The sequence below is a fragment of the Bubalus kerabau genome, chromosome 2 (genome assembly GCF_029407905.1).
Source record: "Bubalus kerabau isolate K-KA32 ecotype Philippines breed swamp buffalo chromosome 2, PCC_UOA_SB_1v2, whole genome shotgun sequence".
Classification (NCBI taxonomy): Eukaryota; Metazoa; Chordata; class Mammalia; order Artiodactyla; family Bovidae; genus Bubalus; species Bubalus kerabau.
The window spans coordinates 202,110,181-202,182,269 of NC_073625.1; positions in this window are offsets into that span (position 1 = coordinate 202,110,181).

Sequence of the window (72,089 nt, forward strand, 5' to 3'; positions counted from 1 at the left end):
AAAACAAGAGAGTTACAGAAAAACATCTACTTCTGTTTTACTGACTATGCCAGAGCCTCTGATTGTGTGAATTGCAACAAACTGTGGAAAATTCTGAAAGAGATGGGAATACCAGACCACCTGACCTGCCTCTTGAGAAATCTGTATGCAGGTCAGGAAGCAACAGTTAGAACTGGACATGGAGCAGAGTGGTTCTAAATCGGGAAAGGAGTATGTCAAGGCTGTATATTGTCACCTTGCTTATTTAACTTATATGAAGAGTATGTCATGAGAAAAGCTGGGCTGGATGAAGCACAGGCTGGAATCAAGGATGCCAGGAGAAATATCAACAACCTCAGATATACAGATGACACTACCCTTATGGCAGAAAGCGAAGAAGAACTAAAGAGCCTCTTGACGAAAGTGAAAGTGGAGAGTGAAAATGTTGGCTTAAAGCTCAACATTGTGAAAACTAAGATCATAGAATCTGGTCCCATCACTTCATGGCTAGTAGATGCGTAACAATGGAAACAGTGACAGACTTTATTTTCTTGGGCTCCAAAATCACTGTAGATGGTGACTGCAGCCATGAAATTAAAAGATGCTTTCTCCATGGAAGAAAAGTTATAACCAATCTAGACAGCATATTAAAAAGCAGAGACCTTATTTTGCCAACAAAGGTCCGTCTAGTCAAGGCTATGGTTTTTCCAGTAGTCATGTATGGATGTGAGAGTTGGACTGTAAAGAAAGCTGAGCGCCAAAGAATTGATGCTTTTGAACTGTGGTGTTGGAGAAGACTCTTGAGAATTTCTTGGACTGCAGGGATATCCAACCAGTCCATCCTAAAGGAGATCAGTCCTGGGTGTTCTTTGGAAGGACAGATGTTGAAGGTGAAACTCCAATACTCTGGCCACCTGATTCAAAGAACAGACTCATTGGAAAAGACCTTGATGCTAGGAAAGATCAAAGGCAGGAGGAGAAGGGGATGACAGAGGATGAGATGGTTGGATGGCATCACCTACTCAATCGACATGAGTTTGAGTAAACTCTGGGAGTTGGTGATGGACAGGGAAACGTGATGTACTGTAGTCTATGGGGTCGTAAAGAGCCAGACACTACTGAGAGTCTGAACTGAACTGAACTGATGTTTTCCCAGGTGCTTCTAGTGGTAAAAAATCCTCTGGCCAATGCAGGAGACATGGGTTTGATTCCTAGGTTAGGAAGATCCCCTGGAGTAGGAAATGGCAACCCATTACAGTCTTCCTGCCTGGAAAATTCCATGGACAGCAGAGCCTGGTAGGCTACAGTCCATGAGGTCACAGAGTGGAACACAGTTGAGTGACTGGTCATACATTCATTGAACCTATTATATGGTTCCTTAGGTTACTTGGATGCTTATTAACTCAATGATTGTGCACAAATTGTTCAGCCCTCCCGAATCCCAGTTTCCTCATCTGTAAAGTGTGTGTAATGTTACCTACTTTGCAGGGTAAACATTGTGTTCAACTCTTCGTGACCTCTTGGACTGTAGCCCACCAGAGTCTTCTGTCCATGGAACTCTCTAGGCAATTATACTGAAGTGGGTTGCCATTCCCTTCTTCAGGGGATCTCTGCAACCCTGGGATCCAACCTGGATCTCCTGCATTTCAGGCAGTTTCTTTACCATCTGAGACAGCAGTGAAACCCATTCTAAATAGGGTGGTTTATATTAAATACAAAGCATCTTGCATGATGCTGGGCAATGGTAACTGCCTAGTATTCATTGGAAGGACTGATGCTGAAGCTGAAGCTCCAATACTTTGGCCACCTGATGTGAAGAACTGACTCACTGGAAAAACCCTGATGCTGGGAAAGATTGAAGGTGGGAGGAGAAGGGGACGACAGAGTTTGAAATGGTTGGATGGCATCACTGACTCGATGGACATGAGTTTGAGCAAGCTCTGGGATTTGGTGATGGACAGGGATGCCTGGCGTGCTGCAGTCCATGGGGTCGCAAAGAGTCAGACATGACTGAGCGACTGAACTGAAAGTTAGTTAACATTCTTTTTGTGAAATAACAAAACCCATCATCAGATTGCTAAGGAGTTTTTATTTGTTAAAAAATATTGGGTGAGAATGAGGCTTTTCAGAGGATACCATAAATACAAGTATTTTGCTTCTGAAAAAAAATGTTCAGTTGGAAAATTAAACAGAAGAATGGCAAAAACCATATGTATATAACCTAAGTTATGTACATATGTATAGATATAAGTCATATATCTACCAGAGGAACCTGGTGTATAAATCAAGAGGTGTGGCCCCTATAGGTTTGGTCTTCAGTGTGGGGGTATGTCCTTCCCCTCTGCCCACACTTGGCTGACCTGAACAGGGCTGCTGCTGGTCTGTACTGACTAGTGTTATGCAAGTAGCTTTCTAGAAGAGCCTCACTGTGTAAGTGGAGAAGGTCTCTACTTCCCAGCTCTATTAATAACTTCAACCTACCCCAGCCATGCACCTCCTCTGAAGGCTGTTGCAGGTCAAAGCACTGATCTATCAGCCTCATGCTCAACGGCAGCTTTTCTGCTTTGAGAGAATGAAATCAGGAAAGGCTCCATGTAAGCAGTGACCTCACCCATTTATTGAGGCTCAGGAATAAAGACGGGGATGGTATGGATGTTCTAGGTTCTTTTTTGAATACGTTGACATCCATCATGGATATGGTCTCGGCTGCCACAACCCCTTATATGTATGTATGTAACCTTATATGTATATATGTATGAACGTGAGGGGTTATATGTAACTCTTTATATATCTTGCTAGAGGGCAAGGAACGATATCCTTCATAATTTCAATATTGTAACAAACATTTAGGTGAATGGATGGCTTAAATGCTAAGCTTTCTGCAAAGAGATTTATGTCTTAAACTCTTCCATTGTTATTGATGGTGACATGATTTTGTAAGTGTAGAATACCTCTTGACTTGGGTTTTCTGTTTTGTTTTCTGCAAATATAGCTTTCTCCACCTTTTATAATATTTATCTCAACAATAGGAGCACATGGACACAGTTAGAAAATTCAAACAAAACAGTCCCCTCCCCCACCCTCTCACCACTCCTCCGCCCAATCCCTCTAACAAAAACAATCACTGATCATGGTTTCTGATGTTATCTTAAAAACTCATAAAATACCTATAAATCACCAGTGTACAGAGTAAAGACCTTAATGAACAGTGTTCTGACCCTGCTTCTGTTTCTTTTGGCCTTTAATGATATATCTTTGAGGTTTTTCTGTATCAGAACATACAAAACTACCACAGGTTTTATTTTATGGACTGCACAGAATTCCACCATAATGATATTCCATTCCACAGAATATATAATCCTCTATAATTGATAGACATTTAGGTGTTTCCAGGCTTCTTTCTGCTATGACAGGCTACTGTTTATAGTATGCAGGTTTGCTTTGGCAAAATCAAGTTGATTTCTAGCTGTTTAACTGTCAGGTCAAAAGCAGCACATGTTTTCATTTGAATAGCTATTGAATAATGTCCATCGAAAAAGTTTTAACCTGTTAATATGTTTATGGTCAGTGTTAAGAATGACACTGCTTCCCTGTAGGCTAATTAATGTCAGCTATTCTCATGCTTTAACATTTGCTTGTTGCTGGATCAAAAAAAAATTATTTTTGATGAATATTTCTTCCATTATAAGTGAGATAAGCATTTTGGGATTATTTTCCCCTATAAGCTGCCTACACAGCTATCTTTTCTCATTTTGGGGTCATTCTTTCCTCATTGTTTGTTGAAGCACTTTCTAAATTGACCAAATTAGCCCACCGTCTGTGTTTTGCAAGTATATTTTTTGTCCAATTTCTTGTTTGGCTCTGGACTTCAGTTAGGCATCCCCCAATATTGGAGTTTCCGTTTTACGTAGCCAATTTCCAGTTATTTCTTTTACTGCTCCTGGGAAGTTTGAACTTATAATTTTCCTAAAGCAGTAAAGAATTATTTGTAAAATGTGTTGCCCCAGTGCAATTATTAAGAGTGCCTCCTTTCACTCCCAAGAATGTCCCAGGCTGTGTGATAAATTGTATGGTCATTCTCAGCTTGGGTCCTTCCTCGCCTCCACTTTAATCAGACCAGCTCCTTTTTGATTTAGTTAAAATTTGGGGTCCAGCATAATATTTAATTTAAGCAATGCTTTTTGAGGCACAAAGATTGAAACTCACTGATATATATATACAAGTTTTCATTTGTACGTTCATCAGGTTTTATTGAAACAGTCGTCAGGTTTTATTGAAACAGGTCAACTCAAAATCTCGTTCTAGATAATATGAATTTGTAATCTATTGGAAAATGCATGACAACCACTACAACAGAAAGAAAAGGGTGTTTAACAGTTTCTTGATTATTCCTCCATTGTTTCTGGATTCCCTTACTTCTCTAATTAGCGCCTGTTTGAATCTGCTCTTTGGTATCCAGGACGGTCTAGGAAGCTGAAGCCTTTTTCCTGCAAATAAGAAACAGGGCATAAAATGGCTTGTGCCCGGGAAGGCCCCACAAGGACTTGCTGAGTCTAATACCCCTTTCCCTTTGATATTTCTCAATCTTGAGAACAGGTATAGGACAAAAAAGGAATAATGCTTTGGATACAAAGGCCAACCATATACTTGGCAGAGGAACTAAGTTTTAGGGGGTTGTTGTTGTTTTAGTTGCTAAGTCATGTCTGACTCGTGACTTCATGGACTGTAGCCCCCAGGTTCCTCCTGGTAGCTCAGTTGGTAAATAATCTGCCTGCAATGCAGGAGACCCCAGTTTGATTCCTGGGTCAGGAAGATCTGCTGGAGAAGGGATAGGCTACCCGTTCCATTTTTCTTGGACTTCCCTTGTGGCTCAGCTGGTAAAGAATCCACCTGCAATGAGGGAGAGCTGGATTTGATCCCTGGGTTGGGAAGATTCCTCTGGAGAAGGGAAGGACTACCCACTCTAGCATTCTGGCCTAGAGAATTCCATGGACTGTACAGTCAATGGGGTCGCAAAGAGTCGGACACAACTGAGTGACTTGACTTGACTTCACATCAGCCTCCTCTGTCCATGGAATTTCCCAGGGAAGAATACTAGAGTGGGTTGCCATTTCCTCCTCCAGGGGATCTTCCTGACATAGGGATCAAACCCACATCTCCTGCATTGGCAGACAGATTCTTTACTGCTGAGCCACCAGGGAAGCCCCAGTTTTAGAGGGACTTAGTATTAATCCCTCCTTTTCTTTCAGGATTTTCAAACTCTTTCAGGGACTGGGGCAATGGCTACTCTGGCTACTTCCTGCTGAAGCAGGGCATGGTCTTATCTCAGTTTTAAGGAAATACACCAAATTTGAAATATTTCTGAGTTCCAAGTCTTGGATCTGAGTCTTGTAAGTTTAAGATCTCAATCCCTGAGGAATTCAGAATAAGCCTGAAACCCAGTCTGGACCTGGCACTTTGGGGAGAGTCCCAATTTAAAGGCACCTTTGTGAGTTTATAAATATAAATTTTCTTTTTATATGCTGCTGCTGCCAAGTCGCTTCAGTCGTGTCCGACTCTGTGACCCCATAGACGGCAGCCCACCAGGCTCCCCCATCCCTGGAATTCTCCAGGCAAGAACACTGGAGTGGGTTGCCATTTCCTTCTCCAGTGCATGAAGGTGAAAAGAGAAAGTGAAGTCACTCAGTTGTGTCTGACTCTTAACGACCCCATGGACTGCAGCCTTCCAGGCTCCTCCTTCCATGGGATTTTTCAGGCAAGAGTACTGGAGTGGGGTGCTATCGCCTTCTCCTCTTTTTATATGAGCACCAACAAATGAGAGGGCCCCTTCCAGTGCAAAGTCAAAGTAAAGAAGTAAAGGACTTATTTAATAAAATAATTACAGAAGATCTTGTCATGGTCCATGGGAGGGTTGGAAAAGACTTTGCAGACATGATACAGAATGAGAGGGAAATAAAGTTTATTAGAGTGGGAGACGCTGTTAGAACAGTGGGCCAGCTCAAGGGAGAACTGACATTGAACAGGGCCCTTGATCCATTTTTATACCCAGTGTGTATAGGGTTAGGGGTCTTGTGGGTCATTTGCTGATTGGATGAGGCAGGTTTATTGGGTGGGTGGGTGGGTGGGTGGGGGCACAAGTAAGGCAAATACCTTCTCCCTATATGAAGTAGGAAGGGACACAGGTTATACTGCTCAGGAGGATCTGAAATCTGTTAATAGTTACAAAGTTGGGGAGGGAAGGATGGTAAGGGTCTGGTTTATCTGTCCCTGCATTCCAAGACCCTCTCTGGTTTTAGCATCTCTTCTGTCCTTGGGTAAGCACATTCCTCCCTCTCTTTATTTTTAGGGACAATTCTTTGGCCCCTTTTGATACCCTGCTCAGTCTAACGATCTACCTATTTCCCTTCTCAGGCACTTGGGAACCCAGCCTCAGGGGAAATGGGGCGATGACCACTCTGGCTTCTTCAGGCTGTACAGGGGCATCGTGGGGCTCTGGGTTCCCTTGGCCTGCTTTCTGTCAGGATGCATTTACAGAAGGAGATGAGAGTCCACGGCATGATAAGGTGACTTGTTTCAGCATTGTCTGGGTGTTGGCAAGGGAATATTCTTGTTACACTATAACTTGGAGATTTGTTGTATTCTAGATGAAGCAAACTTAACAAGAAAGTTAAAGATACATGGCCCAAAGATTAAGAGAAGTAGCAAAGCTGCTGAGGAGCTAGCCAGGGGAACCAGGACCAGACATGGGTCGTGACGTTAGTGTTTCTCTGGGTACGAGAAGAGGTGAGAAGTTCGGCTCATAAAAACCTTTACCTGAAAACATCTGAGTCTCTGAAGGTCGGTTTTCCAGGTTTTTCCCAGAGCACAGAGGGCCTTATTTTTGATATCCACCCTGAACTCCTTTCAAGGGGTGTTGAAGGTCAGCAGCTTGCAGTGGCCATGACCGTCTTTGTAGAGGCAGCTGGCCAGTGCCAACTTCCAGTCAGCAGGACCCCTTCATGGCCACTTATTTGACCATGCTTTGGGGGCATTTCATGGCCACTGTGTCCTGAAGTGCTGGGAAGGCTCGTTCCCGGGTCTAACAAGATTCCACTGATGGACACTCAGTGTGCTGTTACTAGACCAGGCCTCGTAAGTAGCAAAGCCTCTGGACCATGCCAGTCTTACTAGCCTCTTGGCCCAGGAAAGTATTCCTTCTTGTTTCTTCTTGCCATATCAAGAGCTACATTATTACAATCACTGATCTCCTATGGAAATGCATATCAGCATTTTATCACAGGCTCAGTCACACATTTGCTAATATAAGAAACAATCTTCTGAAACAAGCAACATAAAAAATAAAATAGCTAGCAGTTATTAGTAAGGTCACAAACAAGATTTTTAAGTCAAGTGTGTCCTGACCCAGACTTGTATGTGAGTGCCCAGGAGTCTCCAGGGGAGGTGCGGGTCTGCGGTGGCATGCTGCAGGGCTGGGGGCACTGAGTGCACAGTGTGTGAATGGGACTTTTTTTTTTTAATTTTATTTTATTTTTAAACTTTACATAACTGTATTAGTTTTGCCAAATATCAAAATGAATCTGCCACAGGTATACATGTGTTCCCCATCCTGAACCCTCCTCCCTCCTCCCTCCCCATTCCATCCCTCTGGGTCGTCCCAGTGCACCAGCCCCAAGCATCCAGTATCGGAAGGAGGTTGCCATTATCTTCATCACCTCCACCATAGCTCAGCACCAGGTAATAGTAAAGAGGGAACACAGCCCCACCCATCAACAGAAAACTGGATTAAAGGTTTACTGAGCATGGCCCCGCCCATCAGAACAAGACCCAGTTTCCCCCTCAGTCAGTCTCTCCCATAATGATGCTTCCACAAGCCTCTTATTCTTCTCCATCAGAGGGCAGACAGACTGAAAACCACAATCACAGAAAGCTAACCACTCTAATCACATGGACCACAGCCTTGTCTAACTCAATGAAATTATGAGCCATGCCATGTACGGGCATCCAAGACAGATGGGTCATTGTGGAGAGATCTGACAGAATGTGGTCCACTGGAGAAGGGAATGGCAAACCACTTCAGTACTCTTGCCTTGAAAACCCTATGAACAGTATGAAAAGGCAAAAAGATAGAACACTGAAAGTTGAACTCCCCAGGTTGGTAGGTGCCCAATATGCTACTGGAGATCAGTGGAGAAATAACTCCAGAAAGAATGAAGGGATGGAGCCAAAGCAAAAAGAATACCCAGCTGTGGATGTGACTGGTGATAGAAGCAAGGTCCGATGCTGTAAAGAGCAATATTGCATAGGAACCTGGAAGGTCAGGTCCATGAATCAAGGCAAATTGGAAGTGGTCAAACAGGAGATGGCAAGAGTGAACATGGACACTTTAGGAATCAGCAAACTAAAATGGACTGGAATGGGTGAATTTAACTCAGATGATCATTATATCTACTACCCTGGGCAAGAATCCCTTAGAAGAAATGGAGTAGCCATCATAGTTAACAAAAAAGTTTGAAATGCAGTACTTGGATGCAATCTCAAAAACAACAGAATGATCTCTGTTCGATTCCAAGGCAAACCATTCAGTATCACAGTAATCCAAGTCTATGCCCCAACCAGTAACACTGAAGAAGCTGAAGTTGAATGGTTCTAGGAAGATCTACAAGACCTTCTAGAACTAACACACAAAAAAGATGTCCTTTTCATTATAGGGGACTGGAATGCAAAAGTAAGAAGTCAAGAAACACCTGGAGTAACAGACAAATTTGGCCTTGGGGTACAGAATGAAGCAGGGCAAAGGCTAACAGACTTTTGCCAAGAGAACGCACTGGTCACAGCAAACACCTTCTTCCAACAACACAAAAGACTCTACACATGGACATCACCAGATGGTCAACACCGAAATCAGATTGATTGTACTCTTTGCAGTCAAAGAAGGAGAAGCTCTATACAGTCAGCAAAAACAAGACCAGGAGGAGACTGTGGCTCCAATCATGAACTCCTTATTGCCAAATTCAGACTTAAATTGAAGAAAGTAAGGAAGAGCACTAGACCATTCAGGTATGACCTAAATCAAATCCCTTATGATTATACAGTGGAAATGAGAAATAGATTTAAGGGACTAGATCTGATAGATAGAGTGCCTGATGAACTATGGATGGAGGTTCATAACATTGTACAGGAGACAGGGATCAAGACCATCTCCAAGAAAAAGAAAAGCAAAAAGGCAAACTAGCTGTCTGATGAGGCCTTACAAATAGCTGTGAAAAAGAGGTGAAAAGCAAAGTAGAAAAGGAAAACTATACCTGTTTGAAAGCAGAATTCCAGAGAATAGCAAGGAGAGATAAGAAAGCCTTCCTCAGTGATCAGTGCAAAGAAATAGAGGAAAACAGTAGAATGGGAAAGACTAGAGATCTCTTCAAGAAAATTAGAGACACCAGGGGAATATTTCATGCAAAGATGGGCTCAATAAAGGACAGAAATTGTATGGACCTAAGATAAGGAGCAGTTATTAAGAAGAGGTGGTAAGAATACACAGGAGAACTGTACAAAAAAGATCTTCAATACCCAGATAATCATGATGGTGTGATCACTCACCTAGAGCCAGACACCTGGAATGTGAAGTCAAGTGGGCCTTAGGAAGCATCACTACAAACAAAGCTAATGGAGGTGATGGAATTCCAGTTGAGCTATTTCAAATCCTAAAAGATGATGTGTGAAAGTGCTGCACTCAATATGCCAGCAAATTTGGAAAACTCAGCAGTGGCCATAGGACTGGAAAGGTCAGTGTTCATTCTAATCCCAAAGAAAGGCAATGCCAAAGGATGCTCAAAGTACTGCACAATTGCACTCATCTCACACACTAGTAAAGTAATGCTCAAAATTCTGCAAGCCAGGCTTCATCAATACGTGAACCGTGAACTTCCAGATGTTCAAGCTGGTTTTAGAAAAGGCAGAGGAACCAGAGATCAAATTGCCAACATGCGTTGGATCATTGAAGAAGCAAGAGAGTTCCATAAAAACATCTATTTCTCCTTTATTGACTATTGCAAAGCCTCTGATTCTGTGGATTTCAACAAACTGTGGAAAATTCTGAAAGAGATGGGAGTACCAGACCACCTGACCTGCCTCTTGAGAAACCTGTATGCAGGTCAGGAAGCAACAGTTAGAACTGGAACAACAAACTGGTTCCAAATCAGGAAAGGAGTACATCAAGGCTGTATATTGTCACCCTGCTTATTTAATTTATATGCAGAGGACAACATGAGAAGCACTGGGCTGGATGAAGGACAAGCTGGAATTAAGGTTTCTGGGAGAAATATAAATAACCCCAGATATTCAGATGATACCATCCTTATGGCAGAAAGCAAAGAAGAACTAAAGAGCCTCTTGATGAAAGTGAAAGAGGAGAGTGAAAAAGTTGGCTTAAATCTCAACATTCTGAAAACGAAGATCATGGCATCTGGTCCCATCACTTCATGGCAAATAGATGGGGAAGCAGTGGGAACAGTGTCAGACTTTATTTTTTGGGCTCCAAAATCACTGCACATGGTGACCGCAGTCATGAAATTAAAAGTTGCTTGCTCATTAGAAGAAAAGTTATGACCAACCTAGGAGAAGGAAATGGCAACCACTCCAGTGTTCTTGCCTGGAGAATCCCAGGGACAGGGGAGCCTCGTGGGCTGCCATCTATGGGGTCACATAGAGTCAGACACAACTGAAGTGATTTAGCAGCAGCAGCAGCAGACAGCATATTAAAAAGCAGAGACATTACTTTGCCAACAAAGGTCTGTCTTGTCAAGGCTATGGTTTTTCCAGTAGTCATGTATGGATATGAGAGTTGGAGCATAAAGAAAGCTGAGCACCGAAGGGTAAATGCTTTTGAACTGTGGTGTTGGAGAAGACTCTTGAGAGTCTCTTGGAATGCAAGGATATCCAACTAGTCCATCCTAAAGGAAATCAGTCCAGAATATTCATTGGAAGGACTGATGTTGAAGCTGAAACTCCAATACTTTGGCCACCTGTTGGGAAGAACTGACTCATTGGAAAAGACTCTGGTGCTGGAAAATTTGAAGGCAGGAGGAGAAGGGGACGACAAAGGATGAGATGGTTGGATGGCATCACTGACTCGATGGATATGAGTTTGAGTGAGCTCTGGGAGTTGGTGATGGACAGGGAGGCCTGGCGTGCTGCAGTCCATGGGGTTGCAAAGAGTTGGACACAACTGAGTGACTGAACTAAACGGAACTTTCATTAGATGTAGCCCACTATACCCCTGGAGAAGGCAATGGCATCCCACTCCAGTACTCTTGTCTGGCAAATCCCATGGATGGAGGAGCCTCATGGGTTGCAGTCCATGGGGTCGCTAAGAGTTGAATATGACTGAGCGACTTCACCTTCACTTTTAACTTTCATGCATTGGAGAAGGAAATGGCAACTCACTCCAGTACTTTTGCCTGGAAAATCCTATGGACGGAGGAGCCTGGTGGGTTGCAGTCCATGGGGTTGCTAGGAGTTGGACACGACTGAGCGTCTTCACTTTCACTTTTCACTTTCATGCATTGGAGAAGGAAATAGCAACCCAATGTTCTTGCCTGGAGAATCCCAGGGAAAGTGGAGCCTGGTGGGCTGCCGTCTCTGGGGTCGCACAGAGTTGGACACGACTGAAGTGACTTAGCAGCAGCAGCAGCAGTATACCCCAGGTCATCTGACTTATTTAAATGATTATAGCCAGGCGTTATAGTACAGGTGTTACGAACAATCTCCTGGTTTACATCATGGAGCATCTGACCTTTATCCAAAGATTGGTTACTGAGATAAGCTTTAGAAACAAACTTGGCGTGTTTCTTTAATAGCTCAATTAAATCTTTTAGCAATATGACACAACAAGAAGGAACTATCTCAGAAGTGAGTTGTAGTAAACACAGACCTCAGTTAACAAGGCTAGGACTTAATATTAAGTGCAATGTAAGTTTGTGTCATTGTGAGGGCATTAACTCCGTAACCAGGGAAGGCTTTAACCCAGCAAAGAAAAATGAGGTTTGTCAGGGAGCCAGGAAAAGTCAAGCGGCCATCTTGGATTTCCCATAGCCCTGACTCTTCGATTTACAGCTATTCACCCATTTTTAACACGTTGATTTAGCAAGTAGATTTTTTCCCATGTTTTAAGGACACCAGGATAGCAAAAGCTGACAGTGAGGGGTTAATTTTTGTCTTGAAGTAGTATTCTTGCAAATGCATCAAAGTGAAACCATAGAAGGCGTGTTTAAAATCTGATTAACAATTGACAGAATAGCCTGGTCATTGCTGGGACTTGTAACACCTTAACATGATAACTGGAATTACAAATGACAACATTTTACCAGGACATGTCAGATTTTCATGAATTCCATATAATTTCTAGGATATCTATATTAGTAGCATCAGCTATACAATATAACCTGAAAAGATTCATCACTCTTCCAGCAATACTTCCCATGTAATTTAACATGTCAAATGAACGCGGGTAGTCTAATATCTCTCTTTGGGAGGTCTCAGGGGCCCTTGGAAGCATCGCAAAGTTAGCTAGAAGTCAAGTTATTTAGGAAGTTTTGTTGATAAATATCAAAAGGGTTTATAACCCTCAGTCAGATAGCATTGTATAGATCACTGTGAAGCAATATATTCACTTAGCCAAAGTAACAAAAAAGATTTCAAAGGGAAATACAGAGCATATCATTTCAGAGGTAAAGAAACTTAAAATCCATTATCAAAGACAATTCAGCATCTCAAGAAAACTTGTATTATGAACAAAGCTCTTTTCTTGGGGTCCACTTTCCATGAAACCTCCTTATCACTTTCTGTACCCATTACTTTGTTCTCCCACCCTGAAACAGCCATCTGTAAGTCAGACCCCTTCCTTTCCTTTCATAAAATGTAATTTCATTCCTCATAACTTCTTTACTGAAAACACACATCCTACTTTCCTTGAGCAACCAAGAACTGACCTTTATATTAGCATTCTGTAGATTGGTGAACATAAATACCAGTGATACTTTTTAAAAAGTTGCTTTCTTTATTTGCTTTCTTAAAGGGAACATCTCTGGATGGCACCAAACACTATTCCTCAATAGTCCAAAATCTCTAGTTTCTCTGTAAGAGGAAGTTAGTGGTTAGTGTTCAGAAATGAATGTTTCAGAATCTTATTTTATTTGGAAATGACCTAGCTATTCAGTAAACTTTCATCACTTAGTTTAGCACAACCATAGAAATTCAGGTTACCAAAATCTGGACATTTCTAAAGTATAATTATTCTTAATAGTTTATCTAGAAGCTCATATCTCATTTATATTTTTCAGGTTTTTTTTTTTTTCTTTTTATTCAAGTACTTTCCTTGCTGACAAACTTGTAACAGATATAACAATATTTAACTTACATTAATCCTAGGTAAAATGAAAATATTTTGCTTAACGTTAATGACTATTAGACATGTCTTATTAGGTTAGCCAACAAACATTAATACTAGATATTTAATATTGAATATTTCCCAGTTCATATGAATATGAAATTCATTTAGGTTAATTTCTCTTGTATTTAGAATTGTCTGCTTTGTAAGCGCTTACTTTTCTTTAGGAAAACTAAATTAGAACTCATTTACAACTTCAGCAATATTATTTAAAAAAAAACCCTAAAGACACACACTGAGACATACATAAATCCAGACAGAGATCTCACAGTTTTCTGCTTGAGATTGAAAATGTCTCTTTGACAACTCCTCCCCTCTTTATTTTATTTATTTATTTTTTGCTTGAAGTTCTAATTTTCCCAAGGCTGAGGTCTCAGGCAAAGTGGGCTGTGTATTTTAAGGACATGGAAAGGGTTAACTTCAAGCTTTTCCCTAGGCAGGCCTTTTAAGAAGCTAGTTGTTTTTAATTGCATATGCAAAAAGAACTGGTTTTGTAGTTTCCAAGAAAAAATAATTCATTTTAACCAGTTTTCTGGTTAAATTAGAACTCATTTACAACTTCAGCAATATTATTTTAAAAAAAAAGGATAGAACTGCCTTATGATCCAGCAGTCCCACTGCTGGGCATACACACTGAGGAAACCAGAATTGAAAGAGACACGTGTACCCCAATGTTCATCGCAGCACTGTTTATAATAGCCAGGACATGGAAGCAACCTAGATGTCCATCAGCAGATGAATGGATAAGAAAGCTGTGGTACATATACACAATGGAGTACTACTCAGCCATTAAAAAGAATACATTTGAATCAGTTCTAATGAGGTGGATGAAACTGGAGCCTATTATACAGAGTGAAGTAAGCCAGAAAGAAAAACACCAATACAGTATACTAACGCATATATATGGAATTTAGAAAGATGGTAACAATAACCCTGTATATGAGACAGCAAAAGAGACACTGATGTATAGAACAGTCTTTTGGACTCTGTGGGAGAGGGAGAGGGTGGGATGATTTGGGAGAATGGCATTGAAACATGTATAATATCATATATGAAACGAGTCACCAGTCCAGGTTCGATGCACGATACTGGATGCTTGGGGCTGGTGCACTGGGACGACCCAGAGGGATGGTATGGGGAGGGAGGAGGGAGGAGGGTTCAGGATGGAGAACACATGTATACCTGTGGCAGATTCATTTTGATATATGGCAAAACCAATACAATATTGTAAAGTTAAATAAAATTAAATTAAAAAAAAAAAAAGAAAGAAAAGACACACTGAAACATATGTAAATCCACACAGACAGCCAGACAGAGATCTCATAGTCCCTTGGGTAGGTCGCAGGATGGGGGAGTAAAGCAAGTACCTTCTCCCTATGGGGTAGGAGGGGAGACAGGCTACGCTGCTCAGGAGGACTTGAAATTGGTTAATGGTTACAACACTGGCCAGGGAAGGGCGGTAAGGGTCTGGTTTTCTGTTCCTGCATTCCAAGACCCTCCTTGGTTTTAGCTGCTCTTTCGTCCTTGGTCAGCACAGATCTGTTTTTCCCCAAGAGAATAACACAAACTGATGATCAGCTTTTCCTAACAAAGAACAAGTAAAAGAATGAGAGGTGTTACCATTTGGTAGTTTTTAAATGTAGTTAGATATTTTTAAAAAATGGGCTGAATGATGAAGAATTGGTTGGGGTAAGAAGAAATCCCGAGTCTTCTGTGTAACTGTTTTAAAGAGAGAAGCCTTATCAGTGCTGTCCATTGTGTCATGCATCAAAGCCCTCGCGGTCACCTTTGGATGCTTTTCTGTCTCCTGATAATCGGGGCAAATCATGATCTTTGCGAAAATATTAGAAAGTACAGAAAAGTGGGGATGAGTAAAAACTAACTTCTTTGATCTTAAAAATTTCTTATAAGCAAAATTTCCCCCCGTCATTGCCAATATTTATTTATTTAATAGCATCCTAACAATTGTAAAGTGATATCTCCTTGTGGTTTAAAAAAAGTTTTTTTTTTTAAATTTTATGTTGGAGTATAGTTGATTAATAATGTTGTGTTAGTTTCAAGTATACAGCAAAATGGTTCAGTTATAAATATATATGTATCTATTCTTTTTCAAATTTTTCCCCGTTTAGGTTATTACAGAATATTGAACAGAGTTCCCTGTGCTATGCAGTAGGTACATATTGATTATTTGTTTTAAATATAGCAATGTGTACATGTCAATCCAAAAGTCCCAGTCTATCTCTCCTCCCTTCCCCTCAACTTCTGCTCTGGGAACCACAAGTTAATTCTCTAAGTCTGTGAGTTTTAGATTCTTCAAATAAGCAATATCATGATATTCTTCTTTATCTATCTGACTTACTTCATTTAACATGATCATCTCTGCAAATGGCATTAGTTCATTCTTTTCAATGGCTGAGTAGTACTCTATTGTTTAAGTATACCACATCATCTTTGTCCATTGCTCTGTTGATGGATATTTAGGTTGCTTCCATGTCTTGGCTGTTGTACATACACAGCACTGCAATGAACACTGAGGAGGATGTATCCTTTCAAACTATGTTTTTCTCCAGATATAGGCCAAGGAGTGGGATTGTTGGATCATATGGTAGCTCTATTTTAAATTTTTTAGTAACCTACATACATTCTCTATAGTAGCTGCACCAATTTAGATTCCCACAACATTGTAGGAGGGTTACCTTTTCTCCACACATCCTCTCCAGCATTTATTATTTGTAGATTTTTTGCTGATGGCCATTCTGACTGGTGTGAGGTGATAGCTCATTGTAGATTTGCTTTGCATGCTTGCTCAGCCACTCAGTCGTGTCCGACTCTTTGGGACCCCATGGACTGCAGCTGTCAGGCTCCTCTGACCATGGAATTTTCCAGACAAGAATACTGGAGTGAACTGCCATTTCCTACTCCACGGGATCTTCCTGACCCAGTGATCAAACCCACATCTCCTGCATCTCCTGCATTGTCAGGAGGACTCTTTACCACTGTGGCACCTGGGAAGCTCATGGCTTTGATTTGCATTTCTGTTAAACAATTGCTTAAACCAGAAAATTTGGAAAACTTAGCAGTGGCACGGGACCGGAAAAAGTCAGTTTTCATTCCAATCCCAAAGAAAGGCAATGCCAAAGAAAATTCAAACTTTCACACAATTCAACTCATCTCACACACTAGCAAATTGATGCTCAAAATTCCTGAAGCCAGGCTTCAACAGTACGTGAACCGAGAACTTCTAGATGTTCAAGCTGGATTTAGAAAAAGCAGAGGAACCAAAGATCAAATTGCCAACATCTGTTGGATCATCAAAAAAGCAAGAGAATTCCAAAAGAACATCTACTTCTGCTTTATTGACTATGCCAAAGCCTTTGACTGTGTGGATCACAACAAACTGTGGAAAATTTTTAAAGAGATGGGAACACCAGACCATCTGACCTGCCTCCTCAGAAATCTGTATGCAGATCAAGAAGCAACAGTTAGAACTGGATATGGAACAACAGAATGGTTCCAAATTGGGAAAAGAGTACATCAAGGCTGTTTATTGTCACCCTGCTTATTTAACTTATATGCAGGGCACATCATGAGAAGCATGGGGCTGGATGAAGGACAAGCTGCAATTAAGGTTGCTGGGAGAAATATCAATAATCTCAGATATGCAGATGACACCACCCTTATGGCAGAAAGCAAAGAACTAAAGAGCCTCTTGATGAAAGTGAAAGTGGAGAGTGAAAAAGTTGGCTTAAAGCTCAACATTCAGAAAACGAAGATCATGGCATTCGGTTCCATCACTTCATGGCAAATTGATGGGGAAACAATGGAAACAGTGGCTGGCTTTATTTTGGGGGGCTTCAAAATCACTTCAGATGGTGACTGCAGCCATTAAATTAAAATACCTTTGCTTCTTGGAAGAAAAGCTATGACCAACTAGAAAGCATATTAAAAAGCAGAGACATTACTCTGCCAACAAAGGTCCATCTAGTCAAAGCTATGGCTTTTCCAGTGGTCATGTATGGATGTGAGAGTTGGACTATAAAGAAAGCTTAGCACCAAAGAATTGATGCTTTTGAACTGTGGTGTTGGAGAAGACTCTTGAGAGTCCCTTGGACTGCAAGGATATCCAATAAGTCCACCCTAAAGGAAATCAGCCCTGAATATTCATTGGAAGGACTGATGCTGAAGCTGAAACTCCAATACTTTGGCCACCTGATGCAAAGAACTGACTCATTGGAAAAGACCCTGATGCTGGAAAAGATTGAAGGTGGGAGGAGAAGGGGACGACAGAGGATGAGATGGTTGGATGGTATCACTGACTTGTGTACATGAGTTTGAGCAAACTCAGTGAGTTGGTGATGGACAGGGAGGCCTGGTGTGCTGCAGTCCATGGGGTTGCAGAGAGTCGGACCCGACTGAGTGACTCAATTGACTCAACTGAAACAATTGTTGATATCTACAGAACATTTTTTTTGGAAGGTTATGACCAACCTAGATAGCATATTGAAAAGCAGAGACATTACTTTGCCAACAAAGGTCTGTCTAGTCAAGGCTATGGTTTTTCTAGTGGTCATGTACGGATGTGAGAGTTGGACTGTGAAGAAAGCTGAGCGCCGAAGAATTGATGCTTTTGAAGTGTGGTGTTGGAGAAGACACTTGAGAGTCCCTTGGACTGCAAGGAGATCCAACCAGTCCATCCTAAAGGAGATCAGTCCTGGGGGTTCATTGGAAGGACTGATGCTGAAGCTGAAACTCCAGTACTTTGGCCACCTGATGCAAAGAGTTGACTCATTGGAAAAGACTGTGATGCTGGGAGGGATTGGGGGCAGGAGCAGAAGGGGATGACAGAGGATGAGATGGCTGGATGGCATCACTGACTCGATGGACTGAGTGAGTCTGAGTGAACTCCGGGAGTTGGTGATGGACAGGGAGGCCTGGCGTGCTGCGATTCAGGGGGTCGCAAAGAGTCGGACACGACTGAGTGACTGAACTGAACAGAACTGACCCAACATTTCTTTTCAGTGGCTGCAGTGTAATTAATTTAACCAAGCATTTTTTGTTGAATAGGTAGGCATCTTCTTTTATCTTCTGTTTATTTTTTCTTTTAATTTTAAACAAAACCAGATAAATCTCTTTCACCTAAATCTTTGTTTTTGTATTGTCAGTCTATGAGGAGAGATTCCTACAAGAGAAATTGTGGAGTGAAAGGATGAAATTTTCTATGGCTTTTGTGTCCAGAAAGCAGTTCTGAAAAGAAACCTGACAGTCCTCCTGTTGGAAGCAGGATGAGGTCTCTTGCTGCGGTCCTGTTGTGCAAAGGTCCTGGGGCCAGTGGAGGAGACATGTTCAAACCAACGTGGTGGCTTTAAAAACCCAAACAGTGCCCCTGTGACTAGGAAGGGAACCACTTTCAGCTCTTTGTTCCAATTTTTAAAATGCTTGTCCCTGTGAAAGGGGCTTTCTTCTTTAAATTTTTTTATTGTGGTACAATTAATTTCTAATACCATGCCAGTTTCAGGTCTACTGCAAGGTGAATCTGTCGTACAAATACATGTATCCATTCTTCTCCAGATTCCCTTCCATTATAGGTCATTACAGACGATTGAGCATGGTTCCCTGTGCTATACAGTAGATCCTTATTAACAGTTATCTGTTTTATATACAGTAACTTGTATATCGGAGAAGACACTGGCCACCCACTCCAGCACTCTTGCCTGGAGACTTCCGTGGACGGAGGAGCCTCATGGGCTGCAGTCCATGGGGTCGCAAAGAGTCGGACACGACTGAATGTCTTCACTTTCACTTTTCACTTTCATGCATTGGAGAGGGAAATGGCAACCCACTCCAGTGTTCTTGCCTGGAGAATCCCAGGGATTGGGGAGCCTAGTGGGCTGCCGTCTATGGGGTTGCACAGAGTCAAACACGACTGATGTGACTTAGCAGTAGCAGCAGCATGTATATGTCAGTCCAAATCTCCCAATTTTGTCACAGGTAAACCAGGGAATTTCTTTTTTATCTTCTCTATTTTAAATCTTCATCACGAGGTACAAACCAGACATTTTAAAATTATGATTTTTGACCTTTTGTTTGCACATTGCTTGAATAATTCCTGCCTTCCTGGTGTTGGTTCTGGGTGAGCAAGCATAAAATGTCATTCAAGTTCACGCTTCCAAGCCAAGCTTGAGAAGCTCTATCTGCTGTCTCCGTGGTTTGCCCTCAATTTGCTTTCTGCCTTCCCCAGCTCTCTGGAGGGGACTTTGGCTACATTCTTTGTAGTCTTCAGAAAAATGAGAAGAATCCGTAACAGTTCTCATCACTTGATATTGTGTGGTATGTTAAACACACGTGGAGATTTTAAGGATGAGCCGGGACTTACAGAGGCAAGTAAGTTTTGTATTTAAACAGGAATAAATGACTAAGTCACTTGGGATGCAAACCTGTTTGGCAATTCTCAAGAAGGGGCAGATTACTTCTGACAGGTCTAAACAGCCCCGGCAGATAGGATCATTTAACTATATTTAACTAACACTGACAAAGGAATGCTTGATTAATGTCTCCCACCCAAATATCCGGGGACTGGCAGGTCACCTTTTCAAACCAGTAGGCAGTTGAAGCTCCTTTGGAATTCTCCTGCATACACATTTTGGTCACATGCTTGGAATGGTCCGTTGAGGACACACTCGGCCAAGATCTCCGGTGCTTCCTGGAGTGGGGTGGAGTGCTTCCCTAAAATGTGGGTGGGCGTTTGGAGGATCCACTTAGTAGAACACGTGCTTGTACTGGACCAGTATTGCATTTATGATCAGTTTTCATTTGGAAGTAAAATCAGGAGGTGCTGGAAATTGCCACCTGCTAGTCTGCACCGCTGGACGCTGCATGAACTGCGTTTATGACCAGCTGTTTGGGGCGCTGCCGCTTGTGCTGGCTATCTCGTCAACCATCTATACGTTTCTCAATTTTGAGATTGAAAAGAGTCTATTCTTATGGCTTACCACTAGGATTTGAGGGGGAACCTCCTCCATCCTTAAATCCAGGGCCTCATTGTGTGTCTAGCATTGACAATTCCTAGAGCCAGAGTTGTGACTCTCTTTCTTAACATCTCTCCAACATTATGGCCAGGAGCCGGGCACAGCCAGGTCAGTTGACACTTTGGGCCATGTAGACTAGGGCTTAAAAGTTTCTCATGGGGTCTCGGTCAGACTCAACTCTTTGTTTCTTAGCATTTTTCAAGACTCTGTGGTGTGTGTGTGTGTGTGTGTGTGTGTGTGTGACTCAGTCTTGTCCAACTCTTTGCAATCCCATGGACTGTAGCCCACCAGGCTCCTCTATCCATGGGATTCTCCAGGCAAGAATCCTGGAGTGGGTCGCCATTCTCTTCTCCAGGGGGTCTTTCTGACCCACGGATCAAAGCAGGGTCTCCTGCATTGCATGTGGAGTCTTTACTGTCTGAGCTGCTGGGGAAGCCCTTTCAGGCCTGCTGCTGCTGCTGCTGCTGCTAGGTCGCTTCAGTCGTGTCCAACTCTGTGCGACCCCATAGACGGCAGCCCACCAGGCTCCCCCGTCCCTGGGATTCTCCAGGCAAGAACATTGGAGTGGGTTGCCATTTCCTTCTCCAATGCATGAAAGTGAAAAGTGAAAGTGAAGTCGTTCAGTCGTGTCCGACTCTCAGCAGCCCCATGAACTGCAGCCTACCAGCTCCTCCGTCCATGGGATTCTCCAGGCAAGAGTACTGGAGTGGGGTGCCATTGCCTTCTCTGCTTTCAGGCCTACAGCACTTAAAAAAAAGAAATGCAGTTGATTTACAATATTGTGTTAGTTTCAGATGTACGGCAGAGTGATTCAGTTATATACACACTTTCTTTTACACTCTCTTCCTTTATGGAATATAGTTCCCTGTGCTATATGGTAGGTCCTTGTTGATTATAAGACTACAGCAATTTTAAGGTTTACATCAGCCTCTCTCATATGTGAATTTGCCTTTTTAAAAAGGACTATGGTCAACTAGAGTTAATCTTTTACATAAATATGTGCCCCACTTATACACCACCATTGAGAACCCGAACTTTCTCTAAGTTTAAAATTTAAAATTTTTAAAAATTAAAGTGTAGTTGATTTACAATGTTTCATGTGTACAACACAGTGATTCAGTCATGTACACACGTATGTAAATGATGTGTGTATATTTACATATTCTTTTTCAGATTCTTTTCATTATCATTATTACAAGATATTGAATATAATCCCCTGTGCTATAGAGTGGGTCCTGGTTGGGTATCTATTTTAAATATAGTAGTGTGTGTCTGTTAATCCCAAATTCCTAATTTATCCCTCCTCCTTTTCCCTTTTGGTAATCATAAGTTTGTTTTCTATGTTTGTGAGTATGTCTCTGTTTTGTAAATAAATTCATTTGTATCATGTTTTGTTGGATTCCATGTATAAATTATATCATATGATATTCATCTTTCTCTGTCTGACTTACATCACTTGGTATGACAATTTCTAGGTTCATCCACGTGGCTACAAATGGCATTAGTTCCTTCTTTTTTTCTGGCTGAGTTAAATTCCATTGTATGTATGTAGCACGTCCTATGTATTCATCCATCTGCTGATGGACCTGTATGTTGCTTGCACATCCTGGCTGTTGTGAAAAGTGCTGCTGTGTCCGCTGGGCTGGGACTCTGCTCTGCGGCTGTAGCCCCAGCACTAGCAGAGGGGCTGTAACATTTAAGTGCTCAATAAACCCTTGTGAAAGAATAAAGTGTCCCCTGGGGACCCAGGGCGGGAAGAGGTCCCGCTCAGAGCCCGCTGGCCTCACGGAACCACTGGGGACGACCCCCTGGAACCCCAGGGCGGGAAGAGGTCCCGCTCAGAGCCCGCTGGCCTCACAGAACCACTGGGGAGGATCCCCTGGAACCCCAGGGTGGGAAGAGGTCCCGCTCAGAGCCCGCTGGCCTCACAGAACCACTGGGGAGGATCCCCTGGAACCCCAGGGCAGGAAGAGGTCCCGCTCAGAGCCCGCTGGCCTCACGGAGCCCTTGGGGAGTTTGTGCTCCCGGACCAACTGTCCCGGGAAGAGAAGCAGGCACCGCAGGAAGCCCCGGGCATCGGCCGGCTGAGGGACGTGACACGCGAGGACACAGGCAGGAGAGGGGCCGGGCCCTCAGCTCAGTCAAGCCCTGCTTCAACTCCTCAAAGACGCGTTCTCTGACCCTCCTCCCTGTCATGAAGTTTGGGACTTTATTAGTTCTCTCTGACTGCAGAGCCCAGGGAACGATTCGCAGATTGTCACAAATCTAGTGACTTAAAATGACAGAAGCTGCCCCCTGACTCTCCTTTAGGTCTGAAGTCTGAGATAGGCCTCCCTGGGCTCATGTGTCAGCGGTCCCCCCTCTGCAGGATCCAGGGCGCGTTCTCTCACCTCTCTCAGCTTCTAGAAGCCGCGGGCCTTTCTCAGCTTGTGGCCTCCTCCCCATGCCCAGGGCCAGCGATGGGGCCGTCTCTAGATCCTCATCCTATTGCTCCAGCTTCCTCGTTTGTAGTCAAAAACCCTTCTGCCTTCCTGTTCCACTTTTAGAGACCCTTGTGACTACATATGAGTCCACCCAGATCAGCCGGGATCGTCTCTCCATCTCCAGATCCTTAAAGCCCATCTGCCAAGTCCCTTTGGCCATGAATATATTCACAGGTTAGAGAGCATCAGTGACTCAACCGACATGAATCTGAGCAAACTGCAGGAGATGGTCAAGGACAGAGAAGCCTGACGAAGTGCAGTCCATGGGCCACAGAGTCAGGCACCCAACTTAGCGACTGAACAACAAACGGTAGCACATTCACAGTTTCGGAGGATTAGGATGTGGCATCTTTTTTGGTAGGGGGTAGATATTAGTCAACCTACCACAGGGAGCTTTTCTTATATATTTTCCTATAAGCACTCTGCACTTCACAGCATCCTTTATGACATTTGAAAAACGTCAGTGACTTAGCTCATTTGGTGACTATTCATTTCATGTCTGTTTGCTCCACAACACAAAAGCCCTGCGAGAGCCCGAGTGGGGCCTGTTGCTTACTCTCGCATCCCCACTGCCTGGCACAGTTCTGTTTGTAGCGTCGGATCATTTTGTTGTTGTGAAGTGAATGAACATAAGAAACCTCTTCCATTTATGTTCTAACACCCCTTTGAGACAGAGGTACTGTTCCCATTTTATAAAAGGGGATCCTGAGGCTCAGAGAGCAAACGACTTCCCAGTCTCCTCCTGATCGACACGGCCACTTCTTACCTGAACGGCTTCGTGTTCTGGTATGCTGTAGGCGGTGCCAGCTGCCACACGCGTGACGTGTGTCAGCAGGGAGGAAGAAAGCTTCCAAGAAGGGCAGCAGAGATGTCAACAAGTGCTGAGGTCACTGCCGGGGTCTGCGCGAATCCTCTGACTGGAAGCGGCTGGGTGTTTGTGATTTGGCAAACACGAGCATTCCCTCCGGAACGGGATTTCACGGGGGGTGGGGAGGGGTGCAGGTGTGGTGGCCGCGGCTCTGAATACAGTGCAGATCACCTGTGCAGCGGACAGACGCTTAATCACACTTCTGCTGTTTCTCTGCTATTTCTACCTGTGAAAATAAGCCCAATACCCTAGAAATATGTTTCTTTTTCAGAATCTTCAAGATTCCTATTCTGTTCTTCCGTATGTCGGGTCCCTTGGCTGTTACATAGCTACTGCCCTCAGCCTTTGGGTCAATCTGTGGCAAGAATCTTTTCCAAAGCTCAGCACAGATGGTCGCCCCATAGTACGTACTCAACAAATATTTGCTGTATTATTTGAAAGAATATTGACTGTAGCTGATGGTCCTCAGTAGGTATGAGAGAGTTAGGGTTGTGGGAAAATAATAGGAATGTTCATTTATTTATTTTAAATGCTTTTTTTTATTGTGGTAAAATCACATAGTATAGAACATACTATTTTAATCATATTTAACTGTACAGGTTAGTGGCACTAAGTACCCTGACATCGCTGTGCAGCTCTCATCATCATCCCTCTCCCGAACGTCTCATCTTCCTGAACTGAAACTCTGTCCCATTAAATACTAAGTCTGCATTCCCCTGCCCTACCCCTCCCCCATCCACCCCAGCAGCTACCACTGTGCTCTCTGACTCGACAAATGAAATGTCTGTTTATTTACATTGTTGATCTTTGCCTTATTCCAGGAAGATTCTGACACAGCCGTGCATGTGATGATGACTTGATGAAATCTAAAACCAAAAACAAATTCTAAACCAAATGCTTTTCATGGCAATGCATCCATGGCTTTAACAGCAGCCAAACCTAGTAGCTAACTGTTGTTGAAAAAAAGTAATGCCGTGTGACGGAATGAGATCAGACCATGGGTGAAGGTGAATTCGCCTTTGTGTTCCTGGATTCAGCACTTACCAACTGTGAGAGCATCAACACATTACTTAACTTATCTGAGCCTCAACTTTCATCTATGAAATAGGTATGTGCTTTGAGGTTTAAAATAAATATTTTATGTGGAAAGCACACAACACCATGATTAGCTTTGAAAATGTTATTCCCCCACTACTTTTTCATCTATCAAAGGGTTTACAATAACTAAACTACTTGACTTGCAAACATTTCTTTTCTTTTTTTTTTTATATTTTATTGCGAACATTTCTTCGAAGAGCAAGCATTAGCCTAACCTGCCTCATGCCAGCGTAATAAAAGGAAGCAGGCAAATAATAACTGATCAGTTCTGTGTTGCACCAAGTTGTTGACCACATGGACAAGGAAATGAATGAAAATTCCCAACAATTCCAATATGCCTTACAAAGCAAAAGAGGTATGGTCAGCAGGGCTGAGGGCCTTGCCCCCAGCACAGAAGTGCTACGATCCAAAAGAGAAAGAAAGAGAGTTGTACATTCCAAGTCAGAATCAGATGGGAAGGATGCATTCAGTTTTATCTAGTGATTTAGTGACTGTCATTACCCAGCAGGATTTTGATGTGGCTGTAGAGGTCGACCACATCAGGACTGGTTGATGTAGAAATCAGGATTTGATAAAGTTTTGGCGGTGGTTTTCATTAAGTTAAGTCGTGTTCGACTCTTGCAACCCCGTGAACAGAGGAGGCTGGCAGGCTACAGTCTGTGGGATTCTCCAGGCATGAATACTGGAGTGAGTTACCATTTCCTTCTCCAGGAGATCTTCCCGACCCAGGAATTGAACCTGGGTCTCATGCATTGTAGGCAGATTCTTTAGCAATGGAGTTACAGGGGAAGCCCTGATAAGGTTTTAGGGCCTCTAAATGAGCCCTGTGTCTATATTCCTGAGTATGTGAGCACATGCTCGTGACACCAGACGAGTCCCTGAGGAACTGCTCGCAGGATGAGGCGCGTGGCAATGAGACGAGCCGAATCCACCGTCACCCTGTGTGAATGATGAGAAAAAAAAGTGCCATCAGCGTCTCCGAGTCAAACTGGATGACTTCAGTAAGATGCCCTTGAACATTAAGAAAGAAAAGCAACCAAGGAGAGTGAATCTTGACCTAAAGAAATGGGATAGACCCAACACTGGGCTTCAAAACAGGACTGCAGCTTCATTGAATAAATTCAGATTTCCAGGGAAAGAATGTATCAGAAGGAGGGAGGCTGGCAACACAATGTAAAGGATGACTACAGAGGTAAATCCTGGGAGTGCCGTTCACCCATGCACCACGGAGGAGCCCGGAAGCTCTGGAATTCTGGCTCAATCCACAGGGTCATCTTGTTATAAGGCTCTCTCTATCTGCTGCCATTACATCCACTTCCTCTGATTCTGTGTCACTGAGAGTGGGAACAGGAGAGTCACGTGATCAGTGCTCTGCTAAAGGTACATACTTTGCACATACGTCAATTTCATCATCTCTAGTCCAGCCTTCGGAGAAGGCAATGGAATCCCGCTCCAGTACTCTTGCCTGGAAAATCCCATGAACAGAGGAGCCTGGTAGGCTGCAGTCCATGGGGTCGTGAAGAGTTGGGCACAACTGAGTGACTTCACTTTTGCTTTTCACTTTCATGCACTGGAGAAGGAAATGGCAACCCACTCCAGTGTTCTTGCCAGGAGAATCCCAGGGACAGAAGAGCCTAGTGGGTTGCCGTCTATGGGGTCACACAGAGTCAGACACGACTGAAGCGACTTAACAGCAGCAGCAGTTCAGCCTTGGGTGATCTGCTCCCAGGAGGTCCACCGAATTTGAAGTTGTGTCCATAAAGGCAAACTAACCAACCCTAACTCACTGCCTACCTAGTTGCTAATGATCATTCTGCAAGGCTTCCTAGGAGATTGCCAGCCTATTTCCCTAGTAATCACCTGTACACCTTTTTGCATTTGTCTCTGTGCTAAATTACTCTATTGATCAAAAGTAGGCAAACTTTTTCTATAAATGCCCAGATGGTGAATATTTTAGGTCTGGCGGGCCATTGGTCTCCGTGGCAACTTTTCAACTCTGCCATTGGAGTGAGAAAGCAGCCATAGATGATGTAAAAGGTGCTGTGTGCAAATCAGCTTCATGCGTCCTGGTACTTGTAAGCTCAGAGTACATTTAGAGAACTAGCAAAACAGAAGCACCTGCCCGAAACTGCTTTTGAAAACATGTGTTAATTACAGAAAATCACTAAAATTATTATTAAGGAAGTAACAATCAGAACTTAGCTAGATTTCTTTTTAATTTTTTTTTTTTTTAATGTGGACCACTTTGAAAGTCTTTATTGAACTTGTTACAATACTGCTTCCGTTATGTTCTGGTCTTTCAGATGGAAGACGTGGGATCTTTGCTCTCCAAGCAGGGATCGGACGTGGACCCCTGCATTGGAAGGTGAAGTCTTAACCATTGGACTGCCAGGAAAGTCCTTGGATGTCTTTAATTAAAAAGTTAAGTACAGGTTTGTTTTGAATTATATGTGGCAGTGATGGAGAGGCTGGGTAGCACTGCCGTGATCTCCTGGGCACGCGGGCCTCCCGTGGCTCTGGTGTGGCGATGCCCATCTTCTGCCTGCAGGCATCACCGCATCTTGGATTCCAGAGCACTCGATTACTGCTCCTCGGTGCCCTCTTTCATCACTGTTCCCTTTCACATGGATGAGGGAGACCTCACAGTTTCTGCCTTATGTACAGTTATTCTTATGCTTGTCTTACTTTATACATTCTAGAAGCACCTCTTCCTTCTTTCTCATATTCAGTTTTTGTATATATAAAGTAAATACATAAGAACTACACACTTTATGCTTTCCTTTACAGTTTTTTTTTTTAACTTTATGCTCTTGAGGGTGTAGGCTGTACGCCGTCTCTCCTCCTCCCTCCAGTGACACCAAGCAGACACGTGTGTAGTAAGTTTTGAATGAATGAGTGAATTTGATTTAAATTTTCTGGTCACTTCGTTTTGAACTACTGCTCTTCCCGCTCTTCAGGGAAGAGTCCCCTGGCTTTGCTCTTTGGGTCTTGGAGTTCTTTCTGTTCTCTAGACTCACTCAGCCCCAGGCTTTGTTGGGTACCTGCTTACCTGTCTCTGAAATGTGAAGAGAATTTAGGAATGCTGCCAAAACCCTGAGACTATTTGAATAGATGTACAAGAAGAGCCTGCTTGGGATTCCCCTTTCTGGCAGTTTCGTTTCGAGTAGAAAATAGTGCTACAAAGATAATTTACAGAAAATGTACTTAAAAAGAGAGAGATGAGGAATGTTATGAAAGAGGAGTGCTGCTTATATCGGAAAAATGTACAACTCTTTGTAAATTATTTTAACTCCTTGTGAATGCTTAAGGTTTAAGTGATCTAGTGATGGAATGATATCCATCTATATTTATCTGTGGGTATGTCTGTAACCAAAATGGACTGTCTCAGCAGCTTGGGGGTACATACATCATCCTATATTTTGCATTTTTCCAAATAATCTCTCAAGAGCTCACCTGCCTAGGTATATCAGGATTCACCAAAGAAACAGAACTAATTATATACAATGTATGTATATATGTTGTGTATACACACACACAGACATGTATATATACACACATATATATATATTATAGAAACTGAGAACTCGAGAATCAAAAAGAAGACAGAGGGCTAGTCAGTTGGAAAATTGAAGGAGAGAGAGAGAAAGACTGATTTTAAGGAATCTCTCCTGTGGCTGCGGGGCTGCCCATCTGAAACCCACGTGTGGGGCAGGCCAGCATGCTGGGAACTCAGGCAGGGTTTCTGTGTTACAGTTTTGCAACAGGATTCTTTCTTCTCCAAGAAACCTCAACTTTTGCTCTTTAGGCCTTCAACTAATGAAGTGACATACGGTCCCACCTAGATTGAGGGTTGTCTCCTTTACTTAAAGTCAACTGATTGTACATGTTAATTACATCTACTAAATACCTTTATAGCAACACCTTAGATTAGTGTTTGACCAAGCCACTGGGTCTCACAGCCTAGAGCGGCTGATACGTAATGTTATCACAGCTGGCTAGGAGAAAACTCAGCAATTGCTTTCCGGGCCAACTACACCCCCAAATTGTCAAAGCTTCTTGTGACTTACACTCAAAAGAGTTCCTCTTGCTTCCAAACCACGCCCTGGAGAGCACTGGGAAGGACTTCTGGACCTCTCCCTGCTCTCTCTTTTCACGGAGGTGTTTCCTTTGTTGCAGCCACACCATCCGCTAGTTGAAAACTCTCTCCCTTGCCTCTGCCTCAGTGCAGAACTATCCCATGCTTGCATATTGGAGTTACAGCTCATCTGCTAGATCACTGCCCCAGAGCATTACTTTTATGTCTGAGGATTCTCCAGCTGCAAAAAAATGCTTCATTTTCTCATGAGCAACCTAATTCTAGGTATTATTTCAGCCCTTACTCTGACATCTCATTTCTACCAACCTCCTTCCCAGTTCTGAGCTCAGTATCTTATGTATGTTGGGAAGAGAGCTGTAAAAGGATCTGCTGCTCCAGGGCAAGGTGGGACTCCCAGCCTTATGTTTGAATTACTGGCAAAGACCACTTTTATATGTTAGAGAAGAGTCAAACATCTGCTTCCAACTAGTTTCTGGGTATAAACCTTGGCTGGTGGCTTCCCTTGCAAAAGTTTAAATTTCATCTCAGTAGGAACATGCAGAAATATAACCAGTGTGTGTGTATAATAAGTATTGTTGATCTCTTTTTGCATTATATGTTTTCTAGGAGGGTGGATCATCCTCTGTAGTCTCAGAATTTAGTGACCCTCTAGGAAGATTTGCTGTTTTGATGCCATCTCACTGTGCCGTTTTACTGTTCCTTTATATAAATCATAGGTACAGGGATTTCCTACTTGTAAATTGCCCTAACATAACCTATAAACTTGACTCACCTCAATTAATGGAGTCTCTCCCCTAGCCAGGCTGTTCTTTGTGTGACATTATGCTGAAGTTTGTTGAAACCCTTGTGCCTCATGAAAGAGCCATGGCATTTCTAGCTTAGGTGGTTTGCCCTGTTGTCCTTGGCTAAATTTTCTTTGCAGCCTAGTTAAAACCCAGACACCTGGGAGTTTAAATTACCCCTGTAGGATATTAGTATATTAGCTACCTATAAAAATGAAATTTATATGAGGCATCTGTTTACATTGAGCATCCCATAAAACTGGCAGAGAATTCAAAGGAAAGGGTTTTCAAATGAAGGTTTCATAGCCAAGAGCAAAAGGCTCTTGAGAGTGGCTTGTAGGTAACTAATTTCCATTGTATATATTAAAAATAATTTTAATATACAAAGGATCTCTTCCCTTTCAAATGGCAGTCTAGAATACATAAAATATTTCAAGAATCCTTCTGTGCTCATATTAGGTGTTTCAGTGTTATTTATTATGTAACTATTGTTGGTTCCAAGAGCAAATGAGGGTACAGGATGTTAGCCTTAATCTGTTGACATCGCTGAGGACTTGGCAAGTGGGGGGACCAGTCCCTGGTTCGCAGGTAATTCCAGTTGCTATCCAACAGTGAGATTATATCAAGTCAGTGAGTAAAAGGAACGGAGGGACCTGGAGTCGTATACACGGGCAGACCCCACGGTGCTGTCATCCTGAAAGTCAACAGTAGCAATTGAGTATCCGGGCTAAGCCACTCTCTAGTATTTTTTGATTGCATAGCCAGTTGCTGTGCTTAATTTAATCCAAAGGAGTAAAAGGAGGGGAAAGGAATCATTTTTAAGCCACGTGATAGTTCATAGACATAAAGAAAAAGCTGAAGAATGGAGTCTTGGGATGGACAGGGACCAGGGCAACCTGGAAGTTTTACTCAAACTACTTACCAAGAGGTACAGCACAGATGTGGACCAAATGGAACTGAGAATGTGTGAGGGCCTGGTATGGGTGATGTAAAGCATACTGAGAAGATGAGCCCTGAGTGAGAAACAGGGCCCAGAATACAGTGTTTTAAGAGGATTCCCACGGCAAATAGCCATTTCCTTCTCCTAATGTTGCTGTCTTTAGGAGGAAAAGTGGATTAACTGTCCTTGGGATTTTTGCCTACAGTTTGCCAAGAGGAAGGCCAACAACTAGATCTACATGCCACCACGCCTGTGGGTGGTGATGGAACAGTAGTTTCCAAGGGAAAAGCAAGGGACCACTGTCAGAAGATGGAGACTGGACACTGGGTGGACAAAACCAGCAGGTGCTTTGGATATCACCAAGTCCTACACAAGCTTTGGTAGTTGCAGTGGACTTAAGCAATCCCTTCCTGCTCAGGCAATCACCTACTGCCGAACATTTAGGTCTCTTCTCACTGACTTGATCAAATTCCTATTCATCAAGTCAGGCATTTCTTCCAGTCTTCATCTTCTCCTTTCCATAGTATTCCAACTATAATGTGAATTATATAGATTTGAGATGTGTGTGAAGTCTTAAGCTAAGGATACAGGATCTCCATGACTGTTTCTCTGGGGGAAGGTGTTGATGTTGTGTCGAGAAGAGAATGAGGCATTTCTGGTAGACTAAGCATCTCTTGGTACAGATGGGATGTATCCAGAGTGATTAGAGGCCGACATGGTAACTCTCCTTGGGTTGCCGGGCCATCCTCCAGGAGATCTTTCTGACCCAGGGATTGAACTTCTGTCACCTGCATTGAGGGTGGATTCTTTACCACTGATCCATCAGGGAACCCTGAGAAGTGGAGTTAATTGAAGGGTTTTTGATGTGGAAGGAATTATAGTATGATTGAATATTGATTTATGTCTAGCTTTCTCCTGGAACCGACTTTTGCTTGGTAGCTAGTATTATCTGATTTTTCTGTGAGTTCTTTCTTACATGAGGTAATCTTGGCTGTTGTACTGATGCTTCCCAACTAGATACTCTTTCTTGATTTGGGCTTCCAGATGCACTCCCATGGTTTTCCCGTATATCACTTCTCAGGAGTCTATTTTTCTGGTCGTTAGTTTTCTGACCCTCTTTAATTTCATTCACTTGCCTGTTGATCCCATCCAGTCTCATGGCTTTAGAATCTCTGAGTGTTAATGATTTCTGAATAGAAACACCCAACTTAGACTTCCTTTTGAGCCCTAGATTTCTAGATATGATTGCCCACTGGACATCTTTCCTTTATGCTTAGTAGACATCTGGGGATTGTTATGCCTAAACGAAATTCCTGATCTCTCTTCCCTGGAACTTCCTTGACTCAAAGCGACCCTCATCTCAGCTGAAGACAATTCTGTTTTCTCATTTGCCCAGACCAGAATCTAGGGATCGTCCTCTATTCCTGTCTTTCACACTTAATATTCATTTCATTAGGTAATCTTGTAGATTTTCCTTCAACTTAGATCCACTCTTTCACAACTAATTTTCATTAAAACTGTACTTCCACAAAGTTTTCTGCAGGAAGGGAGGAACCACAAATTTCAGTGATTTTATCTCTTTGTACTGTTTCTTACAAGGGCATTAAAAGAGGTGGAAGAGAGGGAAGATGAGATCTCATTCAGAAATCGAGTAGCCAGCTGGATGGCCATGAATTTGCCTCACATTTGCATGGTGGCTTCCCCTCCCTGAGTCTCAGCTGTAGGAGACATTGGTGGCCACACCACACGTCTCCACCTGCTCTGTCATCTCTGAATTTAGGTTGTACTTTTCGGTATCGGCCCCGGTGATCTTCTCTTTCTCTTTCTTGCCTTTGCACCTCTGTGCTCACTCACTTCCTGACAAAATAAAACTAATTTTCATTCTGAAACTGTATTTAACCCTCTTCACTACTGCCAGTAATTCAAAACCAATAATTCCCCAGACTGCTTATAGTCAAGGAACTTTATTAAATTTCCAAATTACTATAATGATTTTCTTTGCGAAAGCTGAAAGAAACTTTCTCACTGTGTTTCTGCGTATGGAATTGGCCCTTGATAGCATTCTCCACCATCTTTGCAAATTCTTAATCTCTCCATAGATCTATGGCCACCACTACTCTGAGTTTATTTCCTGGCAGTGGATTTGGTAACCAAAAACTCCCTTCATCGTGGAGGCCCAGGGAAATAAAAAATAGTCACTTTGCTGAATTGAAAAGATTGAAGTTTTGGACAGAATTGGATTAAGGGTTATATTTGAACATTTGCTCTCTTTTAAATTATCGCCATTGCAGTTATAGCAGTTCTGACTGAGATTTCAGTTCATGACGACATTTCTAAACTGTGCATTTAGGTAAACCACAAGTCATGGACATTAAGGTGTGTTGTACACTGCCTCTCAGCACGCTGCCTGAGCCATGCTGCTTCTTCACACTTTACATTAATACTCATTCTGGATTAGCTAGATATGTTTTGAGTTTTTAAGAATTTGAATGTATATGCAAGACTGAACAACCAAAAATCCAAAATATTCAAAATTTCTAAAATTAATAGTTAATCCCATTTTGAAATATGTATAGAATTTTTATTCTCCTTGGAGTACAGAATCATTTAAAACAAAACAATGAAAGAAATAATAATTAGTATGAATATTAGCTATATCATGCTCAGCAACTTTTAAATGGTTTTTCATAATTATTTTACTTAATTTTACAATACCCTTGGAAAGTATATTTGACAGATTTTAAGACCTTCCTCATTTTACCAGTGAGAAAATTAAGGCTAAATGATACAAATGACAAGCCTAAGTTTACCCAACTGTGAATAGCAAAGATGGACACAAACATACCTGTTGTTAACTCAAAATTCAATGATATTCAGTTCAGTTCAGTTCAGTCGCTCAGTCGTGTCTGACTCTTTGTGACCCCATGAATTGCAGCACGCCAGGCCTCCCTGTCCATCACCAACTCCCGGAGTTCACTCAGACTCACGTCCATTGAGTCAGTGATGCCATCCAGCCATCTCATCCTCTGTCGTCCCCTTCTCCCCCTGCCCCCAATCCCTCCCAGCATCAGAGTCTTTTCCAGTGAGTCAACTCCTCGCATGAGGTGGCCAAAGTACTGGAGTTTCAGCTTTAGCATCAGTCCTTCCAAAGAAATCCCAGGGCTGATCTCCTTCAGAATGGACTGGTTGGATCTCATTGCAGTCCAGGGGACTCTCAAGAGTCTTCTCTAACACCACAGTTCAAAAGCATCAATTCTTCGGTGCTCAGCTTTCTTCACAGTCCAACTCTCACATCCATACATGACCACAGGAAAAACCATAGCCTTGACTAGACGGACCTTTGTTGGCAAACTAACTCTCTATTACTACTACACAAAATTGACATTTTTATGAACCAAAATAAAACTGGGCATTAAATAAATAATAGTAATAATTAGAATAAATAATTGTTATAATAAATATTCCTACTCCAAAGCTAGAAAATCCAGATATGAACATTAACATTTTGGAAACACTGACTTCAAGATGTACTTGAACAGTTTTATTCCTACAGACTAAGCATGGAAGTATATAAACCAATATAAAAAAAAAGAATGGACATAGCTGTTTTTTGTTTGTTTGTTTGTTTTGTTTTGTTTTTAAGATTGGAGAAAAGATGTGATCATGTTCCTATGGCCTTTGGAGGAAGAAGAGAAATTGCCTTTTCCCCATGGCTAGCAAAACTGCTGAAAATGGATGAGTCTCCAATTTTGATAAGATCCATGACTGGTACCATAATTTTCAGTGATTCATCTGTGATTTTTTTCCTTTCCAAAATAGGGTCTAAAACAAAACCAAAGCTGTAGGGAAAAGATAACAACTGGCATTTTTATCTTGTGTGTGTGTGTGTGTGTGTGTGTGTGTGTGTGTGTGTGTGTGAAATGGAACTTATGATAGATTTAGAATACATTTGATTCTGGCACAGTAAGCAATCTTAAAGATCATCTGGTCTACCCCCTCACAGCTTTTCCTCCAAATTCTAAGGTTGACCAAAACGAGGGCTCAGGGAGCATTCTTCAACTAGTTCATGGTGTATCTAGGAACAAAATCCAATTCCTGTTCTGCAACATTAATTATCCTTGAGATACAATATTCTCTCTACATGGTTTATTTTCAAAAATAAGAAAAAGTAGGAGTTGTTTCCCTTCTTCACATGATGTGTGTTTCTTATTGTTTACTAAACATTATTAGTCATTCTTCCTTATGCTAACTGGTACGTAGTTTGGCCTTAGAGTTTATAGGTAAATGTATGGTTCCCAAACACTATAAATTGTTTCATAGCATGGTGATTTATCCTTTGTCTTCTGCCTGCATTTCTTAGTAAGACTAAAATACCCTCCTCAAGTGAGCATAGGCTCCTCAGGGATTTAACCATATAGCAAGTGTATTTGTAGGCTGTATTTTAAAGAGCGCCTTCTTTATTAAATTTACAGTTGAAATAAGTTCTGAATCCTTGAAAATTTTTAAAAATAAATGTTCAAGTGAGAAAAACAATAGCAGTACGTTGTTTTTCTGGCTAGCTTTACACACTAGCCAAAGATCTGGAGGGTCTTTCTGAGTGCTAGAGATTATTGCTAAGGCAAAATTTTTCAAATGAACTTCTCTGTTGGGATTTCAAGTTACCTGTTTAATTGCGTTTTTGAACAGGTTAGTATCTGTTTTCATCATGTTTGAGAATATCGTTTGAGATAGGGGTATATTTCAGTAAATGCTGAGGAACTGCAGACATTCTGAATTTGGGTGCACGTGCCAGGCATTTGCTGGACACCTCAGCTCTTTGTAATAAGAAGGAACAAAAAGAAATGAGAAAATAACAGTGAAGGTAACTTATTTCTTCTATTTCTCTTCTTATTTGGTTTGTGACTTTTTAGAATGAAAGCTCTTTGTAGTCAGCTATCTTGCCTTTCTAGACATTTCATTCGGTGTCAAGACCCCTTTGGAAGTCGAAAGGCCACCGATAGCAGTAATATAATAGAACTAGTAATTACTTCTCTATAACTTTGCAACAAAACAAATCCCCGACTCCAAATTTCTACTGGTTAGAGCTTTGGACACAGGTGTGGAACTGTTATTTATTGACTCATCCAACTTAATCGACTCTCTCAAGTTTTAAAAAATCTTTCTTTTCTGGTTCTTGTGGAAAAGATTAGGAAACCTCTTATCAATGCTTATTCATAACTACCATATGTGCTGCTAAATTATTATGAGAAATTGAGCAGAGTATGAGTAGTGAATATTAATTTGCTGCCCCAAATCTCTTCATTTTTGGATGTCAGTGTTTCCTTGACAAGCATGTTTTTTATTTTGGTGAAGGGTTGACAAAGTGGTGAAATATAAGAGCAGAGAAAATAGGGATTGGTGAGGGGGATGCTTCTTGGGGCCAAACAAGATAAGAGAAAGATGCAAGCATGAAATAGAAGTTCCTAAATGAAACTCAGGAGGCTGTCATGGTGTGTTCACAATCAGAGTCTGCAGCCAGCCATAGCTTCAGCACTTCTAGAAATACATTTTGCCAAAGTGGTAGTGTGAAAAGTCAACACTTTGTACTATAAAGCCCAAGATGCTGGCGGGAGGCAGACATTATGTATTGGATGTGACAGTGAGCACCTATGTTGGAACTTCTGGTCTACCAGGATTTGACCCAAGGCTAAGTCCTCCACCTCTGAGTAACAGGAACAACAGTGTTTCAGTCAGGATCTGGGCAAGACAGAAAGAGCACACTCAAGGTAATTGAGAAGGATTTAGTAAAGGAACTCTTTATTGTGGTATGGGCAGGTCTAAGAAGCCAGTAAGGGGTTGACTACCTAAGAACTACCAACAACGGGAGCCATAGCCACCCTTTAGATCTTAAGGGATTACATGGAGGAAATGGTTAATGAGTCCAGAGAGAACTTGTGTGGCAGTAGAAAAAGTCTACATGAGAAGAACTGGGGCTGGTCAAAGAAGATGCAACAAAATTTTGGTGACCCACCAGGCATAGAGTCAAGGGACTCCAATCCCCCAGTGGTGCTTCCATCGGTCCATCTCGACTGAAAGCCAGAGAACAAGGGAATCAGTTGATGAAGCCTGTACAAGTCAGCCTCCTGGGGCACAGACTAGGATCTGTGGACCGGAGGGACAAACGTGGTATGTGCAGACCAACTTAGTCTGACCTGAAGGAGGTGGTGAGTGCCGTTGCAGGCAGAGTGCTTAGTCAACTCAGATCCTTCAAATTTCCAACCAATGACTAAGCTGTGGACTTTAGTAACTGAGAGGACTGGATCACTTAACCTCTGAAGCCTTCAGTGACTCCTTTTCAGGTAAGAGTTACCCACTCTAAGGATAGTGCTAAGTAAGCAGGCATGCTATATAGGAGTTTTTAGGATAACATGTTTCATTCATTTCCCTGCTACAGATGCTGGATTGTATAATGACAAAGGCCAAAAAAAAAAAAGAGCTGCTGTTTGTGCTCAGATTTCCAAACTCACCAATATTCTGCATTCTGCTTTACATTGATTATTTATGATAAATTTTAAGTAAAGCGATGTACAGCACTGTTGAGAGTAAATTTTGCTTGTGTGCTTAAAGCACAAACAAAACTAACAAGCTAGTAGTTTAAAATTGTTACAATGTTGCTGAATAGATTTTGCTGCTCTGAAACTAAAACTCAAAAATAAAAAATAAAACATACAGGCTGTATTATCAGTAATGAATTTTTTGCCAGATTAAAATTTAGCAAACAAAAATAAAACTATATGATATATGGAATATAATCATGAAGGTGGGACAGGAGAATAGTGATGTAACGGCTGGTAAGAATATTCTTCAACAAATATTAAAGTACTTCTGATAGATTCACCAAATGTTTATAGTAACAATTACCTTTCATTCACAGCAATTAAATAAAATTTAAATTATTGGCTTTCTTAGTTCACATAAACATTGACTCTCAGGTACCCAGGTGAGTTCCTGTTGAAGACAGAAGTCACATATCCCTAAATCAGTAAGAAATTCATGTCTGTTTTATCAAGTGAAATATGTACTAGGGGACCCAGTTCAGAACAGTCACTAATACGGAGATGATTAAGACAAAGCTGTGGCAATACTTCAAATGATCTTATAATTAGTAAGAACTAGAATGTTACACCTCTTATCTTTCAGGTTATACTGTAGAATTTTCTGAGGAGTCATTTGAGATTCCGTAAGACATCAAAGTTTGTCATTTGCAAAGAGTAACTCTTTTCTACATTTCTAGAAACATCCAGCCCTGTTTAAAGGAATAGCAGGCTGAGCATGAGTTTGGGATACTACCAAGAGTCTCGGTTTTCGTGTGGAGCTCTCCTGATCACATCAGTGAGCCTGATCAAAGGCAGTCCTTGAAATGACGGGGAAGGTAGGGCTGCTGGAAAACAGATGTCAGTGGCACTAGCAGATGAGAAGAATGGCAGAGGAGCAGAAACCCAAGGGACCATCCCAGGCGACAAGCTGGGGAGCCACATTAAGGACACGCGTGAGCCGGCCAGAAAGACAGTCACTGCGAAAGAGACTGAGTGTCCATGTTTGTTTCTTCCTGGTCTGCTCAAGACCAGATAGCTGATGCCTGCAGGCAGGCTCAGCAGCAGACCTGTAGGTTATCATGGGGACTGAGTAAGATCATCATTGTGCTTAGAAGCAAACAAAGCAAAAACTGTTATACAGATGCCATTTCCCCAAATTAATGTCCTGTCCAGTGGTCATGTATGGATGTGAGAGTTGGACTATAAAGAAAGCTGAGTGCCAAAAAATTGATGCTTTTGAACTGTGGTGCTGGAGAAGACTCTTGAGAGTCCCTTGGACTGCAAGGAGATCCAACCAGTCCATCCTAAAGGAGATCAGTCCTGGATGTTCATTGGAAGGACTGATATGGAAGCTGAAACTCCAATACTTTGGCCACCTGATGCGAAGAGCTGATTCATTTGAAAAGACCCTGATGCTGGGAAAGATTGATGGCAGGAGGAGAAGGGGATGGCAGAGGATGAGATGGCTGGATGGCATCACCGACTCGATGGACATGGGTTTGGGTGGACTCCAGGAGTTGGTGATGGACAGGGAGGCCTGGCGTGCTGCAGTTCATGGGGTCACAAAGAGTAGGACATGACTGAGTGACTGAACTGAACATTTAAATCAGTAGATTTTGAGCAAAGATTACCTTCTATAATGTGCATGGGCCTCATCTGATCAGCTGAAGGTCTTAAGGAAACAGACCAGGGACTCGGCCAACAAGCTGCCTTTGAGCTGGAACGGCAGCATCAGTGTTTCCCTGGGTTTCCAGTCTGCCAGCTTGCCCTGCGGATTTTGAACTTGACAGTCTCTACAATAGCACAAGTCAACTCCCTAAAATAAATCTCTCTCTCGATAGATTGATGTCTATATACATTCATGTCTATGTCTATAGCCTTTTATTTCCATGTTAGAGAACCTAACACAAACACGATCGTCCACATTCCTCCAGGTTTAACTGGAAGCCTCACTTAACCTTCATTTATCATGATAAAAATGTCAATTCTCCTTCAATTTATTATATTTGCATGTATTTATGGATTCCATTTTCTTATATAAAAGGTGGCGTATTTCATATTTTGTACCTCTTTTTAACCTAAAAATATGCCGTGAAGATCACTCAATCTCAATGTGTAGTAAATTTTCTTTTTTTTTTTTTAATAACTGCCTAGTATTCCGCTGTGTGGCCATCTCCCCAAAATGGACATTTGAACTGTTTTTAACTTTTCCATATTTTAAAATTTTCTGCAAGGAATGACTGTACATAGTCTCTCTTTTTTTTTTTTTGTCAGTTTAATTTAGGCATATATTTTTAAAAGAGGAGTAAGGTTTGGAAAGATAACACATATGTAATTTTTCTGGTTATTAACGGAATTTCCTTCACTGGCCTCTTAATGTTTTATATTCCCATCAGTTAGGTTAGAAATTGCCTATTTCCATACAGTTCTGGCAGCAGAGCACTACTGAGCTGTGATTTTTGCCAATCTGGTAGGTAAAAGAGCCTCATGTAGCATTATTTCTACTTCCTTGATTAGTTGTAATGTTGAGCATTATTTCATGTGTTAAAGGAACTATTTTTATGCCTTAGCTTGTGAGCTCCTTGCTCATGTTCTCCTCATTTATCTACCAGGTTATTCCTTCTGCCCCTCAGAGTTTAGGAGTCCTTTATAGAGTAGAGATGTTGGTCTTTTGTGATACTAAATTTTTTTTTTAGTGGTTTTTATCTTTTATATTTGCTGGTTCTGCCTTTAATTTTTTAATGTTATAACATTTATCTACCTTTAGTTGCTTTTAGACTCTGAGTCATAGTTAGGAAGAATTTCCCCATGCTCAAATTCTCTTTCAGTATCTATACGGTTTCAACGTTTATATTCAGCAGTCCGGTAGTCTAAATGTGTCCATGATGTTTGTATGAGGTAGACATCTAATTTCATACTTGCTTATTTTCAAAATGACTAGTCAGTTAACCCAGTGCTATTTATTAAAAATTCCATCTTTCCTGCACTGATGAATGTTGCTATTTTTGTAAAGCACTTCCTTTCTGCCATCATTTGTGGTTCTTCCTTTATTGGTCGCTGAATCTATTAATATTTATGCAGCATCTACTATACTGTTTTAACTCTTAAAGACTTTGTAAAAATTTATTTCTAGGTTTTCATATCTGTTAGGGCTGGTGGCCCTCTATTTCTCCTTTATTGTGTCAAAGAAATACCCACTGATTTTTATTTCACTGAATATTTTATCAGGATTGTTGAGCTTCGTCCAATGCCTTTTCACATCTATGATGATGGTATTCAAGTAATGTTCCCTTAACTCTGTTAATGTGATGGATTATCTTACAGATTTCCTAATATCCAGTAGTCCTTGTACTCCTGTGATGATTCTGATTTAGTCATAATGTATAATTGTTTTTAAAAAACTTACTTTATAATAGTGTAAGAAAAATGTGAAAAACTGCATAAACTACACTCTTAATTCAGCATCTCTGCTTGTTAAGATTTGGCACATTTATTGCATTATTTTCTGTCTCTACAGACGTGTGTAGTGCAAGCACACACACATACACACACACACACTCCACACACAGAGTTATGTATAGCCTTACATACCCAGCCATACATACCCATATATACGCATTTTTTTTTCTGAATCATTTCATGGAATTACATTATACTCCTTTACTCGCAAATACTTCAGTGCATATTTCTCAAGAATAAGAATATTCTCATACATAATCTTATTGCTGTTATCAAATTAAGAAGAATAATGTTCATATGATAATATTGTAACATTTTAAGTCAAATATTTGGTGCAGTTTACTCATGAAGAAATCTGGGCCTTGTGGGAAAATTTTAGACTATGAATACCATCATTTTAATGATTTATCCAGAGTATCAATTTCTTCTTGAATCCATTTCAGAAGCTTCTACTTTTGGGAGACTGTCCATTCTAGATTTCCCTCCCATCGTTCACAGCACACGTTACGAGTCCTTTTATTCCTGTAAGGTCAGTAGTGATGCCCCTCTTTTGTTCCTGTTTCTAGTGATTTTAATCATCTCTTTCCCTTGGACAGTTTAGCTAAAGGTCTGTTAATCATGTCGATCGTGTCAAAAACTAATTTTTTATTTCGCTCATTTTCTCAATTACTTTTGTACTCTTTATTTCATTTTTTTCCACCCTAATCTTTATTGCCTTTCTTCCACTTGCTCTAGGTTTAGTTTTCTTCTTTCTAGTGTCTAAAAGTGGAAGATTACATTATTTATTTGAATCTCTCTTCTCTTTTAATATGGTATTTTCAGCTCTCAATTTCTCTCTATGTGCAGTATAGCTGCATTCCATAAGTTTTATTGTATTTTATCTTAATTTTCATTCTTTCAAAATATTTTTAAAATTTCTTTGTGATTTCTTTCCTGACCCATTTTTTAGGAGTTGATGTTTCTCTTTCCACATATTTATGAATTTCCCAAATTTTCTATGATTGATTAACTTATGTCACTCACTTCAGTGTGCTTGGGGAACACACTTATATGATTTAAATAATTTTTAATTTATTGAAGCTTGTTTTATAGCTTAGAATATGGTCTATCTTGGAGAATTTCCATGTGTGAGAAGAATACAGTTTAGCTGCTATTGTGTTAAGTGACCTATTGATGTTTGATAGATATTTGATTTATAGTATTCAAGGCTTCTACTTTTTTATTGATTTTGTTGACAGGCCAGTTATCTCTCCACTGTTGAGAGTAAGTACTGAAGTCTGCAGCTACTGTTGTTAAATTGTCTATTTCGCCTGTCAATTCTACCAGCTTTTGCTTCATGCACTTTTTTTAAAAATATAAATTTATTTATTTTAATTGGAGGTTAATTACTTTACAATATTGTATTGGTTTTGTGGGCTCCATTTTTAAGTGCTTATATGCTTAAAATTGTTATATATTCCTAATGATTGATTCCTTTATTATTACAAAATGTCCTTCTTTATAATAAACTTTTTTATGTTAAAGTCTTTTTCATCTGATTGTTAATGTAGCCACCGGTTTTCTCAGGTTCCAGTTTGCATGACATTCCTTGTCAGTCGATATTCGTAAGTGAGACTGATCTAAGAATTTCCTTTTACTGGGCAACCCTCATCACCTTTGGTGTCGATGTTATACTTGATTTTTTTTAAATAGAAAATTTTCTTTCTTTTTTACTGTTTTGAAAAATTATGAACGCATTTTGAAATAATCGTGAAAACTAGATAGTGGACTTGAACATTAGATGAATCCAGAGAAATATGGTTAATTTTGCATTATAGCTACATAAGAAAACATTTAATTTTAAGTGGCACATACTGCACTGTTAGAGACAAAGCGACAGTGTGTGCGATCGCCCCCCTTAAGCAAGGGGGAAAATCTCAAACTTGATCATTATTAAATCTCGGTGTTGACTAAATGGGGAGTTGTTGTGTTTTTTCTATTTTTTTGTGTGTATTCAAATGTTTTAATAATATAAGGTATACCTTGGTTCCAACTCAGATTTATTTGAATTTTTGAGGATTGAGCCAAGAAATCTATATCTTTAAAAGCCTGTCAAGAAACTAAGAATGTTATTTAAACCCAAGAGAAAAAAGGGGAGGGGAGACATTTTCAGATAAGAGGTTTAAAAAAAATTCTGGAGATGGAAAGCATGTGAAGGCATGGGAACTGAGAGAGTGGAGGAAGGCATAAGCAGGCGTTTCTGCAGAGAGAAACACAGAAAAGGGGGCGATGATGTGCAGACAGGCTCAGATGCGTCGGGACAGTGACAAGAGCGTGTTGTGGGGCTAAAACCGGAAGGAAACTGAACGAACGGCATGCTTGGAAGAGATGACCTCCCTACTTCCCACTGGAGTCTGCTTTGGATAGGATATTGGAAATCTATCTCTTTAGAAATTCAATAGCCTAGATAAAGGACAATGGCGTTTGAACTCCTTCTCTATGTCTAGTACTGTATCACTGACTCTTAGAAATGCAAAAGTTGCTTCTAGAGGAACTTACCTTTAGGAGAGCTCATACTGACCTTCCTCAAACAATAACAAATGGAAAAGCTATAGGTGTGTCCCACTTGCCAAGAGCTCTTCGGGTTGCTTGCATCGTGGCTGTCCATCCACACGAACGTCACCTTCTCAGAGCAGGTTACCGAGAACTTGCCCTGCGCGTTTCTCTTCAACTTTATGGAGAAGTGATTGACACGTGACACTGCATAAATTCAAGACGTGCAATGTGATCATGTGATGCCTGTATATATCACGAAATGCTTGTCACAGTGAGATTAGTGAACACACCCTTTTCCTTACAGAATTGCTATTCCTTTACTGTTGCTGTTATGAGTGAGAAGGTTAAAACTCTACTGTCATACCAACTTCCGAATATTCAGTGTAGTGTTGTTAACTATGGTTCCCATGCTGTACGTTAGGTTCCCAGAACACATTCATCTTATAAGTGAAAATTCGCTCCCTTTGAAAATATCTCCCCATTTCCCCAACCCCCAGCCCCTGGCAACCACCTCTCTACTTTCTATGAGTAGAATTTTCTACTGAAATTTTCTACCAAAGTTTCTATTCATTCTTTGTCTTTAGATTCCACAGGTAAGCGAACCCTGCTACACTCTGACACAGCATCCCAGTACTTGATGCACAAATCTCTGGAGCAAGGTTGCTCGGCTCGCAGTCTCTGTCTTCTCTACACCCCATGCTGCGCTCAGCCGCTCAGTCGTGTCTGACTCTGTGACCCTGTGGGCTGTAACCCGTCAGGCTCCTCTGTTCATGGGATGCTCCAGGGAAGGGTACTGGGCTGGGTTTCTTTGCCCTCCACCAGGGGATCTTCCCGACCCAGGATCGAACCTGCATTTCTTACGTCTCCTGCACTGGCAGGCAGGTTCTTCACCACTGGCTCCACCTGGGAAGCCCGTTCACTGCACATTAAGAGTGCAGTTTCTTAGACTCTCTTGCTGTTGAGGACAACCAATGGAATGTGAGTGCAAGTGATGTGTGCCGCTTTGAGATCTCCCACGTGAGGTTCCCCCCCTTCACACGGCTAGAATGGCATCAAGCACCACGTGAACTTGGGGGTCTAAGAAAGAAAGACGCCCCCGTCCCTTGCTTAGTGCTTAGAAGGATGCTGTCAGCCTGTGGGTATTGCCTGGCTTAGGCTTTAGATGAGTGAGAAGCAAAGCGGCATCACATTGGGCCACTGAAATTTGGCGGTTTATTCTCTCAGAGAAGCCAAACTTCACTCTTGCCACTACACCATTCTTTCCTGCTTCCTTAACTATCCCGGCAAAGAAAAAACACAAGCCCGGTCACACCAAAAAGGATTCAGGGACAAGAGATAGCTTCCCTTTTACTCTCTGTTCTGTAGGCAAGTCACTGACTATTCTATGCACTGCAGGGAAAGCAGAGGAATGTTCCAAAAGACCACAAAGTGCTCATTTCCACTAAGCAATGGATAATAACAACAATAACAGTAATGCCATTAATGGCAATAATAATAAACATTAATCTCTCTTCAGCAAACCCCGAATGGTGTTCAGTGGCCCAAGGGCCATTATGACTCAGGTGTGACTAGGACCCACTGTGGGAATTTTCTAAGGCAAAGTGGGGGACACAAACCTCTGGGCCCGGCGCACAATAGAACATAACCTCCTCCCCTCTGCCGCTTTTCACAAGAAGCCGAAGGGGATCTGTCAAAGCAAAAGCTTTCTACAGAGCCGCCTAGAACGAGGGCGCCTGGTGCCGGATGCTTTTACTGGAGGGCACCAGGCAGGCATAATGAAGTCAGTAATTTCTCCTGCCTGCAGCTTTGAATTAGGCCACATGGTAGAGCCTTTTCAGCCGATGAAAAAAATACCTTTGATTTTCAGAAAAATGGTTACGCCTTATTAAATTATTTGAAACCTCTGGAGTTGCATCTCTTTTATGGCTCCAAATTGGCATACCTGTTAACTTAGAGTGTTCAAATTTCTCTGAAATATTATTGTATTTAAGACCGAGTGCCATCCCCAAACTGTACATGAATCACAGAACATCAGAGAGAGAGCCACTCACCGGTTCTCGGCCTAAAAACCTTCACCACAATTACTAGTTAGTAGCTTTCAGAAGCATTTGCTGGATAAGTAACCACGGTCAAATCGCATACTTTGGCCCCCACGCCCTCCTTCTCTCTTTTCTTTTATTCCAGGGTTTTGAGTGCTGGTCTAAGAGCTATAATTTCATCTTTAGGCATATTTCTTCAGGCATTCTTAATGAGGCATTTGATTTGTCCAGTCCTGCCTTCCTGAATTCAGCCTTTTAGGGATTTGGGGTTGGGAGAGTGTGGGAAAAAGGGAACGTGGAATACCACCACGCTGCTGAAAAGATACAATCTAAGGATTGGAAGAGATTGTGAATTATCTTTTTTTCTCCCTTAGGCAGGGCTATATCTAAAAGGATTCTAGACAGATAATTTTCCATTCTCAAATATTTATTGCATGCCTGTTGTGTGTCGTGCATATCCTAGGCATGAGAGATTTGAAAATGAATTTGTCTTATTTTTTAAAAGCTTTAGAAAATGTGGAAATATTAGCAGCTATGATCTTCTTTCTATGAACTCAAAGTAAGAGGAACTAAATATTCTACGTCTATCATTTAGCAACTTTGGACATAAAAACAAGAAAGAGAGGGAAAATGTCTCTAAAACACTGGGGTTTTGCCCATCTTGTTCATTTAGTTCTGAGAGTCTTAAATCTGTCGTCAATAAATATTTACCCTGTAAATAAAAGTTACAGGGAAAAAGTTACTTGCATAATTCTCTAACAATTGAAATAAAAGTTATGCTGAAATAAAAAAGTATTTCTGGAAACCTTAAGTATTTCCATACTGGGAGTATGACTTTTTGTTTTATCACCTGACTCTGTGTGTATGGAATCATCACTGGGTTACACTGTTCAAGTTTTTCTCTAACTGGAAACTAGGAATTCATCGTGAGAGAGAAATAATGCTGCAAGTGGTGGGCAATTCCCAGTCTCTTCCATAAAGTTGTGCAATACAGCTTTTCAATGGATTATATGGAATTTTTTGTTGTTGTTGTTAAATGGATATATTTTCGTAATGAAAACAAGTCAGAAGCCATGTTGTTTTGCTTGGCTATTATTGAGAAAAGCGGGTTTACTTAGAAAGGGCATGAGAATATAGGTGTAGACAGCTTTGGCGGGAATTTGGAGATGGATTTTTCGATTCTGCCGTGGGCATGAATAAATTAGAGCATTTGTTTCCTGTTTCTTTGGGGAAGGGATGAGTGGGGAGAGGTTTAGTCCTTCTGAATGTATTTTATTTTCCTTTTCCGAATCTTGATATAATTGGGGGGAAAAAAACACACGTTTATTCATCAGGTAATCTGGGAGGAAATGAATGGCAGGAGAATGAGGAACAGAAAGGAGAGCTTTCCGAGGAGAACAGAAAGTGACTGGAGTTTTAGGAGATCAAGCATTCAAGGGAGTCTGTGAAGGAAGTAAGAACCAATCGTGGAAAAGGAGACGAGAGAGGCTGGAGGCCCGGCAACGTGCCTCCAACGGGCGAAAACACGGCTGCGCAGAGCAAAAGCCGCCGGGAGGAGAGGAAATCCCACTGGAGGAAATCCCACTGACGGCGATCCCCCAGCGCCGCTCAGGCCTACTCCGCAGGAGGCCGACTCCTGCAGGGGCAACGGAGAGCGAGGTAACCGGTTTGAGAAATGAACAGTGTCTAACTAACTTGGCAATAAGCTCACCGGGCAAGAGGAGAGATGTTTTGGTTTTTATTTGAGGGTTGGTAGAGCTTATTGTCATGAATACTAGCTTCCTTTAACATGGGGGGAACCTTAGGAGCCCTTTCCTCTGTTAAGCGAGGGTCTGAGGCTTCTTTGCTCCAAAGCTGGAGGTTTAGAATGTTGAGCGAGCAGAGGCGAGGTCTAACTGTGGGAAGAGTTAAATTCCCTGAACCTGGGAGGTTGGAGGCAGTAGGGAAGCCCTTTTGCTTTGAGCCCAGGCAACTGGGCCAAGGTTGGGGGACCTCGGTTGGCAGGGCTGTGTGAATGCCGGCCGAACACGAAGTGGGGGTGACGCTGGGAGCTGCAGGTTCTCGAGGCACACCTGGCACAAGGGGGTGGACGCTACAGAGATCCAGCCTTTCTGCTCTCAAGAGGTCCACGGAGATTCAGACAGTGAGCATCTTCCATGTGACCCCAATAATTTGAGAGCCGGAGGTCCCCTCTAATGTCCCTAGGTGGCCACAGCAGAAGTTTCCTATAAGATTTCAATTGAGGGGGAAAACTGCTCTCCAAAAGAATGAAGGTATGATTTCTTGGAACAAGTGATGTGTGGCAATTGTCCTACATTTAATGTAAATTAGGGGAAAAAGAAAAGACTGTTGGAGTGTCCTCACATGCTTGTTTTTATGCTTTTACTACATATGCAACCATCCATAAAAATACATAGAATTGTTGTGAATGTTTTAGACTTTTATATAAATTAGAATTTTATATAAATGGCATCATACGGCTGAGAGGGATGGGATGAGGGAGCTGAGCTGTGTGTTGTGTTGTTTATTTTTTAAAAAACGATCTGAAGCAAATATAGTAAAATGCTAACATTTGTTAAATCTGGATGGTGATCATACAGGTGTCTCCTAAATTTTTATTCCTGTACTTTTCTGCATGTTTGAAACATTTGGTTATTTTTAAGAAATAAAGGGGAAAAACACAAAAAACAAAGACAAAAGCCAGCATGTGTCTGGACTCCAAGTGTCCTGTAATGTTTAATACTGGTTTTACTTGAGATGTTTGCAAATTAGTTTGTGGCAACTCTTGAGGTATTTTAACAGCTTGAGCTGAAGCCTTGCCTCTTTGATGACAGACTGATATTGGAAAACGGACACGTCCCGTATAGAACTCTTGAACTTTTCCCACTGTGTTTGGTTTCCACGTCTCCATTTTAGCAAAAGTTATCATACACTTGATTACTTTCTTTAGAAACCTAGCAGTTACCCAGGTTTTTTTTAATCCTCTGACTTCCCATATTCAAGGCATTGATTCTTTCTCCAAATATATGCATGAGATCCAGACATTTATCTCCAGCTCTGCTGGCACCACCTTATTTAGGGTCATTTGCTCTTCCTGGAATACCTCCTAGCTGGTTTCTCTGATCTGACTCCTCCCAAACCGACTCCTCCAGGTAGCAGCAAAAGTGATTTTCTTAAATAATGGAAATTGGATCATTTTATTCCCCTGCCTAAAAGCTTACAATGGCTTTCTCAGATGCAAACCTTTACCCCCAGCCTGCTCGGCTCTGTGTGATCCGACTCTACTTCTCATCTCCAGCCCCCTCCAAACTCCTCATTTACGCTCTGGCTATAACTAGCCACAGGACCACACCGAGCTCCTTTCTGCCCTAGGCAGCTTTGCATCTGTGCTCTCCTCTGCTGTAACCCTTCTTTTCATAGCCAGATCATGTTTTCTTTAAGTCTAAGCTTAAGTCTCTCACTGACCAAAGCAGGTCCTCACTCTTGCATCCTTTATTAACTTTCATGTTCGTTTTTTTCATAGAACTTTCTGCAACTTCCAGTTATTTTCCTGGATTGATTAACTGATTGATGGCTACTTGTCATTAGTTTTTGGCTGCCTAGGATCTAAGTTCCCTTCATGTATTTGGAAACACTCCCATCTAGAGAATGGAAGGTTCATCTCCAGCACAGAAGTTGAAGATGGCCAGTGCTCCCTCTCGGAGCTCTTGGCACCGTGGGCCCATGACCTAGATTGTGCCATGCAGACTACGCTGACTCAGAAACTACTGAAGTGATGAAGGAGGGACCTTATCGCTTCATTTCACTGAGAGTGGGGGCAGCAGCAGCAGGGGCTAAATTCATTTCCAGAAAGGACAGGGACTGTGGTTATAGTGAAACTGGTGTGCAGTCCAGTTCCAGACAGAGTGATGGACAGTCCAAGACTGGGCATGTCTGCTCAGCAGTACAGTCTGCGGTGTTGTTGCTGAAACTGAGGCCTTGCTCCTCGTCATGTAGCCTCCAAACCTGTATCCCCAACCCTCTTTGATTCTGTGAGTTACCCAAACAAAAGCTGTTTCAGCAAATACCTTTTCTGTTTCAGTTGACTTTAGTTGATTTATGCTTGCTTGTGAAGATTGGGACAAAGGTGAGGCAAATGAGTCACAAGGGAAACAGTATTTTAGAAGGCTCTCGACAGGGTCAGGAAATGCCCACCCAGTACTTGTACGTCTTCAAGAGGGATACTTCCTTAACTTATGTGCCCTAGACGCCTTGCACGCTTCTCTCTGTCCCAGCCCTGTGCTTGCAATGGTAATAAGATATTAAATTCAACTTTTCTTGAGGCCTGAAGTTTCTGAAAATAAGTGATGGATAGCCCATCTCATAAATCTAGGAGGTGGAATATTTCTGCAGTTCTAGCGAAGAGGGAGAAGCTTGTTCTTCCAGAATTAACCCCTCACGCTCTTTTAGTCTATGTAAGAGGCAAAGAATAAATTAGGAATTGGAGAGGTTGAGAGGGAGAATCTTTTCATGGAGTTATCAAGGAGCTGTGTTCTCCTTCTCCCCTGGGACAAGCTTCCCCTCATCTCAAAGTGAGTGGAGTTGGAGGCAATGTCTTGCAACTCAGTACATCTGCTATAGTGACTGAAGGATACAGGGACTAGCATCTTGAGTCTTGTCCAAAGGTACAGTCTGTGGTTTGATTGATTCCCTTGAATGGCAGAGTAGACTAGAAAGTCTGGGAATGGCCAGAACTTCCTGAATTTAACAGGACAATTGATAAGTGAGTCTCCTGTTCAGAGAGTTAGACCTGATTAATGGGAGCTGGCCTGAATACTCTGACCAAGAGTGTCATAGAAGAGCTAAGTGATTCAAATTGAGATATTAACTGCCAGCATCCACAGGCTGGTGGAGAGGATCATACGCCAGCTGATTGGGTTTTGATGCTATCAAGGGAAATGCAGATTACTGGCAATGGGAGGTCTTTAAAATCCCATAAAAATCAGAATCCAGAGGGTGTTTCTATGAGATTCCAGCTATTGCAGTTGGATATAACTTTTTCCGTCCTCAGCCTCTTTATAATATCACCTTCCTCACCGTTGCGCCTGGCCATGAGAGGCTTGAACTATAAGAGGATTCAAAACTTCCATGCTGCCAGTGTTCCAACGATGGCCTCCCCTCCTAAGACATTGGCTTTTACAATATTTTTCTTTTCATTTGTCTCTGCAGGCAAGGGCAACAAAACAAAAATGAACAGATGAGACTACATCAAACTACAGTGCTTTTGCACAGTGAAACAGAAAGTCAGCCTACGGAATGGGAGAAGATAGTTGTAAATGATATGTCTGATAAGGAGTTAATATCAAAAATAAGAAGATATAAAACTCAGTATCAAAAAATCTGATTTTAAAATGGCCAGAGGAAGTCAATAGACATTTTTCAAAGAAGATGTGCAAATGGCCAGCTGATGTGTGAAAAGGTGCTCGACATCAGTAATCATCATGAAAGTGTAAATCAAAACAAGGTACCACCTCACACCTAACAGAAGGGCTGCTATTAAAGCAACAACTCACAAAGGTTGTCAAGGATGTGGATAAAATGTTTATGGACATTTTTTATATTTATATTTGTTTATGCACTGTTTATGGAAATATAAATTTGTGCAGCCACTATGGGAAAAAGTATGGATGTTCCTCAAAAAAAATAAAAATGGAACTAATATATGATCCAGCATTTCCACTTCTGTGTATTTAGTCAAAGGAAACAACATAAATTTGAAAATTTATGTGCACCACTTTGTTCATTGCACAACTTTTTATAATAGCCAAGATACAGAAGCAACCTCAATGTACATCAATAGATGAATGGCTAAGAAATATTTGGTACTTATGCACAACAGAATATTACTGCATCATAAAAAAGAAAGAAATCTTGCCACTTGCCATAGCATGCTGCTGCTGCTGCTGCTGCTGCTAAGTCACTTCAGTCGTGTCCGACTCTGTGCGACCCCATAGACGGCAGCCCGCCAGGCCCCCCCGTCCCTGGGATTCTCCAGGCAAGAACACTGGAGTGGGTTGCCATTTCCTTCTCCAGTGCATGAAAGTGAAAAGTGAAAGGGAAGTCGCTCAGTCCTGTCCGACTCTTCGCAACCCCATGGACTGCAGCCCACCAGGCTCCTCCATCCATGGGATTTGCCAGGCAAGAGTGCTGGAGTGGGGTGCCATTGCATAGATGGATCTAAATAGTACTATGCTAATTGAAAGAAGCCACACAGAAAAAGACAAATACTGTATGATTTTATTTATACATGGAATCTAAAAATCAAAACACACAAAACAAAACAGAAACAGACTCATAGATACACAGAAATGGCCAGAGAAGAGGGAGTGGGGAGTTGGGAAAAAATAGGTGAAGGGGATTAAGATGTACAAACTTCTAGTTATGAAATAAATTACAGGGATGTCATATACAACATAAAGAATACTGTCAGCAATACTGTAATAATGTTATATATTGACAGATAGTTACTAGACATTGTGGCAATCACTTGTCATGTATTTGAATATCAAAGCCCTATCTTGTACCCCTGAAAGTAACATAACATTAAAAGTCAGTTATGCTTCAATTAAGAAAAAAGAAAGAAAACTTTTCATAGAAGTTCCCTGTAAGATTTTAGACATGCTTTATCAGAAATGTCACATGATATTTATGAGCCAATCACTGGCAAGGGGAATGGAATTACCCAATTGACCAAGACTAATACTTTAGTATGGAATAGTTTCCTCACAGCTCAGCCACAGCAATTACTATAAAAAATAAGGAAGGGACAAGGGACAGAGGAGGAACGAAGGGAAAACAAACTAGAATTAGCCTTCTTGTTTTGCAAACTCACTCTTTACAAATAATGACTACACTTCAAAGATCTCAGTTGGGTGTCTAGATTCCAGAAAATCTCAGTTGGGAAAATAAACATCTAGAACTTTTAGCAGAGGTAATGAAATTTCTGGGGTTGTTTTCTTAATTTCTCTCTCTGATAGATTGCTATCAATGTCTGGAAATGGAATAGGTTTCTGTATTTTAATTTTGTATACTGTTCAGTTCAGTTCAGTTCAGTTGCTCAGTCGAGTCTGACTCTTTGCAGCCCCCTGAACTGCAGCACACCAGGCCTCCCTGTCCATCACCAACTCCCGGAGTTTACTCAAACCCATGTCCATTGAGTCGGTGATGCCATCCAGCCATCTCATCCTCTGTCGTCCCCTTCTCCTCCTGCCCTCAATCTTTCCCAGTGTCAGAGTCTTTTCCAGTGAGTCAGTTCTTTATATCAGGTGGCCAAAGTATTGGAGTTTCAGCTTCAGCATCAGTCCTTCCAATGAACACCCAGGACTGATCTCCTTTAGGATGGACTGGCTGGATCTCCTTGCAGTCCAAGGGACTCTCAAGAGTCTTCTCCAACACCACACTTCAAAAGCATCAATTCTTCGGCGCTCAGCTTTCTTTATGGTCCACCTCTCACATCCATACATGACCACTGGAAAAGCCATAGCCTTGACTGGACTGACCCTTGTTGACAAAGTAATGTCTCTACTTTTTAATATGCTATCTATGTTGCTCATAACTTTCCTTCCAAGGAGTAAGCGTCTTTTAATTTCATAACTAAAGTCACCATCTGCAGTGATTTTGGAGCCCAAAAACATAAAGTCAGCCACATTTCCACTGTTTCCCCATCTATTTGCCATGAAGTGATGGGACCTAACTTTACTAAATTCTTTTATTATAAGATTTTTGTTGGCATCTTAGGGTTTTCTATATATAATATTATGTAATCTGCAAACAGCAACAGTTGCAGTGCTTCTTTTCCAATTTGGATGCCTTTTATATCTTTTTCTTGCTTAGTTACTGTGGCTAGGACTTCCAATATATATTGAAGAAAAGTGGTGAGATGGAACACCTTTCTCTTGTTCTTGATCTTAAAGGAAATGTTTTTCACTGTTGATTATGATTTTCACTATTAATTATGATTTTGGCTGAGGATTTGTCGTAAATGGCCTTTATTATGTTGAATATGAAGGATGTTTTCTCTACACCCAGTTTTTATCATAAGATAATGCTGACCTTTGTCAAAATAATAATTTTATCAAATAATTTTTCTGCATCTTTTGAGATGATCATATGGTTTTTATCCTTCATTTTGCTAATGTGGTATATTATACTCATTGATTTGTGGATATTAAATCATCTTTGCATCCTTGAAATAAATCCCACTTGACTATGGTATATAATTCACTTAATGTATTGTTCAATTTTGTTTGCTAATATTCTCTTGAGAATTTTTTCATGAATGTTCCTCAGCTATATTGACTATAATTTTATTTTCTTTTTCTTTTTTTTTTGGTAATAGATTTGGCTAGTCTTGATATCAGTGTAATGCTGGCATTGTGAAATAAATTTGGAAGTGTTCCTTCCTCTTGAATATTTTGAAATAGTTTGAGAAGGATAGTTAATATATTTTTCTTTAAATGTTTGGTAGGATTCACCTGTGATGCCATCTAGTACTGGACTTCTGTTTGTTGGGAGTTTTTTGATTATTGATTGAATTTTTTCTTACTAAATCAAATTTTCTATTTATTCCTGATTCAGTGTAAGAAGGTTTTATATTTCTAAGAGTTTATTTCTTCTTTGTTCTCCAATTTGTTGGTATATAGTTTATTGCTTAAGAAATCCCCTGTGATCCTTTGTATTTCTGGGGTGGTGTTGTAACTTCTCTTTCATTTCTGATTTTACTTATTTATAACTTCTTTTGTCTTGAGTATGGCTAAAGGTTTATCAATTTTATTTATCATCTAAAGAAAAGAGCTCTTAGTTTCATTATTCTTTTATTATACTTTTCGGTCTCTATTTAATTTATCTCCACTTTGATCTTTGTTACTTACTTCCTTCTACTCACTTTGCATTTTGTTTGGTCGTGTTTTCCTAGTTCCTTTAGGTGTAAGGTTAGATTGCTTATTTGAGGTTTTTCTTATTTCCAGAGGTAGGCCTGAATTGCTATAAACTTCCCTTTTAGAACTGCCTTTGCTGATGTCCATAGATTTTGGAATATTGTCTTTCCATTTTCATTTGTCTCAAATTAGGTACTTTTCAAATTTTCTTTTTAATTTCTTCATTAGCCCATTGGCTATTTACTAGCATGCTGTTTAGACTCCACATTTTGTGTTTTCCCTTTTTTTCTTGTATTCATTTCTAGTTTTGCATCACAGAAGTTGAAAAAGATACATATGATCTCAATCATACATACTTAAATTTATTAACATTTACTTTGTGACCTAACATGTAATCGATCCTGGAAGTTGTTCCATGAGCACTTGAAAAAAATGTGTATTCTACTCTTTGGGGATGGAATGTTCTATATATATCTATTAAATTCATCTGATATAAAATGCCATTTAAGGCCAATATTTCCTTATTGATTTTCTGTCCAGATGATTTACCCATTGATGCAAGTGGGATGTTAAAATCGTATACTATTATTATATTATTGTCAGTTTCACCCTTTCTCTCTATTAATATCTGCTTCATGTATATAGGTGTTCCTATGTTGGGTACATGTATATTTCTTAGATTTATATATATTATATTTTCTTGTTGGAGTTATCCCTTTTATCATTATGTAATGTCCTTCTTTGTTTCTTGTTGGAGTCTCTTTTAAAAAGCCTAGTTTGTCTGATATGAGTTTTGCTCCTCCAATTTTATTTTTCCCATTTGCATGGAGTATCTTTATTCATCCCTTCATTTTCAGTCTGTGTGTATCTTTATATCTGAAGTAAGCCTCTTGTGTGCAGCATATAAATGGGTCTTTTTTGTGTGTTCATTCAGTCACTGTATGTCTTTTGATTGAAATATTTAATCCATTTATATTTAAAGTAATTATTAATAGATGTGCACTTATTGCCATTTTGTCCATTGTTTTCTGGTTATTTTTGTTGTTCTATTCTGCCTCCTGTTTCATCTCTTGCTCGCTTTCCTTGCAATTTGAAAACTTTCTTTAGTGTTATGTTTGTATTCTTTTCCCTTTATTTATATTTTTGTGTGTATATATTATCAATTTTTGGTTTGTGGTTACCAGTAAGTTTTTATATAACAACCTGTATATATGTAGCAGCCTATTTTAAGTTGGTTGTTGCTTAACTTTGAGCGGCTCAGAGGTTAAAGCGTCTGCCTCCAATGCGGGAGACCCAGGTTCAATCCCTGGGTCAGGAAGATCCCCTGGAGAAGGAAATGGTAACCCACTCCAGTATTCTTGCCTGGAGAATCCCATGGATGGAGAAGCCTGGTAGGCTACAGTCCATGGGGTTGCAAAGAGTCAGACATGACTGAGCAACTTCACTTTCTTTCTTTCTTAACTTTGAGCATGTTCTAAAAGCACTACATTTTAACTCTCTTCCACCCACTTTCAATGTTTTAGTTTTATTTTGTACATTAAAAAATTTTTGTTCATCCCACAGCTTACTGTATTCATAGGTAATTTTACTATCTTTGTCATTTAACCTTCATACTAGCTATATAGGTGGTTGATCCACTACCTTTACTATATATTTGCCTTTATTGGTGAAATTTTTTGTTTTGTAATTTTTGTATTTCTAGTTAGGGCTTTTTCTTTTCTATTTAAAGAAGTCCCTTTAACATTTCTTTTAAAACCTGTTTAGTGATGATAAACTCATTTAGCTTTTGCTTTTCTGTGAAATTCTTTATCCTGTCTTTCAATTCTGAGTGATAACCTTGCTAGATAGAGTCACTTGGTTGTAGTAAGGTTTTTTCCTTTCAGCTTTTTGAATATGTCATGCCACTTCTTTCTGTATTTTTTTTTTTTTCTGCTGAACAGTCAACTGGTAGTCTTATTTGATCTTCCCTTCACTCATTCGTGTCAGACTCTTTGTGACCCCATGGACAGTAGCCTACCAGGCTCCACTGTCCATGAGATTTCCCAGGCAAGAATACTGGAGTGGGCTTCCATTTCCTTCTCCAATGCATGAAAGTGAAAAGTAAAAGTGAAGTCGCTCAGTCATGTCCGACTCTTAGCAGTCCCATGGACTGCAGCCTACCAGGCTCCGCTGCCCATGGGATTTTCCAGGCAAGAATACTGGAGTGGGCTTCCATTTCCTTCTCCAGGGGATCTTCCCAACCCAGGGATCGAACCCAGGTCTCCTGCATTGCAGACAGACACTTTACCGTCTGAGCCGCCAGGGAAGCAGGACGTCCCTATATTTAGCTATTTGTTTCTAAGATTCACTCTTTATCTTTAACCATTTTAATTTTAATGTGTCTTGTGAGGATCTCTTTGGGTTCACCTTGTTTTGATGTCTCTGTGGATATATTGGATATCACTGGAGAAAAACTTGGATATCTGTTTCCACCACAAAGCTAGGGAAGTTTTCAACCACTATTTATTCAAAGAGGATTTCCATTCCTTCCTGTCTTCACCTCCTGGTGCCCCTGAATGCAGCTGTCACTGCTTGACTGTCCCAGAGGTGCCACACAAAGGTCGTCATTGTTTTATTACTGGTTTCCTTTTGCTCCCTGACTGGGTAATTTCCACTAGCCTGTCTTCTAGATTGCTGACCTAGTCTTCTGTATCCTCAAATCTGTTGTTGATTCCACCCAGTGTGTTTTTTTTTTCATTTATCTTATTTCATTCTTCAACTGCAATTGATTCTCTTTTATATATTCTATCTCTTTGTTGAATTTCTCACTGTCCTCCTCCATTCTTCTGTGGGGTTTGGTGACCTTGTTTATGAGCAATGTTTCGAACTCTTTTTTTGGAAGCTTGCTTATCTTCTTTTTGTTTAGTTATTTTTCTGAGATTTGGTCTTATTCTTTCATTTGGAATATGTCCCCTCTTCTAATTTTGCTGAACTCTCTGTGTTTGTGTCTATGAATTAGGTAGGTTAGCTACATCTCCTGATCCTAAAGACATGCTTTGTGTGGAAGATGTCTGAATTCCTGCTGCCCAGGAGTTCAGTCTTCCTCGTTCACCAGAGCCCGGTGCTCTACAAGAGTGCCCTATGTCAGCTATGTGTGCCCTTCTGTTGTGTACGGGTGGTGATTGCTGCAGGCATGCTAATGTGTGGGGCTGACCTCGAGTGTGGCTGATTGCAAGGCTCAGCCACAACTCTTGCAGGGGCTGTACTTTATGAGGCTGTTTTCTCACGTGGGATCTCCTTTGCGGGGTACCGGGACTGCCCAAGGGCAGTTGTCAGGGATGATGGGTTGGGAGATCCTGTGACCTGGTTCTGGTGAGGACTGAGGGCACCTGTCAAATCAGGCGGGTTGAAAGGTCTCTTTGGAGAAGCGCTAGCTGGGGCAGCCCTGCAGATGAACTTAATTTGGGGTGGGAAATGCTATCAATGTAGATGGGGAGTGTCAGAAACGACTCCCAGCAGTTTCCCTCCCAGGGTTTCCCTGATAGCTCAGTTGGTACAGAATCCACCTACAAAGCAGGAGACTCCAGTTCCAGTCCTGAGTTGGGAAGATCTGCTGGAAAACGGATAGGCTACCCACTCCAGTATTCTTGGGCTTCTCTTGTAGCTCAGCTGGTTAAGAATCTACCTGCAGTGTGGGAGATCTGGGTTCAATACCTGGATTGGGAAGATCCTCTGGAGAAGGGAAAGGCAACCCACTCCAGTATTCTGGCCTGGAGAATTCCATGGACTGAATAGTCTATGGGGTCACAAAGAGCTGGACACGACTGAGTGACTTTCACTTCACTTCAGTGCCAGGGGAGGTAGGTAGCAGATGAAGAAAACGGGCCTGGCACCCACCAGCACTTCTGTACCTAAAGTTCCCTACCCCTTAAGTACATTCCTTAAAATTTGTGAATAAATCTCCTTCCCATATGATCCAGGTACTTTCCAAACTGCTGCCTCTGTGCTGAGACTCAGAGTGAGTGAGATTCTGTGTACTCTCTTCAAGAGTCTCAGTTTCCTATAGCTTTTTCAGCTCTTCTGGGCATAAGTCCTACTGGTTTTCAAAGACAGATGCTATGGAGTCTCATCTTCTCAGTGCAGGTCCCCCTAACTGGGGAACCTGGAGTGATGTTAAGAGTCCTTACTCCTCAGGGAAGACGTCCATAGCTCTGATAACCCTCCTGTCTGTGAATTGCTGCACCAAGGTATGGGTACTGGCCAGACTGCATCTCTGTCTCTCTTACCTGTCTCATTGTGGTTTTTTTCTTTTTATCCTTTATTGTGGAAAGTCTTTTCTATTAGTGTTCAGCTCATTCTCAAAGGTGATCACTCTATTCAAACTGTGCTGTGCTTAGTTGCTCAGTCATATCCGACTCTTTGCAACCCCATGGACTGCAGCCCGCCAGGCTCCTCTGTCCATGGGATTCTCCAGGCAAGAATACTGGTGTGGGTAGCCTTTCCCTTCTCCAGAGGATATTTCCAACCCAGGGATTGAACCCAGGTCTCCTTCATTGCAGGTGGATTCTTTACCAGCTGAGCCACAAGGGAAGCCCAAGAATACTGGAGTGGGTAGCCTATCCCTTCTCCAGGGGATCTTCCCAACCCAGGAATCGAATCAGGGTCTCCTGCATTGCAGACAGATTCTTTACCAGCTGAGCTATCAGGGAAGCCCAATTATTCTATATGTGGTTGTAATTTTCATGTGTCTGTGGGAGGAGGTGAGCCTAGGATCTTTTCAGTCCACTATCTTGTCTCATGGTTCAATGAAAGGTTTTTTACTCCAAAAAGAAGACATGAGAACACTTTTTTTTTATGTCATTGTATCTGGTGTTATGCCTAGAATTACTGAATGAATTTTCCTATTTAAAAAAGGATGAAGCAAATACAGAGAAAGACTAAGCCAAGAGAATTGCTACAAAGCAGATATGGAGCTTATTTTACTCTTGAACGTTTATTATGCCAACTAATAAATCCCTACACTAGTTATAACAGTTTGAATTAGAGTTTCTTGGTTTCAGTCCAAAGAATCCTATCTGATACACGTTTATTCCTTTATTTTTCTTCACTTTCTTTTTTCCCCAAAAAGGGATTTTCATCCAAATAAAAAGAGATGGAGAAACAGTGGAAACAGTGTCAGACTTTATTTTGGGGGGGCTCCAAAATCACTTCAGATAGTGACTGCAGCCATGAAATTAAAAGATGCTTACTCCTTGGAAGGAAAGTTATGACCAACCTAGATAGCATATTCAAAAGCAGAGACATTACTTTGCCAACAAAGGTCCGCCTAGTCAAGGCTATGGTTTTTCCAGTGGTCATGTATGGATGTGAGAGTTGGACTGTGAAGAAGGCTGAGCACCAAAGAATAGATGCTTTTGAAGTATGGTGTTGGAGAAGACTCTTGAGAGTACCTTGGACTGCAAGGAGATCCAACCAGTCCATTCTGAAGGAGATCAGCCCTGGGATTTCTTTGGAGGGAATGATGCTGAAGCTGAAACTCCAGGACTTTGGCCATCTCATGCAAAGAGTTAACTCATTGGAAAAGACCCTGATGCTGGGAAATATTGAAGGCAGGAGGAGAAGGGGACGACAGAGGATGAGATGGCTGGATGGCATCACTGACTCGATGGACGTAAGTCTGACTGAACTCTGGGAGTTGGTGATGGACAGGGAGGCCTGGCATGCTGTGATTCATGGGGTCTCAAAGAGTCGGACACGACTGAGCAACTGAACTGAACTGAAGCCATACAGTGAATAGACTGTATTCACTAAATACAAGTGAATTCAAGAAAGAATCCAAGAAAGTATCTTGCTAAGGACCCAAGGAGAAAGCCACAAGTTTGAGAGAATGGAGTAATAAAAACAGAGCCAGAAATAACAAATAAGTCTGAAAAGCAAAGATATTCAGCAAGAAACAGAGTAGAGGAGGAGGCTTCCCAGGTGGCACTGGTGGTAAAGACACAAGGGACACGGAAGACCCAGGTTTGATCCCCGAGTCGGGAAGATCCCCTGGAGGAGGGCGCAGCAGCTCACTCCAGTGTTCCTGCCTGGAGGATCCCAGGCACAGAAGGGCTTGGCGGGTGACAGTCCGTTGGGTCGCACGGAGTCGGACACAGCTGAAGCAAGTAGGCCCGCTTGCAGAATAGAGAAAACCAGAGCGGAAGGAGGTGAAGAGGGCAGTTCAGGGTGAAATCTGTGAGTGCCTGTGTCCCATTGGGATGCTTGTTTACCAAAAGCTCAAGGGATCCTCAATCAACAAAGGCTTTGAACTTTGAAGAAACAAACGGGGTCATATGAAAGTGACAAGGTTTCCCTCATTTTCTATCTTGAACCTTTTCTTACAGGTTATCTGATATAAACTCACTTCAGCATTAACACAACAAATCTGCCTTCAAGTGTTTTGTGTCATGTTATAGAAAAAAAAAAACAAAAAACGTATAGAACAATCTTACATTTGGAATCCTGTGGTATCTGTTAGTTTTAGCAGTTACTATGGGTTTAGTTAACATCAACATGTATTGTGTATTTACTATATTCAAAACATTGAGGTTAGGTACAGCATATGAGGTTGTACATGTATGAAGATTAGTGATACTACAGGTCTTTAAGGAGCAAGTGGTCAGATCAGGAGGACAAATCCATAGCTCACTAACCTTAAACACCCAGAAGAATGGAGAAGGTGTGAAATAGGAGTTCTTAACATGTACCTTGGTTTTCCTGGTAGCTCAGTCAATAAAGGATCTGCCTACAGTGCAGGAGACCTGGGTTCAATCCCTGGGTCAGGAAGATCCCCTGGAGGAGGAAATGGCAACCCGCTCCAGTGTTCTTGCCTGGAAAATCCCATGAACAGAGGAGCCTGGTGGGCTACAGTCCATGGGGTCACAAAGTCAGACATGACTTAGTGACTAAACCACCACTGAAATGTGCTTTAGAAGTACTTTGATCATTTCACTTTAACTAAGTGAATCAAGAAAAGTTTGACAGAGAAAAGGACACAGTGATGTTGGGTCTTGAGTGATGAGTAGGCCTTCAAAGGAGAAAAAATAAAGATTGGGTGAGACCATGAATAGAATAAGGAAATTTCCAGAAAAACAAGGAATCTGTTTAGGCTAGCTAGAGTTATCCATGAGCAGGTCTACTGGGGAGTAAACCTGGCAGATACACCAGCGACTGGCTGTACCTGGTCATCATGCCAGGAACAGAGCCCTTATTCGCCAGACTGTCCACAGAGATGGTTTTCCATCAGGGGGATGAGATTAAACTGTGAAAGTTAATCCAGGTGGCAGCATGGGGATATACGTTCCCAGATGGGAGGAAACATGCTCATCTCACATCTTAGAAAGTAATGCTCAAAATTCTCCTAGCAAGGCTTCAACAGTACGTGAACCAAGAACTTCCAGATGTTCAAGCTGGCTTTAGAAAAGGCAGAGGAACCAGAGATCAAATTTTCAACATCCATTGGATCATCAAAAAAAGCAAGAGAGTTCCAGAAAAACATCTACTTCTGCTTTATTGACTATACCAAAGTCTTTGACTGTGTGGATCACAACTGTGGAAAATTCTGAAAGAGATGGGAATACCAGACCACCTGACCTGCCTCCTGAGAAATCTGCATGCAGGTCAGGAAGCAACAGTTAGAACTGGACATGGAACAACAGACTGGTTCCAAATCTGGAAAAGAGTATGTCAAGGCTGGATATTGTCACCCTGTTTATTTAACTTATATGCAGAGTACATCATATGGAATGCCAGGTCGGGTGAAGCACAAGCTAGAATCAAGATTGCAGGAGAAATATCAATCACCTCAGATATGCAGATGATACCACCCTTATGGCAGAAAGCAAAGAGGAGCTAAAGAGACTCTTGATCAAAGTGAAAGAGGAGAGTGAAAAGTAGGCTTAAAATTCAACATTTAAAAATAAGATCATGGCATGCGGTCCCATCACTTCATGGCAAATAGATGGGGAAACAATGGAAAGAGTGATAGACTTTATTTTCTAGGGTTCCAAAATTTCTGCAGATGGTGATTGCAGCCAATAAATTAAAAGACACTTGTTCCTTGGAAGAAAAGCTATGACCAACCTAGATAGTATTTTAAAAAGCAGAGACATTGCTTTGCTAACAAAGGTCCATCTAGTTAAAGCTATGGTTTTTCCAGTAGTCATGTATGGATGTGAGAGGTGGACCATAAAGAAAGCTGAGCACCGAAGAATTGATGCTTTTGAACTGTGGTGCTGGAGAAGACTCTTGAGAGCCCCTTGGACTGCAAGGAGATCCAGCCAGTCCATCCTAAAGGAGATTAAGCCTGAACACTCATTGGAAGGACTGATGCTGAAGCTGAAGCTCCAGTACTTTGGCCACCTGATGCAAAGACCTGACTCATTGGAAAAGACCCTGATGCTGGGAAAGATTGAGGGCAGGAGGAGAAGGGCACAACATAGGATGAGATGGTTGGATGGCATCACCGACTTGGTGAATGTGAGTTTGAGCAAGCTCCGAAAGTTGGTGATGGACAGGGAGGCCTGGTGTGCTGGAGTCCATGGGGTCTCAAAAAGTCAGACACTACTGAGCAACTGAACTGAACTGATGGGAGGAAAGAGAGATAGGAGGTGGAAATACCTTTTAGGGAGCTACTCTGATGATAGAGATGAAAGATGAAGAGTTTCTATAAAAGAACAGTATCAGTTGAGGTGGAAAAAAGGAAAAAGTTGAGATGATATTTCAGTGGCATCAATCGGTTTGGGCATGCAGCTTGTGACTGAGTTCTAGCCAATGAAATATGGGTGGAAGTGAGAAAAACCACCAAAAGACTTGCTCTTTAAGCTATTTCAAGTGACCTCCAAGCCTTTTCATCCCACCTGAATGAGGATTGGAAAGGGTACCTGATGGTGTAGCCACCAACAGAAGGATGCTCTTGTCCTGAGATGCTCAGGGGAGCCTCCTGATGGTCTCGACTCTGATGTTGACCATTTGTCCTCTCTGTTAGAGTAGCATGGTTTAACCACAGCTAACTTACACACTTTTTTTTGGAGAAGTGCATAAATTTGTTCTGAGATGTGATGAATTGATGGTAACTACTAGGCATGTAAAACCATATATAGAGGCCAAGAATAGAGGCACCACTTTCTTATTCATCCACACAGTAAGTTCCTAAGAAATGATTTGTATTCAGAATTCAAAGGGTCCAACAAAGGTCCGTCTAGTCAAGGCTATGGTTTTTCCTGTGGTCATGTATGGATGCGAGAGTTGGACTGTGAAGAAGGCTGAGCGCCGAAGAATTGATGCCTTTGAACTGTGGTGTTGGAGAAGACTCTTGCGAGTCCCTTGGACTTCAAGGAGATCCAACCAGTTCATTCTGAAGGAGATCAGCCCTGGGATTTCTTTGGAAGGAATGATGCTAAAGCTGAAACTCCAGTACTTTGGCCACCTCATGTGAAGAATTGACTCATTGGAAAAGACTCTGATGCTGGGAGGGATTGAGGGCAGGAGGAGAAGGGGATGACAGAGGATGAGATGGCTGGATGGCATCACTGACTCAATGGACGTGAGTCTGAGTGAACTCTGGGAGTTGGTGATGGACAGGGAGGCCTGGCGTGCTGCGATTTATGGGGTCGCAAAGAGTTGGACATGACTGAGTGACTGAACTGAACTGAAGAGCCCTTATTTTTTCCACATTGAACAAAAAAAAAAATCTGCAGCTAAAGGTAGTTCCCAAATTTGAGTTCTTTCGTCATTTGTCTAAATAAACTTTCCCACCACTGCACTCAAGACCAAAGCTTTAGAAGGAAAAGTTACTTCATCCTTATAAAGTACTTTGGGGTTGAAGGACACAAGAGCAGAAGAAATCTATTTGTGTGATGTGGAGGTCATCAAGGAGGACTAAGAGCTTCTAAAACCTCTCCATCAGAAGAGATTAAATTGGCATCTGAAAAGAGCTCTATATCATCAGGCAAGCATCCTTCTTTAGGGATAAAAGCCTATCCAATCAGATATGTGTTAACTTTTCTGACTAAGAATAAAGAGGCTCTGAAAAGGAGATTTAAAAGGGAAGCATTTATTGGGGTATCACACAAGCTGACCTCTCTGCCTCCACCCCTAATAGGAGCAACCTTCTACAAATCAAGCCATAGGATCAAGGGCTTTTCCAGGGCTCATAATAATAACAATAACAAACATTTATCAAGAACTTACTAGACCCCAAACCTCTGGCCTTATAATTATTCTCTTATCTCACAATTGCCTTCTGAGTTAACTTATAATAATAGTTCCATTTTGCAGATGAAGATAGACGCTAAGTGATTTGCTGAAGGTCACAGTATGTAGGATGCCCATAAACTAAAACCCAGGTAATTTGATTTCAGATTCCAAATTCTTAATTACTATATTCTCCTAATTCAAGAACGTAATACTTTATTAAAAAAAGTTAAGGTCTCTGAATTTATTGCATGGTATGTTTTCACTGGAAGTATTTTTTCTTTCTTTGTGATACATAAAATAATAATAGTGCATCTTACTAATACTGCATCTTAGATTCCATAAATATAATACAATGCTGATTAGCCTCTACTGACTATTCAAAGGACTGGCTCAGTAAGAGCTATGTATTAGGGGAGATGCTTTCCAACTTTCTCACAGAGCAGAGTGCCTTATGCAAACAAAAATCTTACATAGAACTCTAATATGTAGAGCAGAGAGGTATCAGTACTTTATGTCCAAATGCATAGCATGTATTTATTATATGGTTAATCAGTGAGACTACCCGTTAGCAAGATGGACATCTCCAGAAGCTTGAATTTTCTTTTAAACATTCAGGTTTGTTTGTTTGTTTTTCCCTTATAAGTGTTTTTAAAATATTTGAAGATAAAATTTAAGTTGTTATTGTCAAATCAAATATAAAGGACATCGGGCCACACTTTTGTGAATCCATGGCTGGAAAACCATTCTTTAAGAGTTGTTTATATATATATGGAATTTAGAAAGATGGTAACAATAACCCTGTGTACGAGACAGAAAAAGAGACACTGATGTATAGAACAGTCTTATGGACTCTGTGGGAGAGGGAGAGGGTGGGAAGATTGGGGAGAATGGCATTGAAACATGTAAAATATCATGTATGAAATGAGTTGCCAGTCCAGGTTCGATGCACGATACTGGATGCTTGGGGCTGGTGCACTGGGACGACCCAGAGGGATGGAATGGGGAGGGAGGAGGGAGGAGGGTTCAGGATGGGGAACACATGTATACCTGTGGCGGATTAATTTTGATATTTGGCAAATCTAATACAGTTATGTAAAGTTTAAAAATAAAATAAAATTAAAAAAAAAAAAAAAAAAAAAGAGTTGTTTAAATCACTCCATGACAATTGCTTTCATCAGGCCAGAAGATCACTCCAGTTTCTCTTTTGTACTGGACATTATTATACTGAAAGTTATTTGGAATGACTCAACTATCCAAGGAACGGCCTTGTAGAATTATAGAACTTGAGGGAGGCAGTAGAAACAGTTTCTTCAAGTTCTCTGACTTGGTCAATATCACTCCTCCCGTCACCGGGAATTTTTAGTAGTTTCACAGTATATCTGGTGCCATCTTTCCAGGTTTGAGTACCAACTCCATATCTTACTAACTGCATGAACCAGGAGAAACTTTTTTACTTTTCCTAGCTTGGGATTTCACCTGTAAGTAGACATCAAAATATCTGTAGTTATTTTGCAAAATCACTTTAATAAATAAATGAGATAATGTAAATAAATTATTACCCATAATGTCTATACTAATCAATTAATAAATTCTAATTTTATAGTTGTTATGGTGCCTCTACAAGGGTGAAATGACCATGCTAGGGTCTGGGGCCAGAAAGATGCTTAAGTGATGGTCCCTGCTCTCCAGGAGGTCTTATCTATTTGCTGCTGCTGCTGCTGCTGCTAAGTCGTGTCCAGCTCTGTGCGACCCCATAGACAGCAGCCCACCAGGCTCCACCATCCCTGGGATTCTCCAGGCAAGAACACTGGAGTGGGGTGCCATTTCCTTCTCTGATGCATCCAAGTGAAAAGTGAAAGGGAAGTCGCTCAGTCGTGTCCAACTCTCAGCGACCCCATGGACTGCAGCCTGCCAGGCTCCTCCGTCCATGGGATTTTCCAGGCAAGAGTACTGGAGTGGGGTGCCATTGCTATCTATTTGAGGAGACTGGAAATGAAAATGAAAGATTAGTAGCAGTGAAAGTCAACATAAAGTAAGATCCAAATGCAGGACAAAGACAAGGCTGCTAAAGATCACAGGAGTAAGAGCACCCTGTTTTCAAATGACAGTAAGCAAACTTCCAGAGCTCAGGGCGATGGAAACATGTGTGACAGGAGCTGTAATCTGGGGTCTGTGGGATCTGTCCGGGCCACTGCTGGTTGGCACTGGCCTGCAACATTGAGGAAGATTTGCGCCAACTTTTTAATAGCAGGATCAGTCGTGTCCAACTCTTTGTGACCCCATGGACGGTAGCCTCCATTCATGGAATTCTCCACACAAGAATACTAGAGTGTGAGTGAGTAAGCGTTCCCTTCTCCAGGAGATCTTCCCAACCCAGGGATTGAACCTGAGTCTCCCACACTGCAGGCAAATTCTTTACCATCTAAGCCACCAGGGAAGCCACAAATATTAGGATATTTCATTTAAAAATCTGGATTTCAATAGACCAGTGGCTCTTGCCAAGTATAGAGACCTCACCTCTTTCTGGCAGAAATGTATGGTGAGGAGATACAGCCTGGGACACAGCAAACATATTCAAACAACTGCCCTCAGATCTCCCAGCCACGTGCAGACAGCAGTAGCAGGCCCCAGCCTTCCTACGAGCTGGGTCATGTATGAAGCATGCCTTCAGAGGGAAGAGGAGACCTGGATGCCTTCAGCAGGCAGTGCTGAGATCCTTGAGTCTTGAGGGGAACTCACAAGGGACCCCCTTCTCTTTGTTCAGAGCCATTTGTGAGAAGGTAGGAATTTCAGCCTTTGAGGGGCAGCTTGGGGCTGTTCAGCACACCCAAGCATCGGATCAGATCATTGTACTGAATAATTTTAAAAATTTGAATGAAGTATAGATTTAACTTTGGGGGATAAACTACCACCCCGCCATATGTGTGTGACTTCTCCACTTCTTACTGCAATTTCCATCATTTTTTTTTAATAGAAATTTGCAGCCCTCTGTGTTTATCTAATGTCTGTTCAGAACAGTTTGAGACCCTGTTACTGTTTCAAAATGTATGCATGTTCAGATGAATCTTCAACCCAAGGAAGACAATAAAGCTCACAAAGTTTTGTTTAAAAATAAAATTTTTTAAATCTAAAAACTCTGCATTTGCAGAGCTTTTTTTTTTTTTCCCCCTTTTAACCAAGAGATCTTACATGCTGGATCTCCTTGTCTAGCCATCCTGTCTTTCTAGATAACTGTCACTCGGGAGGAGTGGTAGCTGCCCTTTGTAGGGACTTTGCACGGGTTCTCCACACATTTGTATCGGTACTGCCGGTGTGCCTGTGTTTCCACCTCTTCTTTGTGGAAGTCAGGAGCATCAGTACATGTTTACCACGCAAACAAAAGTGTTTTAAACTTGGTTTGCTTTACTCACATCCAATATCTGTCTCCTATAGTCACAGTGACCCTGTATCGTGAATAATTTATAAAGACTTGGGTGCAAAATGATGCTTGAAGAATGCTTACATTGGAAGAAAATGCGCGAGGACATAGTGACATAGGAGAAAGAATATCAAATGTCGCAGGGAAGAAAGGAGGGGATGGGCACTGCCAGGTAGGGTCTCACTGCGTAGATGGGTTTTGAAGAAAACATGGATTCCGGCACTAGGAGGACAGTATTTGGACAGGCAAATAATTACAAGTAGATAGTTGTCTAGAGACCATTGATAGATTGCATCCTGTCTCTCCTCTGCTTAATAGCTTTCAATAGCTTCCCATTGCCTTCAACACAAAATCCATACTCTTTAGACTGATTGCCACAGGAGATCCTTTATGTTGTGGCCCCTGGGTACCTTCCAGCTTGTTTTGTGCAGAACAAATCTCCCACTTTGGCCCCAGTGGGGTAGCTCTGCTCAGTAAGTTTACAGTTCCCCCAGAGTACCAGTCTTGCATTTTAAACTTACTGTTCGTTCAGACTTACCCCTTGCCCCTCCCCACTGTCCCCTCTTCTGAAAACTCTTCTCTGATATGGCCTTCCTCCAAGGCTGAGTTTGAGGCTCCTTCTCTGGGCTTATTCCACACAGAGCAGAACTCCACCTTCACATCCAGTCTCCTGGATTTGTCACGGTCTTATCATCCATTTACCTCCCTCAGTGGAATCTCAGCTCCTTTACCAAGAAGACCAGGGTGCAGCCCTGTGAGGAAGACACATTAGAGCTTATTACTCCTGAGAGAGTCACTTTTAGGCACCAGCAGAGTGCATAGACTGTTCTTTCTTAGGCAACTCAGCTGACAGCCAGGGCTTCCCTGGCACTCAGAAATTTAAGTCAACTTAACGTGAATGTTTCTGGAAGTCAGAGCCCTGGCTACGATACTGGCGAATTCTCGGCAAGCGACGTCCCCAGGGCATCTGCTCACGCACATTCCAGCTGTCACGTGTGTGTCTCCTCCTCCACCCAGTGCTGTCCTGGAGGCAACTCTCCATCCCTGCACCAGTTCCCATGAAAAAGCCTCTAGAAATTAGCTTTGTGTGGTTGAATTAACTTATTGAACAATTGAGGTGACAAATATTCTGCCCACATCTAATTCTCTATAACGCCCATTTCTTCCTCAAGCACCCAGCGTGTATACCCAAGTGAATATTATTGTCTTTCTAACAGTAGGGTGCCAGCTATTAATGCCGTAGCATTTTGCATCATAAATTCAGGTTGACCCTAAGTCTCTCTCTTTGTGTATTTCTACCTATTTTTCTTACTCCTACTTTATGGAGAGATCCCAAATGAGTTTTATTTTCTACAAGATAGATTTTCAAATCTTTCACATCTTCCTGATCTTTTATAGGTCAAACATCTACCTTGTCTTTCTCCAGGGTTGGGGACTCTGAGAAGTAATTCTTTTTTTTCAATGAGAAAAAAAAAAAAGTTCACAGATTTTCATAGCAATACTACTGAGAGTTTTTATGTGCAAACCTTTCTTCAAGGTTACCCTAAATTAATCCTGTGAAATCTAAGCTTCCTCTTGCCTTCAGGTGGATGAACACTTTGGGGACAAGTAAAATGGATTATTTTACCTGACTTATTTACACAAGGTGAAAAAAAAATGGGTCACAGCCTTTTTATTTAAGCTGATCAACTTAATTATAACTCTTTGGATGCAAGTATTTGCAATGTTTTCTGTGGTTTGGGTGTAATTTCCTGCCAGAGGGGGATGTGGGGGAGGGGGGAGGAGGGGCTGCTGTGTTTTGGCACCAAACCCTCCGGTCCAGCTGCTCTCTGCTGAGTGTCAGTGACCTTACTCAACAGCACCCAGACAGTCAAGGTCCCCATAATGAGAAAACCAAATTACAGGTACGTAATTTTCAGTTTTCTGCCAGGATGTCCAAGCTGGTGACAAATTGATATACTACTGTCTGTACAGAAGGCTAGCTTTCAGAAAACAGGCCACTCTCAGTTGAAATACTATACCTGAAGGAATGCACAGCTTCAAACCTCTGAGATACAAAAAAAAAAAAAAAATCCTTCACCCAGTATCTTCTTGAATATTGAAATGTAAAAGGTCAGAAAGCTTTCTCAGGACAACAAAATGGGAGAAAAACCTTTTGGCATTGGGAACTAGGAGATCATGGGAAAGCAGCCAACAATGGGAAAAGAATGAATTAAAGTCTCAAATTGTGAATTTTGTTATTCATTCCCTTGCCTAATTTTTAAAATGTTAACAGGTAATGATTCCCTTATAACTATATATGTTTCTCAAAGGTAATTTCCTAAAACCATAATCAAGAAGTGACTGGTTCCAAATAGGAAAAGGAGTATGCCAAGGCTGTATATTGTCATCCTGCTTATTTAACTTCTATGCAGAGTACATCATGAGAAACTCTGGGCTGGATGAAGCATAAGCTAGAATCAAGATTTCTGGAAGAAATATCAATAACCTCAGCTATGCAGATGACACGACCCTTATGGCAGAAAGTGAAGAAGAACTAAAGAGCCTCTTGATGAAAGTGAAAGAAGAGAGTAAGAAGTTGGCTTAAAGCTCAACATTCAGAAAACTAAGATCATGGCATCCGGTCCCATCACTTCATGGCAAATAGATGGGGAAACAGTGGAAACAGCGGCTGACTTTATTTTTTTGGGCTCCAAAATCAGTGCAGATGGTCACTGCAGCCATGAAATTAAAAGACGCTTATTCCCTGGAAGGAAAGTTATGACCAACCTAGGCAGCATATTAAAAAGCAGAGACACTACTCTGCCAACAAAGGTCCATCTAGTCAAGGCTATCGTTTTTCCAGTAGTCATGTTTGGATGTGAGAGTTGGACTATAAAGAAAGCTGAGCACTAAAGAATTGATGCTTTTGAACTGTAGTGTTGGAGAAGACTCTTGAGAATCTCTTGGACTGGAAGGAGATCCAACCAGTCCATCCTAAAGGAGATCAGTCCTGCGTGTTCATTGGAAGGACTGATGTTGAAGCTGAAACTCCAATACTCTAGCCACCTGATGTGAAGAATTGACTCATTTGAAAAGACCCTGATGCTGGGAAAGATTGAGGGCAGGAGGAGAAGAGGATAATGGAGGATAAGATGGTTGGATGGCATCATTGACTCTATGGACATGGGTTTGAGTGAACTCTGGGAGTTGGTGATGGACAGGGAGGCCTGGCATGCTGTGGTCCATGGGGTTGTGAAGAGTCGGACACAACTGAGTGACTGAACTGAACTGAACCGAATCATATTGGTAATAGAAATTGATAGTAAAGAAAATCAGGTTCAGGATGAGGAACATGTGTACACCCGTGGCAGATGCATGTTGATATATGGCAAAACCAATATAATATTGTAAAGTAAAAAAAAAAAAAAGAAAGAGAGAAAAGAAAAAAAGAAATAAAAACAAAAAAAAAGAAAATCAACCCTGATCATTCATTGGAAGGACTGATGCTGAAGCTGAAACTCCAATACTCTAGCCACCTGATGTGAAGAGCAGACTCATTGGAAAAGACCCTGATGCTGGGAAAGATTGAAGGCAAAAGAATGGGGTATCAGAAGATGTGATGGTTAAATAGCATCACCAACTCAATGGACATGAATTTGAACAAATGCCATGAGATAGTGAAGGATGGGGGGAGCCTGGAGCAGTATAGTCCATGGGTTGCAAAGAGTCGGACAGGACTTAGTGAGTGAACAACAACAGTAGTAATAGAAACAACTTGCATTAAGATTTTCCTGTACGTTGAGTTCAATTATAAGCATTGCTTATAATTCAAATGTATTTGCTCATTTGATCCTTACAGCAACTGTATGAGGTAAAGGTTATTGCTGTCCCCACTTTGCAGGTGAGGACACTGAGGCACAGGGAAGGTGCAATTTGTCTGAGGTTGTACAGCCAGAGAAAGGCTGGGCCAGTAGTCAACCCCAGCAACCTGTCCCTGGAACTCTTGTGCTCAGTCACCAACTGGGTCTTTGTAAAGCACAGTATGTTTTCCCCATAGGAGCAAAGACATCATTGGTTGGTATGTTCCTAACCAAGAGCTTAGCCTTGGATAAAAATAGATGGTAAAACTAAAGCTGAAAAAGTGAAGATATACCTAAATGAATCTTTTCTCAGTAGAAATATTCAGTGGTCAAGGTGAAGTCCCAGTCAGCGGGTCCCACATGCTGGACTGCAGATATG